Source organism: Schistocerca cancellata, chromosome 5, assembly GCF_023864275.1.
Source record: "Schistocerca cancellata isolate TAMUIC-IGC-003103 chromosome 5, iqSchCanc2.1, whole genome shotgun sequence".
Classification (NCBI taxonomy): Eukaryota; Metazoa; Arthropoda; class Insecta; order Orthoptera; family Acrididae; genus Schistocerca; species Schistocerca cancellata.
In genome coordinates, this window is record NC_064630.1 from 63572025 (window position 1) to 63644113 (window position 72089).

Genomic DNA, 72089 nt, shown 5'->3' on the forward strand with positions numbered 1-72089 from the left:
GGAGGCAAGGAGGATTACCAGAATAAAGGATATGTAGCATAGACAACTTCCATGTGCATAGTTCAGAAAGGTGGGGGGTGGGGGGGGAGGGAGGAGGGGGCGGATATAGATGTTGTGGGTTACGCAGCAGATGTTTCACTTAGGTCCATTGTACTCAGCTGAGTTTTCCACATTGTCCACACTGCTCTTGGTCAGAATTTGGTGGTAGACACATAACATAAAATGCTCCATAGAAATTGCAGCAGATCTGATATATGACATGGCTACTTTCACATGTCACTTGCTTTTTATGAGATAGGATAATCAGTGACAGGCATGGTGTGTGATGTACTGGGTGAATCATTCGTGCGAGTCTTGCCAATGTGATTTCAACAGGGATATGATGGGATATGACCCCTGTGGCAAGGAGCTGGAGTAAGTGGCATAGGGATAGACCTTGATGTTGTGTAGGTTGAGTATATGGCAGAATATTGTTTAAGGAGAAGTGGGAAGGATTGTAACTGCTTGCCCCTCATTTACAGGCATGATACATAATCAAAGGTGAGGACCAGGTTCAACTTGTTCCAGTCCAGGATGATTTTGGGTTGTCAAGGGGGCACCCCTTTGTGCAGATGGTTCTAGGAAGTGGTGGAAGAACTAGGGGTGTATAAGGGTATGGTAGATGAGATTTGTGGGCAATTGTTTGTCTGTGAAGCACTTTGTAAGTCTTTTAGTGTATTGGGAGAGGGAATTCTCAACACAATAGATACACTAACCACAGGTGCCCAGGCTAAATAGGAGTGACTTTTTGGTGTAGAATTGGTGACAGCTGTCAAAATGCAGGTGCTGTTGGTAGTTAATGGGCTTGATATAGACGTGGTCCGGATGGAGTCAACAGAGATTTGGAGGCAATGACCATGAAGGTGTCGCATTGGGCTGAAGAGGATCAGGTAATGTGGATGGGAGAGCAGGTGTTGAGTTGTGGAGAAGAGTGATGGGGAGTCCTGGCTCTTGGTCTAGATCATTAAGGTATCAGAGAACATGAAGAAACAAGGAGTTTGGTGTTTTGAGAGGCTGGGAAAGTTTCTTCCCTGTAACCCTATAGGTACCTAATAAACAGTAAACTGCATGTAAAGATGAGACGCTTTGTTTGTTGGCTTGCCAACAAGGTAAATAACAGCTATCACAGAATATATTATTATCACCACACTAATTGTTTTGCATTAGGCATGTATAACAACTGCACAGGTTCCAGTCCTTGCACAGCAGCAGGTGCTGGAGTGTGTGGTCTTTTTGTGTTTGTCAGTTGCAATGTTGCCAATGGATAGGTGTGGAGTAACCTGTGAGCTGCGATCAATACAGCCTCCTTATATAACTTAGCGTACAAGAGTACCATGTGGATGGCCATGGCAGTGCTGCAGAATTTTTATACATCTTCCTCTCAAAGGGGATGTATTTGTATGTGGGGATGTAATTGGTTAGATGTATAAGGAGTGAAGTAGTGCTTTGGAGTCAGAAGGATATTGGGGGGGGGGGGGGTGTTTGACATAAGCATGAGGGATGTTGTTGCTTAGGGTGATGGATTCAACATGATGAGTAGGGATCCAGGTGGTGATGGAGTGGGGATGGTCAAGAGTCAGTGAAAGAAGTGACTTGTATCTTTTATGCGAGAAGCTAACCTAGAAAAATTGATTGAGGTGCTGGTCAACAAATATGGATATTCTGTCATTTGGAGCACAGTAACAAGATACAATGTGACTTCCAGGATTGTAGGGTTTACAGATTTTGGGAAACATGTAAAAGGTGGACGTGTGAAGAAGTCTTTGGTGTGAGGAGAATTCAGGGGAAATTTTCTGAAATGTTCTAAATAACATGAGTCATGACTGGAGGCTATGTTTGACTTCTGGCATGGGATAACTATGGCACAGCTTGTAGGTGAAGGAGTCAGGCAGTTGCTGGAAACCTCCTCACATGTAATCATGCCATCATGACAATGGTGGAGCCTTTGTCTGTGAGGAAAATTATTAAATCAAGGCCTTCATTGTGGTTGCAAATGGTTTGCATTCTTAGGAAGGAACCTGCAGAAAGAAGAATGGTGGGCCAAAATAGGAAGCAAGGAATTCCTGGAAGATGACTAGGGGGCCTGACCACCCATGAGCTGCATATCTGTCCAGTAATTGCTTAACAGGTATACCCTGTACATTTGCTGTTGTTATAGGGTGCCACTCCTCCTTTGTACTTACCATCTTATGTTCTTCATACAACAAATCCTCTTTAATCTTCTCCCTAGAAAAACTGTTGTCCTGTTTGCCAAAGTAATTTTCAGTTACAGTTAAATGACAAATAGCATGATCCTCCTCCTCCACCCCCTCATCCTCACTACCACATTCATTAAGCCCTAACTCTTCATTAACATTCTGCTCACTTATTTTCTCTTTACTTAACACATTACCATCCTCATCAAAAATAAATTCAAATACCTTTACCTCATCACTGCTAAATTCATCAGTACTGTCTCTATTATAAGAACCAGAACTACCATCACTTTTACCACTTTCAAATAATTGGTTAATCAGCTGATCCATGTCACATCTCCGCTTGCTTCTGCACCCTGAACAGCAGTAGCACTCTCTACTGCAATACGTGGGTTTATTACAGTGATTCTCTCCTCAAAAACTGCCACACACTTGGTTTCTACCTCTGTTTGTAATTTACCCTCTAATTCATTCTTGATCTGACTGATTTGATTTTCTCAATTTTAACTCTATTGTCAGCACAAAATTTCCTAGATGACTGACCACTGCTTTTACACTGCCTCTCATCAGTCTCCACCCTCTTACTATAGCCATCACAAAGTTTCCTCCTCTCCTCCACACAATTGGTATTAATTATTTTCAATTTTTCCTCAGTGTTACCGACTAATTTACTTATTTTTCCATCACAGTTTTTCACTACAGCTTCAACTTTTTTATCTAACTGAGAGATTTGACTTGACCACTCTGATTTCCTTTTTAATTTCTACTTTGATTTCATCCTCTAAATTATCAATGTCATTTTTCATACTGGTAATGTCATCTTTTATACACATATCATTTTTTATATTACCCATATTATTTTCCATACTACCAATTTCATTTTTCATACTACTAATGTTATTTTCCCCACTAATCATGCTTCTCACAAGCTACATGGTCAGCACCTTAAAGTCACCATATACCATAAGCTTTTGGTATTTCACTGCATCATTCGCTTTCTCACCATTAACTGTCTCACTCACTCCAGAACTGTGTTCACTCTTCTAACCCATATTACCACATAGTGTACATGACATACAAAGTCATGTTCATATCTGATTTATACCCACTATTATCCACGAATTCAGTCCCAATTAAGTCTCTGTTCATTTAAAACATCAAATTCTCCTGCCGTGTCATTAACAACACTGTCTCTCTGTTGTTCATTTTTTTCCAGCATATTGTCTTTTGACTCAATACACTCATTTTGAATCAAATTATATACACTACTTTTTTTCACTAATGATTTTACCATATGCAATAAGTCATCTTCTGCTTCTGCACCTTTCTTCACAATTCTTCATCTTCAAGGCTGCTAAAAGTAATAATTCTCTTGTTGAGACACATTGTTTATCCCAGTCAGCTGTGCCTACCTGCACATCGAGTGGTTGATGCTGTACTTAATGGCTCCTTCCATAGAACCCACTCACTGATTGGCTGCTGTCATAATCTGCTACTGTGCTTATGAAACCCATGCACTGATTGCCTGTTGCACCTCTCATTTTTAATTGAGGCTACAATGAATCTGATATCTCGAAATAATTAGATTTCACAGTCCCATAAAACAGTCTATTCAGTGTCCTTGACAAAATTCCAATGGAACACATATTACACAGTCACATTGTTAAATCACTCTACTGTAGACTGCCCTTGATCTCATTGTTCAACCAACATAGTGTTCAAAATTTTTAGCATGTTCTTGTCTATGGCACCCAACACTCCTCACCAACCAGGGCACCACATGTGACATACCTGTTTATAAATGAGCTTGCAGTTCCTCAGTGACAGCGGTAATGGTGTTAAATTGGCTGCAAATGTAGGTGAGTACAGTGCTATCTACATCCAGTAATGTGGCCTATACACACACGTTTGGTTTCACGGGTTTTACTTGCATAAACAACAGACCCCCTCACTGAATTAGTTATGGCCAGTCCATGTCTTAATTATGTAATTAAGTCTCATTTACCTGTTATTCTCATACTGTACCTTCTAATATACAACAATAGTCATGGTACAGTATAACCCAAGTAACCTACAACAGACTCACTCAAATTAACAATACTTTTATATTACAGTTAATCAGAAATCATTGTTAATTGTCATACTTCACTGTCCATCTTCTTATTCATGACAACACATGATTGCACTATCATGTTATTGATGTTTTGACTGACATGTTCCACACTCAAAATCTCAGAACAGACTGATTTAAAAATGGGTCTAGGCCCAGTGCTTATCTAGTTTTGCAAAAATGGCTACTAAATTATCGCATTGTAAAATATGTAATTTGATAATTCACAGTGAGAATTGTACATCTCAAATTAATTGGATAGTGCAGAAAAATTGGTTTTAATCTGAACTTTATGTTACAATAAGAGTTTCAATGGAAGTAAGCCTTCTTGATGACAAAAACAGCAAAAACAGCTAGATAAACAATATCATAAATAAAAGTGTTAATTATCTGGAAACTAATTCAGTGCTAACATTCCTACCATGTTTTGGAAATAAGCTGTGTAAATACTTTAAGGATTATTTATCAGTAATACAGTTATTACATCTATTTACATGTCAACAACGTGACTGGAACAGGAAATAATTGCCGTTAGTTAACTGAACTAAGCTTTAACAAAACTAGTTAGTTGAAATGATTCAAATTTACTAGGAAATTATTCTGGCTAATGTAATTTAGCAGAGTTGGGCCTCACCTTATCCTTGGAATCATAGTATTTCAGCTATGTCACATCTCTCATTAATGCTAATGATAATTTTAAAACAAGGTCATTTAAGGAGGCAAATAACAATACAAAATGGGAGTGGATTCCAGATTTCTATGCTACAACTGGAGCAATGGAAGCAAGTCTTTCACCATGGTTTCATCTATCACTCCACTTGGAAATGAGGAACATCCTATCCATGATACTTCCTAACCTTTCTAAGGTGGTATTACACAACCTTCAACCTTCACAATATCCTAGTCCATCCCTCTGCCATTCCCACTCCAAAACCCTTGCCACAGGGGCCATATAACTGAGGAAGGTCCAAGTGCAAGCTCCACCTGATTCAGCCATCCAGCACATCCTATTCTCATCCTGTTACGGGCTTATCTTATCCAATCAGATTTAGGGCTCTCTGTGAAGCAGCCATGTTGTACTGGCTCTGCTGAAATACCTACACAGTATTTTATGTGGGCATGATCACCAACCAACCGTCCATCAGAATGAATGGCAGCACAAAACTGTGACTAAAAGTAGAGTTAACCACCCAGTAGTGGAACACAATGTGCTTGAGATTGATGAGTACTTCACAACCTATGCCCTTTGAATTCTTCTGCCCAACATCAGCTTTACTAAACTAAACAGATGGATGTTATCTTTGCTGCACCTCCTTTGTTCTCATAATCATTGCTACTCTATTTGTAGGTAACCATTTCCTGTACAAACATACCTCAGTGCTGAACCCCCATTAAATCTCGCTGCAAAGTAGTTGTCAAAAGTAGGCTATTGTCAATGATGTATACTACACCAGATTTCCAGTTGAACCGCTTTACTTGCTCTTCAGTGCCAAATAACATCCACTTTATGGCCAGATTGACCGTCATCTATTTAAATTTTGTACAGATAAACAGCTGACCACATACCACACTTGACTGATGATCTATAATGTCATTGTTCATTAACCTAGCATTGACATAATTATTTGTAACAGCATTCCTGTGGCAAACATACATAATTTACACAATCAGTGAATGAAGTACTTATATTACTGTCCTTGAAATATAACAGTCATAACAATACAAATACACTGTGCACATTAAGTAACTGTTGGAGATAACACTCTTCATATTCTGTTTACATTGTCACAATAAGCATCACTGAAGTTTGGAACAGTCCGTGATACTAATTACACATTCACTGCCTAGTTAATCACTGAATCATTCAATAAACTCCCAGAAATCAAATATAGATAAATTGTAGTACACTTTCTGATTTTTAACTCATAATAACATGTCTGCAGTAAACTGTCTAGTAATTATCAGCACAGATGTTGCTCATAGCATAACCTTCCACAACCTTCCATCATCCTTTTCATATATATTTAAAATAATTTGGACTGAATTTACCTACTATTAAGAAGTTTTTTAAAATTACAATAAAAGATTTGTGATTCTGAGGAAATGAATAGTAGAGGAGGATTCTTCTGAACGAGGACTTTTTGGTACAACAATAATCTCTACTGAATTACGCTGGCTAGTTTGCCTTAATATGACATTTTAATTCCAGTAACAATGTTAACAATAACTGTAGGAAAACTAGAAGTATCAGTGTGAGACTGAAAGAAATGCCTCCCACAGGTAAGAGTGTCAAAATACTAACAGTAAACTGCAGAAGCAGATTTTGAAGTGCTCATGAAAGCAGTAAAGCTCACATAATACTAGGCACAGAAACCTGGTGGAAACCTGAAATTGTTAAAAGCGAGATTTTTGGGTAATATTTAAGTGAATATTGAAAGGACATGGAAATGGAAAATAGAGCTGGTGTATTTTTCACAATAGACAAGAAACTCAGATCCTTTGAAATAGAAATTGCAACTGCATGTGAGATTGTGTAGGAAAGAGTCATTATCAGGGCTGGGCATAAAATGATAATTGTATCCTTCTATTGTCTACCAGACTCATCTCCTGATGTAACTGAAAATTTTAGAGAAAACCGCAGTTCACTTGTACTAAGTTCCCCAATCGCATGGTAATCATTGGTGGAGAGTTTAAAAATCCAGCTATCAATTGGGAAAATTGTAGTTTTGTTGTGGTGGGTGTGGTAAGATATCCTGTGAAACAGCACTAAATGCCTTCTCTGAAAACTATCTAGAACAGTTAGTTAGGAGCCACACTCATGATGTAAACATATAGGATCTAATGGCAACAAAAAGACCTGACCTCTTTGAGGACGCCCACATTGGAACTGGTATCAGTGTAGATGACATGGCTGTGGCAAAAATGATTACCAAAGTTTAAAAGAATAGTTGACCACACTCTGGATAGATATGTACCCAGCAGAACAGTCCATAATGGGAGAAAAACTCCATGGTATACAGTCACTGTAAGGAAATTTCTAAAGAAACAGAGAGTAGTGCATAATATGTGTAAAATGAAGCATACGTCTATAGATAGAGAGATGATGAATGAAACACATTTGGCTGTAAATAGAGCAATGCATGATGCATTCCGTGACTACTGAATCAGAATATTGTCAAATGATTTTTCACAGAACAGAAAGAAATTGTGGTCATTTGTGAAGGTTGTTAGTAGCAGCAATGTTAGTGTCCTGTCCCCAGTGAATGAGACAGGATATGAGACTGAGCATAGCAAAGCAAAAACCAAAATGCTTCACATCATTTTCAAATGGTACTTTACAAAGGAAAACCCAGAGCAATTGCCCCAATTTAATCCTCATACCACTGAAAAGGTTAATGAAAAAAAGTATTAGCATCAGTGATGTTTAGAAACAGTTGAAATAATTAAAGCTGAACAAAGCTCCAGGGCCTGATGTAATCGCAGTGAGATTGTATATTGAATTTGTGTCTGAGTTACCTCCTCTTCTAACTATAATCTTAGATCCCTTGAACAAAAAACCATACTCAGTTCTTGGTAAAAAGCACAGGTCACACCCGTCTACAAGATGAGTAGGAGAAGTAATCCACAAAACTATAATCCAATATTGTTGACATCAATTTGTTGAAGAATCTTGGGACATATTCTGAGCTCAAATGTAAAGAGATATCTTGAACACAATCACTTCCTCAGTGCCAACCAGCATGGATTCCAAAAACATTTATCATGTGAAACCACACTTGCACTTTTCACACACGTCATACTTAAAGCTTTGGATCAAGGCACTCAGGTAAATGCAGTATTTCTTGATTTCCAAAAAGCATTCAACTTAGTAACACATCTATGCTCATTGTTAAAAGCTCAATTGAATGGGCTATCAAGTGAAATCTGTGGCTGTATTTGGGACTTTTGGTAGGGTGGATACAGCATGTTATCTTGGATGGAGAGTCATTGTCAGATGTAGAAGTAACTGAGGGAACACCCCAGGGAACAGTATTGGGACCCTTGCTCTTCATGTTTTATATTAATGACCTTATAGACAATATTAATAGCAGCATCAGGATTTTTGGAGACAATACTGTTATCTATAATGAAGTAATATCTAAGAGAAGCTGCATAAATATTCAGTCAGATCTTGATAAGATTTCAAAATGGTGCAAAGATTGGCGACTTGCTTTAAGCGTTCAGAAATGCAAAATTGTGCACTCCAAAACAAGATAAAACATAGTCTTTTATGACTATAATATCAATGAGTCACTGTTGGAATTGGCTAACTCATACAAATACCTGGATATAATCAAACAATGGAAAATTCAGGATAGAATGTAACAGCAAGAGGTAAAGGATAGTTGCTACTCACCACAGAGTGGAGTCACAACTCAGCATCTCTATTATATGTTGAGTAGCAACTATTCTTTCAATTATATTGTTAAATACCTTTGTGTAACACACTCTAATAATATGAAATGGAATGATCACATAAGCATAGCTGTGGATAAAGCAGATGTTCAAATTTGTTGTATTGATAGAATAGTGTGGAAATGCACACAATGTAGGAGATTGCTTACAAATCACTCATGCAACTCATCCTAGACTATTGCTCAAGTGTGTGAGACCATTACCAAAAAGGACTAACAGGGGATATTGAACATATACAGAGAAGGGTAGCATGAATGGTCACAGATTTGTTTAATCTGTGGGAGAGTGTAACAGAGATACTGAAGAAGCTGAACTGGAAGACTCTTCAAGACAGGAAGACAGATGTAAACTATCCTGAAAAGTCTATAAACAAAGTTTCGAGAACTGTCTTGAAATGGTGACTCTGGAAATATACTCTAATCCCCCATGTATCACTCACATAGGAATCATAAGAATAAGATTAGGATAATGACTGCATGCATAGATGCATTCGAACAACCCTTCTTCCTGCTATTCATCCATGAATGAAACAGAAGAGATACTAAATTATTTGTACAATGGGACATACCATCTGCCATAGGGGTTTGCAGAGTACAGATGAAGATGCAGATGTAGATGTACAACTGAATAAGCTAATAACTCTGAAACTAAAGGTGTGCAGAAGTTGCTAACATTTTTTCAGCATTGGCTGTAGGGCCAGGCATAGCGTCTTTCATTGTGCCTATAGAGATCAGATGTAACAGTGGTGAATGAGCATGCAGTCAGGCACAGACAGGTGGCATCAGATGCCTGAGTATATGTAGTTTCTATGTGATCTGGTAGAGGTCACTAGTGTTTGAGCTGCTGTCAAAATACCATCATTTTTATTTGCAGTTCTGTTTCTTTAATTTTCTAATTGTTTAATTTTCTAATTATGCTTAGTTATATGAGTCAATGAAGGTGTCAGTATGAAATAATGTTTTATATAAAGTTTTTGTACCATACATTGAAGCACCAGGTCCCGTTGTGACAAAGCAAGCTGGGATCTCTTTACCTCCTCTCCTGTTTTGCCATGTGACACCTTAAATTCAGTTTTGCTTAATGACCATTAACATACATGAGTATAATCTGCATTTTCATAAAAGAGAAGGTTTGGCCCTCAGTCTTGGAATACAGCACCAGGTCTAATTTTGTGCTTAGTTTGTGTATGTAATCAATTTCCTAATTTATTTTCACTATTCCTAGTTAATGTCTTTTGTTATATTGTGAAATCAGTAATTGTTTCATGACTTACATTCTGCTGTTGACTTATAAACAAATATAAATTGTGTACCAATTATAAACATTAGGAAGAACTACTAGGATTCTTAAATTATTTATATGGCTCTATTCGAAAACATATTCAAACCCAGCCCGTATTTAATTCCAAAATAATTACCAGGTTTGTCAAAAGCATTGTTTGCATAACTATACCTGCTAATTTCATTATTTAAAAAAATAATTCGGGCTAACCTTTGTGGCAGAAGGAACTGTTAACAATAAGGAATTTTTCTATGTATTCAGTTAATTGATTGAGATTAATTTGAACATCAAACAACGTATAGTGTTACTGCCTACTATTGTGAGGACATATTAAGGATGGATTTTTGGTCCCAATGTAATGGTACTTTGACTACAGCGCCTCCGCCAATATGATTTACGATCGCGCATGCAGAAGAGCGCTGCGCCAGCGACCGATTTTTATAAATAATTTTGATCTTTTTTTTTACTTTTGCGTAGGTGTTTTGTTTTTAACAACTAATTAAATACTCTCTCTCTCTCGTCTTCATACGAAAGACGTGTATTTTTCGGCGCTGTGTTAAATATGCTTTTGGGTGGAAATTAAAATTATATTATGAAACGAAGTTGTTTCAATAGTGAATCGAAATGGTTATCACCAAATTTGCAAATTGATCCTGAAAGTGACAACTTGAAGAGGTTTTCAACAGATGGAGAAAAGTGAAAGACGGGTCGTCCTACAAGAGAATTAGGAGGACAGCCGTGAAGACTATATTGTAATTAGTACTGCGTTTCTAACAAGATTATAAGGTAAATTTCAACTAGTTTATGATGCTATTTCCGTACAGTCGCTTTTTGTAGTGTTGCCGACCTGGTCTCCCATGCACGGTCAAATTACAGCACTATCTCAATCAATAATACGAAGTCTGCCTTATCCATAACTTATTCCATCAAAATTCAAAACCCAGATTTTCTATTTTGTATTTTCACGGCAGAACCCCGAGGAAAGGAAACACGACAATTGGCGTCCTGGTGACAGGACTTACAATCTCCGGATTTGATACAAATACATTGATTATAAATTTTGGACATTTTATCTAATTTTAATCACTTAATAGCGTCAGAAAATGAATTTGGACTAAGTCTCATTCATTTCAATTGTAATGTTACGTGCATGAAATTTACAACAATATTGTTTTCCCTGTTATTAATTCGTGTTAATTTTCATTTTCATGCTCAGGAAATTAATTTGTTAAAAAAAAGGAAAAGGATAACGTTACATAAAATAATTTGCACGAACGCGAAAGAAAAATTTTGGATTGAAAACTGTATATCTGATGCTACATTTGCAACATAAGACTGAAGAACAAAAAAAAAAAAAAAAGAAAAAAAAATGGTGAGTACAGAAATTTAAATTTTTTCCAGTTTCAAGCAGCCATCTGTACTTCCTTTATTCCGATCCATTTATTTCGAAATTATTTTTCCAAATTGTAGTTAAAATTGATTTACTATTATTGCAAATGATAAGTGAAGAGCATTTGTGAGATGAAAATTTCAGTACCAGTTTAATAATTGAATTTCTAATTAAAAATCATATAGAAATATCCATTTCCATGAGAGAAATTTCAAATTTCAACATATCATATTTAATTTATTTTTTTGCCATTGGAAAATTTTATTTGCAATTAATTACGAAAATCGCAAGATGGACGCTAGACGCGTAGAAATTGTTTCCACGGACGAGCTTAGTGAAAGTGACACATTGCAAAACCTGTCCGACAGTCAAATGAATATTGAACTTAATTGTGAGGATGTTCAAGACATAATTTTACCGGATCGATTAAGATAACAACACCTATATTTAAACAGATGTACAGACGAATAGAGAGTGAATACTACGTGACAAAACGCGACATTGACAACGTCAACTTCAGAACCAGACATCAATCAGACATGAAAAAATGACTAAACTAAGACACAGAACTCTGACATGTTCAACCAGATTCTGAAGGTACTTGGTGACCAAAACAGAAAATTTGACACTTTAGACAAAAGATTTGACGCTTTAGACGAGAAAAATGACAATTTAAAACGTGACATTGGGAAATTTGACACTACATTCGATGAACTGACAGGGGACATAAAACAAAATTTCGAAAAACAATCGAGACAAATTGCGACTTGACAGAAACCACCAGTAGTCTTGGAAGGAAATTTACTGACTTATCAGACAAGGTTACGAGACAAGAAAAGCTATTTGTGGAATTCAGTGACGAGACAAAAACTGACTTAGAACGATGTAATGAGAAATTGTTAACAGTAGTTTTTGAACAACAGAAAAACAGTACACAAGTTAACATATCACCCCAGACTACAAGTCCATTTAAAAAAAAAAAAAATGACGAATTACGACAGTCACACAATTCCGTAAAAACAAACCAAGAACACTTAGACCTGACGATTACAGACCTTTCAGACAGATTAAATGATGTATCATTGGAGCAGAAATCCTTACAGGAAAAGTTAGAAAAACTTGAAGACAGAGCAGATGTAGCATCTTTAAAGAATGACACAACTCTAGCAGAGAAACTTGTACATGAATGCAAATTATGTGATGATTATTTAGATGAGAAGCGTGAGACAATGACACAGATCATTTTAGATAAGACAAAGGAACAAGTAAAGGGAGAAACATAATATTCAGAAAGAGGTACGTAAACTTAAAGAAAATGTAATACCAAGTTTGTCAGTGATACCAAAACCCATAACAGGCAACCAAAACACAAATGAGAATCCAAATAATGCTAGACCCAGCACACAGCCGAAAATAGGATTACCAATGAGTGATACAAATCCTAATGAAACATTTTCAATGCTACCACAAGATCAAAATTACCATCAGACATCACCACATACTATGCACAGTTTGACACAAAATGCAGGACCCATAATACCATCGGGAGTAGCTGATGAAACATTAGTACGACATGGATACTTTGAGACATATTCATGTGATGAGAAAGACAAAGTGCATCCGATTGTTTTCATCCGCTCTTTTAAGGGTATTTTCACGAGACACTGGTTAGAAGCTGACAAAATTCGATATGTTACAAATTTGTTACGTGGAAGAGCAGCTAAGTGGGGAGCAGAAATGAAACGACGCTGTTTAACATTTGAACAGTTTAAACAAGCATTTCTTGACGAATTCTGGTCGATCACTGAACAGCAAAGTTTAAAACGAGAAGTATACAATCCAGAAATTTAAATGGAAATGGCTTAATAATTGCTTGAGTAATTGTAAAAATTGATTGGAAAGAATAGTTAAAACAAATTTGAAGGTAATTTATGAATCTTTGCACAATCTTGGGTGAACTTCAACTGATACCAGTATCAACAGGCCTTTAATATCATTACATTCGAGGCCAATCAACATAATTTGCATTGCGTATTGCTGCTTCCAGTGTATCATACCAAATAATCACTGCAACCATTGAAATTGTCAGTCCGTCAGTTTGAACAAGCATTTCTTGAGGAATTCTGGTCGATCACAGAACAAGTTTAAAACGAGAAGTATACAATCCAGAAATTTACAACCCGAAGAAAGAGACTTTTCATCAACACTTTGAACGCTACCTAGACAAAACATTATATTGGGGAAAACCTGCAGATTTACCAGACGTAATTAAAACACTTAAAAGCCACTTACCATGATGAATTAATAGGAGTGTCCGAGGACAACATAAAGAATTTTTTCAGTTATGTTGATGAGATAGATGTTGTTTACAGAGGTGAGATCAGGAATTTCAATCAATTGTATCCGATCCATCCAAGCAGTTCGCGTACACACAACAGAAATGACAGAGGCTATTGGAATCTGCCTCCGACACCACAACAAAACACTCAAAGAAACAACTCGCAGCATTGGCAAGGAAACGGTAATTATTACTATAATGGTTATCTGAACAGTAATTACATTCAGAACAATAACAGTTATATTCAAAATAACAACAACAGAAGAAGGAACCAAATTCATAGAGATCAAAGAAGAGAGGATAACAGGTACCATCCAGGATATTTTCAGAGAAACAACATACAACAACATCCAAATATGTATTGCAGGAATAACAGTAATGACAATACCAGTTACAGTCATGGCCGAAATAATGTATGAGGAAATCACAATGGACCACCGCCACGACACATGGAATACAGCAACCCTCAATTCCTACCTAACGGAACTCCCAATGCGACGCGAAGTAATGTCAACAACCAAACAGCTGATACTTGGGTGACGCGCAACAGAAATGTAAACATTATTGAGTTGGGCAATGTACCCAACCCGCAGCAACAGCCGAATTTGCTGGAAAACGAACGACGACCGAGCTAAGCGCTCGAGTTACGGTCGATAGGGAGCAGAGCGCAACAGAACCGACGATTTGTTTTCACCGATATGATGACAGTAAGAAAATAGAAAAAGAATTATATCAGGATGTAGATTTTTAATAGTACCAGTAAAACAAAGAAGATTATTAAGGCTATAACACGAGTTATGATTGGTAGTTATGAAGTGGAAGTAATGTTAGATACAGAAGCAGCAGCAAGTGTCATTTCAATGTCTTTATATAATGAACTCAAACAAATAATGAACATACAAACATTGCCAGTACAGAATTGTCACATTATTAGTGCTACCGGTAACAAATCAAAGAACGTGAAATTTCAAGCGCTCATTAACTTCACATTTTCAAATATACCAGTCGATTACAGTTTTCTGGTAGTAGATAAATTAGTTATGCATTGCATATTAGGACTTGACTTTTTGACTGAATATCAAGCAATCATAGATTTAGGAAAAGGGAAATGTCATTTAACCATAAACCAACAACAACTGACAATAGAGTTAACACAGGGTAAAAACTTAAACAGTAAACAAGGTAAATTTGAACAGTTACATTTTGTGTATCCACCAGCAATAAACATATGTGATTTAACTTTTAATGAAGCTGTATCTCAGGGAATTAAACCTAATGATTTATATGAGAAATGCACAGAATCTGAATATCTGACGAAGGAACAACAACTTGAATTACTTGAAGTTTTGCAGCAATTTGCTGAGGTATTTGTGGAGAAACCTGGAATTATTAGAGGCTATACTTATGAGATGGATGTTAAACCACGCAAAACATACTGTAGAACATATTACAATATTCCTTGGTCAAAGAAACCCACAGTTTTGAAAGATATTGAAAGAATGCAAGCTTGGGGTATCATTGAAAGGTCACATTCACCATATGGCAGCCCGATCCTAGCAGTTAATAAAAAGGATGGTAATGTAAGGTTAGTGCTGGACGCACGAGAAATTAACAAAGTCTTAATCCCAATCAACACACGACCTATAAATTTGGAAGAACAACATTTAAAATTTCATAATTTACAGCGTTTAACAAATATCGACATCCGCTCATCATTTTGGCAGGTGAACCTCCATAAAAACAGCCGTAAATACACTGCATTTCTATATGAGGGATGTAGTTATAAATTTTGTGTTCTACCCTTTGGTCTACGAGTGAGTGCTGGAGTATTTATTGAAGCCTTAAATGCTGTTCTTGGACCACAATTGTTATCGCAAATCACAGTTTATGTTGGCGACATTGTCATTGTCATCACTACTTGGGAAGAACATGTTAATCTTTTGAAGCAACTTCTGACTAAATTTTCTGACGCAGGTGTCACTATCAATTTATCAAAGACGAAATTAGGGAGGAGAGAAATCAAATTCCTTGGTCACATCATATCAACTGAAGGCATTTATCCAGACTCAAGAAAAATTGATGCAATAAAGAATTTTCCATCCCCACAGAATCGTAAACAACTCAAAGCCTTTCTTGGTCTATCTTCATTCTTCAGGAAATTTGTACCTACCACCTTCTTAACAGTGCACATCTTCTATCTTTACTCAAAAGAAATAATATTTGGAAATGGACAGAGTTCTGTCAGACAGATGTTGAAGCGATTAAGAATGCTTTAGTAAATGCACCATTGTTATGTCATCCTGACATGACGTCAGACTTTTGCCTAGTAACAGATGCAAGTTCCTAAGGGCTCGGAGCATTTTCATTCCAAATTCATGTATAAAATGAACAAACAGCCATCAAACCTATCAGTTTTGCTAGCTGCACGCTCACTGAATGCGAAAAGTCATGTTCAGTGACCGAGCGCGAAACACTTGGCATAGTATGGGCATTTCACAAGTTTCGGTACTTTCTATGGGGAAAACGTACTAAGCTTTATATTGATCATCAAGCTCTTTCTTTCCCTATCATGCAAGTTATTACATTCACGTCTTGCACGCTGGTTTGCATCACTACAAGAGTATGATTTTGATATTATATATATATATATATATATATATATATATATGATATATATATTATATATGATATACCCCCCCATGAACCATGGACCTTGGTGGGGAGGCTTGCGTGCCTCAGCGATACAGATAGCCGTACCGTAGGTACAACCACAACAGAGGGGTATCTGTTGAGAGGCCAGACAAACGTGTGGTTCCTGAAGAGGGGCAGCAGCCTTTTCAGTAGTTGCAGGGGCAACAGTCTGGATGATTGACTGATCTGGCCTTGTAACAATAACCAAAACGGCCTTGCTGTGCTGGTACTGCGAACGGCTGAAAGCAAGGGGAAACTACGGCCGTAATTTTTCCCGAGGGCATGCAGCTTTACTGTATGATTAAATGATGATGGCGTCTTCTTGGGTAAAATATTCCGGAGGTAAAATAGTCCCCCATTCGGATCTCCGGGCGGGGACTACTCAAGAGGATGTCGTTATCAGGAGAAAGAAAACTGGCGTTCTACGGATCAGAGCGTGGAATGTCAGATCCCTTAATCGGGCAGGTAGGTTAGAAAATGTAAAAAGGAAAATGGATAGGTTAAAGTTAGATATAGTGGGAATTAGTGAAGTTCGGTGGCAGGAGGAACAAGACTTCTGATCAGGTGACTACAGGGTTATAAACACAAAGTCAAATAGGGGTAATGCAGGAGTAGGTTTAATAATGAATAGGAAAATAGGAATGCGGGTAAGCTACTACAAACAGCATAGTGAACGCATTATTGTGGCCAAGATAGATACGAAGCCCACACCTACTACAGTAGTACAAGTTTATATGCCAACTAGCTCTGCAGATGACGAAGAAATTGAAGAAATGTATGATGAAATAAAAGAAATAATTCAGATAGTGAAGGGAGACGAAAATTTAATAGTCATGGGCGACTGGAATTCGAGTGTAGGAAAAGGGAGAGAAGGAAACGTAGTAGGTGAATATGGATCGGGGCTAAGAAATGAAAGAGGAAGCCGCCTGGTAGAATTTTGCACAGAGCACAACTTAATCATAGCTAACACTTGGTTTAAGAATCATGATAGAAGGTTGTATACATGGAAGAACCCTGGAGATACTAAAAGGTATCAGATAGATTATATAATGGTAAGACAGAGATTTAGGAACCAGGTTTTAAATTGTAAGACATTTCCAGGGGCAGATGTGGACTCTGACCACAATCTATTGGTTATGACCTGTAGATTAAAACTGAAGAAACTGCAAAAAGGTGGGAATTTAAGGAGATGGGACCTGGATAAACTGAAAGAACCAGAGGTTGTACAGAGTTTCAGGGAGAGCATAAGGGAACAATTGACAGGAATGGGGGAAAGAAATACAGTAGAAGAAGAATGGGTAGCTTTGAGGGATGAAGTAGTGAAGGCAGCAGAGGATCTAGTAGGTAAAAAGACGAGGGCTAGTAGAAATCCTTCGGTAACAGAAGAAATATTGAATTTAATTGATGAAAGGAGAAAATATAAAAATGCAGTAAATGAAGCAGGCAAAAAGGAATACAAACGTCTCAAAAATGAGATCGACAGGAAGTGCAAAATGTTTAAGCAGGGATGGCTAGAGGACAAATGTAAGGATGTAGAGGCTTATCTCACTAGGGGTAAGATAGATACTGCCTACAGGAAAATTAAAGAGACCTTTGGAGATAAGAGAACCACGTGTATGAACATCAAGAGCTCAGATGGAAACCCAGTGCTAAGCAAAGAAGGGAAAGCAGAAAAGTGGAAGGAGTATATAGAGGGTCTATACAAGGGCGATGTACTTGATGACAATATTATGGAAATGGAAGAGGATGTAGATGAAGATGAAATGGGAGATACGATACTGCGTGAAGAGTTTGACAGAGCACTGAAAGACCTGAGTCGAAACAAGGCCCCCAGAGTAGACAACATTCCAGTAGAACTACTAACGGCCTTGGGAGAGCCAGTCATGACAAAACTCTACCATCTGGTGAGCAAGATGTATGAAACAGCCGAAATACCCTCAGACTTCAAGAAGAATATAATCATTCCAATCCCAAAGAAAGCAGGTGTTGACAGATGTGAAAATTACCGAACAATCAGTTTAATAAGCCACAGCTGCAAAATACTAACACGAATTCTTTGCAGACGAATGGAAAAACTAGTAGAAGCCGACCTCGGGGAAGATCAGTTTGGATTCCGTAGAAATACTGGAACACGTGAGGCAATACTGACCTTACGACTTATCTTAGAAGAAAGATTAAGGAAAGGCAAACCTACGTTTCTAGCATTTGTAGACTTAGAGAAAGCTTTTGACAATGTTGACTGGAATACTCTCTTTCAAATTCTAATGGTGGCTGGGGTAAAATACAGGGAGCGAAAGGCTATTTACAATTTGTACAGAAACCAGATGGCAGTTATAAGAGTCGAGGGGCATGAGAGGGAAGCAGCGGTTGGGAAGGGAGTGAGACAGGGTTGCAGCCTCTCCCCAATGTCATTCAATCTGTATATTGAGCAAGCAGTAAAGGAAACAAAAGAAAAATTTGGAGTAGGTATTAAAATCCATGGAGAAGAAATAAAAACTTTGAGGTTCGCCGATGACATTGTAATTCTGTCAGAGACAGCAAAGGACTTGGAAGAGCAGTTGAACGGAATGGATGGTGTCTTGAAGGGAGGATATAAGATGAACATCAACAAAAGCAAAACGAGGATAATGGAATGTAGTCGAATTAAGTCGGGTGATGCTGAGGGTATTAGATTAGGAAATGAGACACTTAAAGTAGTAAAGGAGTTTTGCTATTTGGGGAGCACAATAACTGATGATGGTCGAAGTAGAGAGGATATAAAATGTAGACTGGCAATGGCAAGGAAAGCGTTTCTGAAGAAGAGAAATTTGTTAACATCGAGTATAGATTTAAGTGTCAGGAAGTCATTTCTGAAAGTATTTGTATGGAGTGTAGCCATGTATGGAAGTGAAACATGGACGGTAAATAGTTTGGACAAGAAGAGAATAGAAGCTTTTGAAATGTGGTGCTACAGAAGAATGCTGAAGATTAGATGGGTAGATCACATAACTAATGAGGAAGTATTGAATAGGATTGGGGAGAAGAGAAGTTTGTGGCATAACTTGACCAGAAGAAGGGATCGGTTGGTAGGACATGTTCTGAGGCATCAAGGGATCACCAATTTAGTATTGGAAGGCAGCGTGGAGGGTAAAAATCGTAGAGGGAGACCAAGAGATGAATACACTAAGCAGATTCAGAAGGATGTAGGTTGCAGTAGGTACTGGGAGATGAAGAAGCTTGCACAGGATAGAGTAGCATGGAGACCTGCATCAAACCAGTCTCAGGACTGAAGACAACAACAACAACAACATAAAAGGAGAATCTAACATTATAGCCAATGCTCTATCTTGTTTGCCACAAGGTCTACAAGAATTTTCAGATGTGAAAGAACAAACATCAAATTTCAAAAGTTTACTCATGTATGACAGTACATTTGCACCTTACTACAAAAACATGTGTAGGAAGTTAGCCATATTGCAGGACAATGATCCCAGGTGGATCCAGATAAAGAATAAATTACGTGCAGAAACAGACCCAAAAATATTACCCATTACACAAAGAAGTACTATTTCACCGACGAAACCCTGAATCACAGCAATGGTGTGTTTGCTTACCTGAAGCTCATGTTGATGATTTTATTTTATTTACACACTGAACTTGGGGACACTATGGTGTAACCAAATGTGCAGATAAGATTATACAATATTGCTATTTTCCAAATTTAAGGCGAAGAGTATTGAGGAATATTAGGAAATGCATCATATGTCATAAAGCCAAATATTCTAATCGCACAAGCATGAATGAATTGCATCCAACCATACCTAAGAGGCCATTACAGCTAATTTCTTTAGATATTGCAGGACCTATCCACAAGCACGTGGAGGAATGAAATACATCCTTGCTGTGTTAGATGTTTTCACAAAGTATTTCAAATTATATGCTTTACATTCAGTTTCTACCACTGCTATTACCAGACGTCTATTAACAGATTATTTTGTAAGAATAGGAAAACCTGAAGTTATGATCACGGATAATGCAGCATATTTTACCAGTTTAAAATGGAAGACTTTTGTTGAAGAACATAATGTTAAACATATTTTAATTTCAAGATTTCACGCGGCAGGAAACCCAGTAGAAAGAACATTTTGAGAATTTGGACAGTTTATGAGAACACAGACACCAGTGAAGCACACAAAATAGGTGGAATACTTACCACCATTTGAACAAATAGTGAACAATTTAATTCACGTTTCTACTGGATACACACCAACCGAATTAATTATGGATAAAACAGAAAGAAATGAATGGACAGACCCTCTACCTAAATTTACAGCAACAACAAATCCTGTTAGTTTAGAAGAAAAGGTAAGACAAGCTTACACAACATTATGTGACAAAGCTAAGGAAAGAAAGCAGAAATATGACAGAGGTGTCAGGAAAGCACAAACATTTCAAGTTGATGAGTTAGTTTTACTAAGAACACATCCTAAACCCACAAAACTGAAACATTTAAACAGGAAATGGCAGATCTTATACTCTGGACCATACCGAATTGCAAATATTCCTCACCCTGGCTGTTATTCATTAGAATATCCATTAACACATAAACCCAGAGGTCTACATCCACACAGACATTTGAAAAAATACATACAGTAAAATGTTATCTAATGAGACGATAATTAATATGATATACAGTTATGATGAGCCTACATTGAAGTTATACACATACTTACAATCTAATGAATGAATGCAGGTAAGTCTAGAAAGCAATGTGAACCATTCAATAGCTAATAAGATATTTGGTTATAAGAGGAGTTGCTATTGAGGAATATACACAGTAGAGGAGGCATATACACATTAGAGGAGGCAGAGAACTGAACAGAATTATTTTCTTTAGGAGGCATGTGATAATAGTAATGTTGATATGAGTGATGTGAGCGACTGAATGAGATGAGTGAATGTAATTTTAGTTTAATAAGAGGATAAATAGTAATATGGAGAGAGGTAAGTGGAATATGAGATGAGAAAAGGGTATTATTATTATTATTATTGTTGAAGTAAAAAAGGAAGTGATGATGAATATGAGGAAAATATATAAATATAAATTTCTGAGGAATAAGTATGTTATTTTGTGAAGAATGAATAACGGATAGATGAGAATGTTATGAGTAATTGAGAATATGTTGAGAGGAGAGTAACTGGATTTGAACGCTATATCACATGTACTCATGGAATACAGAATGAAAGTAGTGGAAAGAGTATTATTTATTGAAAGATTGGTATGCCTGAGATAATAACTTATGAGATGTCTTATATACTCGTACAACTAAAGGTGAAAGTATAGATTTATGTGGAAAGAATTATTTACAGCAGCCACTGTTGAAAATATACCAGAAGATTTAAATCTCTAACACTTTAACACTAATCTAATGGGAACTTGTAATGAAATTTTTGGAGTTATGTAGGCTGGACACTTCAGATTGGAAGAATTATTTAAGAGAACATATTTAGCAGTCATCTAATGGCATAATTAAAGCTCATCTACTGTACTGAACTAATGCACCATTAAATAGAAGGGAGAACAGGGAGAAAACAAAACGTCAGTCCTCTGTTGCGGCTCACTCTCTCATCCCTCCCTTAAAAAATATATATATATATATATACATGTTGATGAAATATTTGACATTATATAATTTGTGATTATCTGACAGGATGGAGAGACATACACACATATTTATTTATTAATAGAATTTTACAGGTACCACAAGGTAAATACAGAATGGATATACAGCATGGAACGCAGCAGCAATTATCTGACAAGAACTAAGAAGACTTATTTATTTATTTATTAAGTAAAACATTTATTTATATTGCTTGATACTCATGAAAGGAAGGAGATGTACTACACAAACTTATATATATATATATATATATATATATATATATATATACACTTACCACACTGGGGTACATATTTGTAGGATCCTAACATATTTAGAGGGGCACTACTCTTAGAAACGGTAATAGAGGGGTACCACTCTTAGAAACTGCAATAGTGGGGACACCACACTCAGAAACGGTATTAGGTATAGGAAATTTTACATTATATGAATTAAACATGTATTTTGTTTATCATATTTTATTTTGTGTAGTCCACTGCAGGAGATGACTTTACTAGTATTTATGAAGTAGTTAGCAACCATCCCATGAGCCTATCCTCCTACAGAGGGCTGTCTTGAAGCTTGAAATACGTGTACATTTTATTCCAGGATGTAAGATGAATTTTAAGTTGAATATTCTAGCGAGTTGCCACAACTATTTTAAAATGTTGTAAGTGTAATGAAAGGGAAAAAAAGGAAAGAAAGGAAAAAGGATGAGCTAACAAATAAAATGTATATTTCAATCTGAATGTAATGTAATTCACATGTCAGCACAATGATATTGAATGTAACGTAAAAATTTACTATATTTTTCACTTAATTCTGTATATGTACTATATGACAACAATGTAAATATCTCATGTAATGATTAATTGTAAATATTTGTATATTCATGTACTTATTATATCGAGAAATGTATTTTAAGGAGATGTTAATGAACTGCAAAGGACTTGTGCATGTAGCACATGATTCATGTAAATGGAACTGAAAATGCAAAGAAGAAACCAACGTGATGGAACACTGATCAAGAAATATTCATGTAGTGTCAATATGCCTTCCTTGAAGTGTATGGTGTAGTGGAAGCCGGCAGGTCTTCAGGTTGGTGTAAAGGACAAGCTCATCACCTGTCGTAGGCAGTGAGGTGTTTCCTGTGCCCTCATTGACCATTTATACCCCGGTGGACGCCACCAAAAATTCGACTGCTGGAGATCACAATTTCGTGTTGACACAATGAACAAACTTTGGATTTTCTTCCAGTCACACACAAGAGACCAGGCAGTACACACACACTCAGAAGCCGATACTACGTTTAAAGACATTGGAGCAATATAATAGAAACGTTTATTGTTCGAATTAATTCCATTGTAAACACGAATCATCTGAACTGAATTCAAACGCTGTGCTAAGGCTAGTATTACACTATCAAATTTCTTTGTCAAAGATTTGATCAAAGATGTGATCAAATATTCTGTCAAATATATTTGACAAAGATCTTTCACGTAGCGCTAGAAGGGGTTTTACACTGTCATCAAATTTTTCGTCAAAATTCAAGATGGCTTAACAGCTTGTTATTAACCATAGCAGTTGCACGTACCGCAATTGCATTGTGTGCACATGCGAAAAAGAAGTGGTAAAAAAAGGAACCATACATACCAGGTTGACAGTCTTAAATTCCTGTGATTACAACTTGATAATAAATTCAGTTGGGAGGAGCACACCACAGAACTGTAGAAACGCCTTAACAAATCTGTATTTGCAATTCGAGTGTCAGCAGACATAGACAACATAAAAATGAAAAGGCTTGCACACTTTGCCTACTTTCATTCCATAATGTCATATGGTATAGTATTTTGAGGTAAATCTTTAAGTCAGACAAAAGTTTTCAGAGACCAAAAGCGTGTAATACGTATTATTTGTCCTGCAGAAACCTCTTCAAAGAACTGGGTGTTCTGCCTCTCAGTATATTTACTCCTTAAGGAAATCTGTCCTAAACAATATATCTCTTTTTCCAACAAACAACTCAGTTCATACATACAATACCAGGAACAAAAATGATCTGCACGAGGACTTAAAAGCACTTACTTTAGTTCAAAAAGGGGTCCACTACTCAGGAAAACTCACCTTCAATAATTTGCCAGCAAACATAAAAATTTTAGTTACAAATAAAGATCAGTTTAAAAGGAGCCTGAAAGACTTACTAGTGACCAACTCCTTCTACTCCATTGACGAAATTTTTAATACAAACAAATGATGTATTGTATTTATTCATACTATTAGTATTGTTATTTCAGCTTAAAAAAATTGACAAGTTCCACATCCACGAGGATCTCCTCAGCATGGATCTATTGAACGAAAAACTAATCTAATCTGGGTGAAGCCGTGGTTTTTACGAAGACACAATAAAAGCATTCGACAAAACTTGTTGCGTGAGTTTACAGTGGAAGACGTCAAGTCGTACATCAATTACTTAAGAATGGATGAACATACATTTCTGTATGTGCTCAGTGATGTGTATCCTCATATTACAAAGCACAATATTCACTTAAGAACTGCTACATCACAGAAGACAGGTTCACTGTAACACTCCGATTACTTGCTACAGGAGAGGGTTACGTTAGGTTAGGTTAGGTCAGGTCAGGTCGAGTCTTCAATTCTCTTAATCTATTTTTGTATTCAGGGTGCCTCATGTTGTAAAGCGCCTCATAAGCTTCATACAGCTCTATGAATTTTGTAGTTGTCGGCACACACCAATTGTATTTACCGGCAATGTTTATAAAAATACTACAGACGACATCGAAATAAGTGTCCAAGGAATAGAAAAGCAACTGGAATCACTCAACAGAGGAAAGTCCACTGGACCTGACGGGATACCAATTCGATTCTACACAGAGTACGCAAAAGAACTTGCCCCCCTTCTAACAGCCGTGTACCGCAAGTCTCTAGAGGAATGGAAGATTCCACATGATTGGAAAAGAGCACAGGTAGTCCCAGTCTTCAAGAAGGGTCGTCGAGCAGATGCGCAAAACTATAGACCTATATCTCTGACGTCGATCTATTGTAGAATTTTAGAACATGTTTTTTGCTCGAGTATCATGTCGTTTTTTGAAACCCAGAATCTACTCTGTAGGAATCAACATGGATTCCGGAAACAGCGATCGTGTGAGACCCAACTCGCTTTATTTGTTCATGAAACCCAGAAAATATTAGATACAGGCTCCCAGGTAGATGCTATTTTCCTCGAATTCCGGAAAGCGTTCGATACAGTTCTGCACTGTCACCTGATAAACAAACTAAGAGCCTACGGAATATCAGACCAGCTGTGTGGCTGGATTGAAGAGTTTTTAGCAAACAGAACACAGCATGTTGTTATCAATGGAGAGACGTCTACAGACGTTAAGGTAACCTCTGGCGTGCCACAGGGGAGTGTTATGGGACCATTGCTTTTCACAATATATATAAGTGACCTAGTAGATATTGTCGGAAGTTCCATGCGGCTTTTCGCGGATGATGCTGCAGTATACAGAGCAGTTGCAGCATTAGAAAACTGCAGCGTAATGCAGGAAGATCTGCAGCGGATAGGCACTTTGTGCAGGGAGTGGCAACTGACCCTTAACATAGACAAATGTAATGTATTGCGAATACACAGAAAGAAGGATCCTTTATTGTATGATTATATGATAGTGGAACAAACACTGGTAGCAGTTACTTCTGTAAAATATCTGGGAGTATGCATGCAGAAAGATTTGAAGTGGAATGATCATATAAAATTAATTGTTGGTAAGGGGGGTACCAGGTTGAGATTCATTGGGAGAGTCCTTAGAAAATGCAGTCCATCAACAAAGGAGGTGGCTTACAAAACACTCGTTCGACCTATACTTGAGTATTGCTCATCAGTGTGGGATCCGTACCAGATCCGGTTGATGGAGGAGATAGAGAAGATCCAAAGAAGAGCAGCGCGTTTCGTCACAGGGTTATTTGGTAACCGTTATAGCGTTACGGAGATGTTTAACAAACTCAAGTGGCAGACTCTGCAAGAGAGGCGCTCTGCATCGTGGTGTAGCTTGCTCGCCAGATTTCGAGAGGGTGCGTTTCTGGATGAGGTATCGAATATATTGCTTCCCCCTACTTATACCTCCCGAGGAGATCACGAATGTAAAATTAGAGAGATTTGAGCACGCACAGAGGCTTTCAGACAGTCATTCTTACTGCAAACCATAAGCGACTGGAACAGAAAAGGGAGGTAATGACAGTGGCACGTAAAGTGCCCACCGCCACACACCGTTGGGTGGCTTGCGGAGTATAAATGTAGATGTAAATGTAGAACGTTGCAGCGATGCTAGCGCTCCATGTGGTAACATGTCACATTGCAGTGAGCAGAAGACAAGCGATTTCTTTTATCTAATCTACAGCGAGGCCCTAGTTTTGATCAAATATTGGACGACATTTGACAAAGTTCCTATTACACTATCAAATATCTTTGACAAAGATTTTAGACAAAGATATCTGACAAAGAAATTTGATAGTGTGATACTGGCTTAAGCAACGATAAAACGCCGCAGTTCAAAGACGTTAATGTTACGACTCCTAAAGAAGATACAAACCAAAAAGACTGTATACAAAGACTGATATGCAAAGAGCATTGTGCTCATAAATATTTTTTTTAATATGTAAATTTCTTATTTTCTGATGTATATATATGTAAATTTTCTATACTGCCACGCTCTCTTGCGGATCATGTCAGTAGAGCAGGCATTGTAATGGTACTTTGACTGCCGCGCCTCCGCCAATACAAAGATATGATTTACGATCGTGCATGCAGAAGAGCGCTGCGCCAGCGACCGATTTTTATAAATAATTATGATCTTTTTTTTACTTTTGCGTAAGTGTTTTGTTTTTAACAACTAATTGAGTACTCTCTCTCTCTTGTCTTCGTACAAAAGACGTATATTTTTTGGTGCTGTGTTAAATATGCTTTTGGGTGGAAATTAAAATTATATTATGAAACGAAGTTGTTTCAATAGAGAATCAAAATGGTTATCACCGAATTTGCAAATTGATCCTGAAAGTGACAACTAAGTTTTCAACAGACGGAGAAAAGTGAAAGACAGGTCGTCTTACAAGAGAATTAGGAGGACAGCCATGAAGACTATATTGTAATTAGTACTGCGTTTCTAACAAGATTATAAGGTAAATTTCAACTAGTTTATGATGCTATTTCCGTACAGTTGCTTTTTTTAGTGTTGCCGACCCGGTCTGCCATGCACAGTCAAATTACAGCACTATCTCAATAAATAATACGAAGTCCGCCTTATCCGTAACTTATTCCATCAAAATTCAAAACCCAATCAGATTTTCTCTTTTGTATTTTCACGGCAGAACCCCGAGGAAAGGAAACACTACACCAAGGCAATCAGTCCACCACCGATTTTCAGACAGGAAGTCTGTATCAGTTACAGTAATGCACCAACTGAACAGTGGAATTAGTGTAACACAAATAGGCCATATGTTAAAACAATGACAGTGTCTGTTCCATTTATTTGAGAAACAGTGTCACACATGCCGTATTATTCTGCAAGAACTGTGTGGTTTGGTTTTTACTGCTCATAGCTGTTCAACAGCAAATTATTGTAGCAGTATGCTGATGTTTGCCTGCAACCTATTAATGAGGCTTATCAAAATTTACCAATAGTGAATGGACCAATAACACTGTGTAATATTTAGGGGGGGGGGAGGGAGGGAGGGGGGGTTGTGAACAGTGAAAGTAAAGAACTGTGAAAAACAACTGTGCAACTGTTGACTACATCATTTATAGTAGTCGGTGCTGAACTTCCACCCACCATTTTTCCGCCAGTATAAAAATGCAGAATGTTGACAACGAGGACTATCAATGAAGAAACTAAGCAGGCGAACATCACTTATGGTGCCCTTCCAGGTGAGGACTATAGTATTTGGACATAATAAACTAGGGCTCATGAACTTTAAACAGTAAACTCAAGAACGATTTACAATACAGTGATTTTAATGAAGTGAGTGTGTGGTATATGTAGTATCAGATTTTTGTCAAGGACAGTGAAGAGACAATATTATAGGAGTGTGAAATTCCATCATTTTCGAAATGCCAGAATGGATGTAGCCGCAATTAAAGAGGGAGGTGCAACAGCCAATCGGCGAGTGGGTTCTATGGAAGCAGTCATTAGGAGCAGCCAATCAGCATGCATGTGGACTCAGCCGACTGGTATAAACAGCTCACCTTAATGAGAAAATTACACCTTGCAGCAGCCATGCAGATGGCGAATCAAGACGACAACCACAGCAGCAGCAGGAAATGACTGAATAAAAATAAGGTAATTCATAGCAAAAGCCATTTTATATTAAGTAATACATAATGAGTGATCTTAACAAATAAGACAGTGTGATGGTGGAGACTGGACAAGAGAAGATCGATGTGAAAATTGATAATGAAGCCGTAGAGGTTAAGTTTTTAAATGAATGGAAAGACTTAATGGGGGCTGATTTGGTGGACGATAGGGATTATAAAACAGAAATGAATGTAACAATGAATGATGGGGACAAAAGTCCTATTGTAGATGAGATGATAAAATCATCATGTGATTGTGTCTTGATGTCAGTGAAATGGATGAAAAAAGTATTGAAGTGGGTGAAATCGTTAAGGCTAAAGGGGAGGAACGTAGTAACGAAAGTCAGCAAGGGCAAAAGTTTATGGAAGATGGAAAACTGGGAGCAATGTTAAAGCAAATTATGAGTAGTTTGAGTACTCTGAGAAGTATGAGTACGAAAGAAGACATCAGTGGGGTGGAAAATACTATGAAAGAAGACATTAGTAGGCTGGAAAATATACATATCAAAAAAAGTTTGTCATCACCCCATTTCTCAGAACTTCTGATAGACGTTAACTGTGGATATTGTATCACAGAAACAGTTTCTTTGATTGTTCAGAGATATCACTAAACCTGCCCAAAAATGTAAATAAGCATGCATGAGAAGCACCTAGTAGACGGAGGGGGTCAGACAGCTGATCACTTCCAGTCATTCCACCAGGAAGGAGGTACATGGCTCATGTTGTCTGTAGTTTAACCATGCCTAGACGGTCAATACCTAGGTCAAGTTGTGTCCGCATTGTTGCTTTGTACCAGGAAGGGATCTTAACAAGGGAAGTGTCCAGGTATTTGAATTGAGTGAACCAAAGAGATGTTGTTCGAACATGGAGGAGATACAGGGACACAGAAACTGCCGATGACATGCCTCGCTCAGGCCACCCAAGGGCTACTACCGCAGTGCATGACTGCTACCTACGGATTATTACTCGGAGGAACCCTGACAGCAATGCCAGTATGTTGAATACGCTTTTTATGCAGCCACAGGAAGTCATGTTATGACTCACACTGTGTGCAAAAAGCTGCATGATGCACAACTTCACTCATAACGTCCATGGCAAGGTCCATATTTGCAACCACAACACCATGGAGCACTATACAGGTGGGCCCCACAACATGGAAAATGGACCACTCAGGATTGACATCATATTCTCTTCACCAATGAATGTCACATATGCCTTCAACCAGACAATCATCAGAGATGTGATTGGAGGAAACCCGACCATCCTGAATGCCTTAGACACACTGTCCAGTGAGTGCAGCAAGGTGGAGGTTCCCTGCTGTTTTGGGGTGGTACTATGTGTGGCCAACGTACACTGCTAGTGGTCATGGAAGGCGCTGTAATGGCTGTACGATACGTGAATGCCACCCTCCAACCGATAGTGCAACCATATCGGCCGCATATTGGCGAGGAATTCTTTTTCATGGATAACAATTCACACCCACGTCATGCACATCTTGTGATGACTTCCTTCAAGATGATGACATGCTCAACTAGAGTGGCCACCATGTTCTCCAGACATGACCCTATCGAACATGCCTGGGATAGACTGAAAAGGGCTGTTTAAGGACGATGTGACCAACCAACCACTCTGAGGGATCCACACCAAATTGCAGCTGAGGAGTGGGACAATCTGGACCAACAGTGTCTTGACAAACTTGTGGATAGTATACCATGACAAATACAGCTTGTGGCATAGTGCATGGCAACTGCACTTGCTCAACAGGTACAGCTGCCAGCAACTGTTGTTGCATTCTGCAACCTTCACTATTTTCCTTTGATAAGCTAGCCACTTATTGTGGGTAACCAGTGAAAGTATCTAACTCCTCTAAAAGCATGGGTCTGTTTTCTGTAGAATGTTGTTTTGGAATGTCACTAGTTTTAGCAATACTGCCTCATAACTTTTTTTCTGCTTCCTTTAAAACAAAATCTATTTAAGCTAGAAATTGACTTTCTTTCTATTTTAGAGCTTCTTCTACTGTATCTACATAAATCTTGGACTCTGACACTACCTTTTCAGCAAGTGTGCTGCTCTTATCCAGCAAGCCAGTTTTAGCTTTTTCTGTTATTTCCTTTACATCTGCATGTATCTTATCTCTCTGTTTTTTGGCAAAATTTGACTCTAAACTTAACTGTTCACTCTCAGATTTAACTTTTGTACTTCCATAGATATGTTTCTGTACACATCTTGCAGCTCACTGATTGCAACCGTTACATTTATTACTGACGCATCCACTTGGGATTGTGTCTCCTGAATTTGAGAATATGTTTCATTAAGGTTTTGTAACTCACCTGTAAGTTGTTCCTGTTTATCATGTATGAATGACCCTGTTTCCATTAATGTATTTATATTGTGGAATATGTAAGTAATTAATTCTTACTTTAGTTGTTTCCTAACTCTGTCAACTTCCCTGATAGTTTGTCAGATAATTGAGTGCATATAGTTATGCTCACCTCACTGAACTGTTGACTAATACTATGCTTGAAATCGTTAAATGCCTAATTTGCTGTATATACTGCTGTCCTGTATTTTCCTGATGTTTTGTGAACTGCAGTATCATACCCTTAACTTGTTGTGTTACACTTTCCTGAAATTCCTGTTGTCTTGTAAACTGTAGTGTTATTTGTTTCATGAGTTGTGTCAGATTGTGTGTCTCACTAGTATTTACATTGTTTTACAAACTGTTTCCTGTTCCTGCATTCGCAATGTCATGAGCAAGTAATCAAAGGAATTTTTGCTGTTGCACCCTTGAGTTTCACTATTTGAAAAAACGTTTCCCAGTGAGAACTCAGAAATTGTCTCATCAAGCATCATAAAATTGTCATCACCTATTGGTAGTGGGATGCCAGCCTCATTGTTTAGGTTGGCAGCAGCCAGTTCGTGAGTTGGTGCATTACCTTCAGCTGTTTCCAAGCTCGGATTTCCAACATCTTGGTGTATTGCATTTTGTAATGAATTTTTAACAATGGCCACTTCCTTTGACTCCATTGTGAATAGTTTTTTACAAAATAATGAATGAGATTTTTCAGAAATGAAATTCTATCTGTATCGGTACTTTTCAGTTAAAGTAGGTTTAGTTGCATATTCACTAATGAAACTGATTATTATCTGACATAGTCTTTTAGAATTTAAATGACTTATCTAACACTTTACTGATGACTTTGTACAAATTTTCGTCTTTTCTGTAGAAATGCACTGTTGGTAAAAGATATTAATTGGAAGAAAAGAGATTATCTACTGCCAGAGAGATGGCTCCATATAAGCATACAGCATAACAGCTTTACCACTGAAATTAGCATTCCCAGCTCGTCTCATTTGTAGGCAGAATTTAATTTTAATTTGATCCTTCACTTGTTTTATCATTCCCAATTTTGTGGACATGTAACAAATACAATGAAAGTTTCATTAGTTCATTGTAACAATAATATGAATCATGTATCTCAAAACATTTTATCTTGACAATTGAATGGTTTGTTCATATTTTGCTCAATGTTGCCCTTTAAAAGGTCACCACTGAATAGGAATGTGTAAATGGAAATAGCTTAATAATTGCTTGAGTAATTGTAAAAATTGATTGGAAAGAATAGTTAAAACAAATTTGAAGGTAATTTATGAATCTTTGCACAATCTTGGGTGAACTTCGATTGATACCAGTATCAACAGGCCTTTAATATCATTACATTCGAGGTCAAGCAACATAATTTGCTTTGCGTATTGCTGCTTCCAGTAGTGCATCATACGAAATAATCACTGTAACCATTGAAATTGTCAATCCATCAAAAGAAGGACAATATGTTTTAGTATAAGTAAACCAAGTTCAATGGGTGGCTATCAAGTCTGAGTCAATACCTTACTTTAATTCCTTTGTGTTTAGTCTTGAATGTGACAATGTCAATGCAGGAATGCTCCTCGAGGTACGGTGTCAATTATTCTTTTCTGCGCTGAAGCTCTTGATGCAGGATCTCAGTGGCAAGTCAAATGATGAACAGGTAGGATTTGAACTTATACTCGTGCAAATAAATATTCCTTTTGTAATAACTTTTATAATACTTTTAATTAATGGTTAGAATACACATTTTTCACAATGCTGGTATGACAGATCCAAGCATACATCCATATTCTACCACTTCCCAAAACAAAAAAAAGTGAAGATATGTGAATTAATAAATTGAAGAGTGTATCTCTTACTTTGTTTCATACAAAGTTTCAGTGATCCATCAAAACATTATCCTTGCCACAAAATAACTCATTAATCCTCCTTCAGCTGTGTCCCTGGTTTTTAGCTCATTCAGTTTACATATAGCTTATACATAATAAAAGAAAAGAACAGCACTCTCTCATTGTGCACCTGATGCAACCACATGTACATGCTGATGTACTGCAATGATGTGCACTGCCCAGCACAGCCAATGTCTTGAACACAGAGAGAGGTGGATTGCACTGTGTCATGAAGCAGCAACTCTGCAGCATTGCTCAGCTACTATTGCATCCCTGCCGATATCAGGGTTTGAAATCATCTTCTCTGACCTCACCAAAAAAGCCTTCTCCTCCAAACCTGCTGAGAAATTACTCCATTGTAATTAGACATTTGTTATTCCTCTTTCCTTTACTTGACATTTCAATTTAATTGAAGTTGCCATCATACGTGTACCACTATTTTACACTACTTGCCATTAAAATTGCTACAGCAAGAACAAATGCAGATGATAAACGGGTATTCATTGGACAAATATATTATACTAGAACTGACATGTGATTACATTTTCACACAATTTGGGTGCATAGGTCCTGAGACATCAGTACCCAGAACAATCACCTCTGGCTGTAATAACAGCCTTGATACGCTTGGGCATTGAGTCAAACAGAGCTTGGATGGCCATGCAGCTTCAAAACAATACCACAATTCATCAAGAGTAGTTCAAAATGGCTCTGAGCACTATGGGACTTAACAGCTGTGGTCATCAGTCCCCTAGAACTTAGAACTTCTTAAACCTAACTAACCTAAATACATCACACACATCCATGCCCGAGGCAGGATTCGAACCTGCGACCGTAGCCGTCGCGCGGTTCCGGACTGCGCGCCTAGAACCGCGAGACCACCGCGGCCAGCCATCAAGAGTAGTGACTGGTGTATTGTGACGAGCCAGTTGCTCGGCCACCATTGACCAGACGTTTTCAATTGGTGAGAGATCTGGAGAATGTGCTGGCAGGACAGCAGTCGAACGTTTTCTGTATCCACAAATGCCCGTACAGGACCTGCAACATGTGGTCGTGCATTATCGTGCTGAAATGTAGGGTTTCGCAGGGATCGAATGAAGGATAGATCCATGGGTTGTAACACATCTGAAATGTAACGTCCACTGTTCGAAGTGTCGTCAATGCGAACAAGAGGTAAGAGACGTGTAACCAATGGCACCCCACACCGTCACGCCTGGTGATACGCCAGTATGGCGATGACGAATACACGCTTCCAATGTGTGTTCACCGCGATTTCGCCAAACCCGGATGTGACCATCATGATGATGTAAACAGAACCTGGATTCATCGAAAAGAATGACGTTTTGCCATTCATACACCCAGGTTCATTGTTGAGTACACCATCGCAGGTGCTCCTGTCTGTGATGCAGCGTCAAGGGTAAACGCAGCGATGGTCTCTGAGCTGATAGTCCATGATGCTGCAAACGTCATCAAACTGTTCTTGCAGATGGTTGTTGTCTTGCAAACATCCCCATATATTGACTCAGGGATCGAGACATGGCTGCACGATCCATTACAACCATGCAGATAAGATGCCTGTCATCTCGACTGCTAGTGATACGAGGCCATTGGGATCCAGCACGGTGTTCCATATTACCCTCCTGAACCCACAGATTCTATATTCTGCTAACAGTCATTGGATCTCGACCAACACGAGCAGCGATGTGACAACACGATAAACCGCAATCACGATAGGTTACAATCCGACCTTTATCAAAGTCAGAAACGTAATGGTATGCATTTCTCCTCCTTACACAAGGCATCACAACAACGTATCACCAAGCAACGCTGGTCAACTGATGTTTGTGTATGAGAAATCGGTTGGAAACTTTCCTCGTGTCAGCGCGTTGTAGGTGTCGCCACAGGTGCCAACTTTGTGTGAATCTTCTGAAAAGCTAATCATTTGCATGTCACAGCATCTTCTTCCTGTCGGTTAAATTTCACGTCTGTAGCATGTCATCTTTGTGGTGTAGCAATTTTAATGGCCAGTAGTGTATAAGTATGGTTAGTCTTCAGATGTCTTGAATTGCTCTGATATTTCCTTTCACTTTCATCTTAATGGATCATTATTGAATTTCAATAATATAGTTATGTCTGTTCACTTATAGGTTCTCCTTTTGTTTAATCCTTGTTGCGCTTAGCAATGTCATAATTCATCACTCATTGAATGTCAAGATTTTGTAAATTTATAGTTCTTTTTTTCTTCCTTTGGCTCCAGTGCTCTACATCCTGTACACTGGGAGCCAAATGAAATGCTTTTATTGTTGGTTTAGGGTTTTATGTAGGTGCTGACTTTCTCCTTGTAGTTGAAGCTGAGTCAGAACATTTCATGGGATCTGCCACCTGATGTAATCTCTGGCATATTTACCTTTTTCTTTTAATCATGTCACCAAAGTTAATTCTCTTGAAGTAGAGGTCATACTAATCTGTACCTCTGAAATAAATGTGTAGCCAAGGAAAGGCTTCACTTCTTCGCATTCTACAATTGTTATTGAAGCAGAATAAGGTAACTTCTATTCATATCATGAAAAAACATATCCACTACTTTTCTTTTTACAAACATATATTTCCATGAATGGGTGCACAGATCATTAGAGAGTCTTGCAAATTCGAGTAGAACACAACTTTTCATACAACATATCCCTTGAAGGCTCAACATGACATCCAAGATTAAAGTATAATTTATTTGTTGCAAAAACATTTTGTCTTTTGTTTTCATTCTTGGAGAATGTGGTTGCTCCTTGATGGTCAAATCACCACCAAACTGTGACATCCACAGTAGGTGAAGCCATTTACTTACCATCACACCATGCCATTTACCTGTATTCCATCCTTCTTGTTTAATGTCTTTACATATCAAAACAAACACCCATGCACAGTACATGTTCAACAGTTACTTCCTGAAACTTCCTGGCAGATTAAAACTATGCTGGGCTGAGACTCGATCTTGGGATCTTTGCCTTTCACAGGCAGGTGCTCTAACATCTGAGCTACCCAAGCACAACTCACAACCCACCCCCACAGCTTCCATTCCTTCTATACCTCGTCTCCTGCCTTCCAAAATTATCACAAACTCGCCTTTGAATGCAACACTGTGCATTAAATCAAACTCTCTTCCACACTTTACAGCACTTCTCAAACATTTTGATACCAAAATATAACAATGTTAAGGCAGTCTGTGGCAGGAAACAAATGGTGTTACTAGAAAAGAGATATGTATTAAGCTGTCGGGCATCATCCAGTGGGAACCAATTACATGTGGGGCACCTCAAGGTTCCATCTTAGGGCCCTTACGTTTTCTTGTGTATATCAATGATCTTTCATCAGTAACATTACCAGATGCCAAATTTGTCTTGTTTACCAATGATAAAAACATTGCAATAAATAGCAAATCTAGTGTAATCTTAGAAAAATCGGCTAATAAAACATTTGTGGATATTAATTGCTGGTTCCTAGCCAATTATTTGCCACTAAACTTTGAAAAAACACACTACATGCAGCTCAGAACTTGTAAGGGATGTCCCATTAGTAACCTAACATACCGTGACAAACAGATAGAAGAAGTGGACAGTGTTAAATTCTTGGGATTACAGCTTGATTATAAATTTGACTGGGAGGAGCACACCACAGAAGTGCTGAAGCATCTTAAAAAATCTCTGTTTGCAATGTGAATTGTGTCAGACATAGGGGATATAAAAGTGAAAAAGCTGGCATACTATGCTTACTTTCATTCCATAATGTCACATGGGATTATTTTTTGGGGTAATTCATCAAGCCAAGCTAAAGTTTTCCGGGCACAAAAATGTGCAATAAGAGTTATATGTGGTCTGAACTCAATAACATTCTGCAGAAGCCTGTTTAGGGAACTAGGGATACTAACTACTGCTTCCCAATATATTTATTCCTTAATGAAGTTTGTCATTAAAAATTTATCACTTTTTCAAACCAACAGCTCAATTCATGGAATCATTACCAGAAAAAAGAATAATCTTCACAAGGATTTAAAGTCACTTACTCTTGTAAAAATAAGTGCTCATTATTCAGGTACACACATTTTCAATAACTTGCCAGCAGCTATAAAATGCTTAACAACCAATGAAATTTAGTTTAAGAGAAGCTTAAAAGATTTATTGGCGGCAAACTCCTTCTACTTCATTGATGAATTTCTCAGCAGAACCAACTGATTTGTGTGTGTGTGTGTGTGTGTGTGTGTGTGTGTAAATAAAACCTAACTTTTGCGCCATTTCAGTGCAGTAATGTGTTCACTGTAAACAAGTATTGTAGTAGTTATATTTTATGTTTATTACAAAAGTCCGCCCGTTGTGGTCTCGTGGTAGCGTTCTCGCTTCCCGAGCACAGGGTCCCAGTTTCGATTCCCAGCGGGATCAGGAATTTTTCCTGCCTCGAGATGACTGGGTGTTGTTGTGTCATCTTCATCATCATCATTCATTCCCATTACGGTCGGAGGAAGGCAACGGCAAACCACCTCCATTAGGACCTCACCTAGTAAGGCGGTGCGGGTCTCCCGCATTGTTCCCCTACGCTCTGTAAAGAAGCATGGGACTTCATTTCCTACCTTATAAATAAAAAAAAAAATTTTTTAATTTTAAATTCAATGCATTAATGCAATCTTAGTAAATGAGTGTTTGTAAAATGATTCTTTCATATAGTATTCACTAAAAAAGTGATGGTCATTCCACTTGGGACCTGTAAGAGGTACATTAGCTTTTTTGTTTTAGTTGTATATATTTGTCATGTATTATTGTTTTTCTGACATGTTCTACATCCTGGAGGACCTCCTCACTATGGATAAATTGGAATGAAAGTAAATCTAATCTAATCTAAACTTCTTTAACATTGTAGCTATAATAGAAACATATTCTGGGTCTTTTTCATGTCTTAAGAACTTTGGAACGAAATGCTTGAATGATACCCATGCTTCTTTCTCATTTGAGGTCATTGTGGATTCAAAGTTAAAATTAAACATCAATTTTCTAATGTCAGATATGACAAAGGCACCTTCTTTTAGTTTAGCTTATGAAAGGTGTGGAAATTTTGAGCAGACATACTTCAAACATGGTCCATCTGTAGGCAAAGCCTTTACAAACTGTTTATCAGGCCTAACTTCATACGTAGAGTTGGTAGGAGTATGTTTTTTTTTTATCTACAACGGTTTTGCATAGAATGTTCTTCTCACCAGCTTTATAAATTGACAACAAATACAACAAAAACTGTCAGCAGAGCTTTTACAACAACGATTAGACATTGTACGGAGCACATGTACAGGAAACAGGAAAGTGATGTTAGGTTGACAGTACACAAAACACCATCTGTGAACATACAAACTGAATCGATCATTTTTTGCCAGAAAATGTTTTTCAGCAGTGCTACCAACGTCATCTACATTTATTACACCTACTTTTTAAATTATTTTAACTACATAAAAGCTGTTAAATCCTTTAAACAATCCCTTAATTTAATAAATTTAACTGTAAAATGTGAAGAAATGGTGGCTGATACAGGTTTTTAAGTATCATATTTGGATTTACCATCCTAAAACACTAAGAAGAAGGTATTTTCAGCAAAAAAGCAATGGCAAAAAATAAAGGCCATGCCCATACAAGCCAGGTATATTAAACCTCAAAAAGAGACACAAGCTCGGCCACTGTGCTCGTCTGTATGACATCAGTGCACAGTGGTGTCAATTGTAGTGAATAATATTATTTTTCTTTCTTTTCATATATGTAAACTGAATGAACTGTAAACCTGGGACACTGCCACAGGTGGATTAACGAGTTTTTTTGTGGCAAGGATAATATTTTGACATCATTAAATATCTGTATGAAACAAAGTATGAAATATTCTCTTCAGTCTATTAATTTATGTATCTTCACCCTTTTGTTAACTGTAATTGTCATTTTGTGGGGTTTAAATTTTAAAATAATATGAATTGTGCAGGTTTTTTTTTCTTTCACAGTAAATGAACATGCAGTTCTGCCAAAGCATTATGTAGGTTGCATCGCCTCTTAGTGAGCTTTCGAGAGTTGTTCAAATTTAGTATTCTGGTAGTGACTTTGTGATCCAATTTTGATAGATTATACAACTTCTTTGATGAAGTGGATGCAGTACTTAACATAAGGTAACAGACTAGTCGTCATTAAAAGTGCACCAGGAAAGAACAGGGAACAACGCTAGATGCTTGGACCATTTAGGTATTACGAAAGTGAAGTGCTGAATTAAGTGTTGAGCAACACTGTGTGTAAGTATAAATCATTCAAACAGGTGAAAGATGAAATTCAGCAGTAATTTGCATCAATTGTAGATTGTATTTTATTGGTCCTGTTGTCTACATAGCAGCTTATGCATAAGACATTGGACAAGTCAAGTTATAAATATACAGGCTGAAAGTAATTTCAAGGCATACATATTTAAGCTTACAATAATACACTTTACACACAAGTATTTATATAACACATTTCATAAATTTAAATATTCTTCAATGGAATAAAAGCAGTGATGCTGTAAATATGACTTTAGAGATTTTCCAAATGTATTGACCTCAGTGATAGCTTTTATGTTTTCAGGAAGTTTGTTATAAAGCTTAACTCCCATGTGAAAAGTACCTTTTTGGCACAGTGCTGTGCTGATTTGAGTCATATGTAAGTTCCTGTTTTGTCTGGTAAAGTGCTCATGTATATCACAGTTTTTTTGTAGCCTCTGGTCCTTGCCTATTACATTTAATTTAAAGAACAAAAGGGTTTCCATAATGTATACACACGGTAATGGGGGAATACCAGATTTCTTAAACAGGGGTTTACAAGAGTCTCTAGGCTTGCACCCAAACAAGATTCTAATGGCCCTTTTTTGTAGTTTAAAAGTGCTATTAGCTATTTTAGAGTTTCCCCAGAAGGTGACCCCATATCTAAGACGAGAATGAAAGTACGCATGATATGCATTCAATACTGTTTTCTCACTACAGCATGATTTTAATGAACAAAGAAGATAACATGTTTTGCTCAGTTCTGCATTGAGACATTCAATATGCTTATTCCATCTGATGTTACTCTGCAGCCAAAGTCCTAAGAATTTGGTTTCAGTACTGTTACCAACTGGTTCGTCATTGATGGAGACTGATGGGATAAACATGTCCTTGTTAGGAACATTGTGGAATTTTAGAGCAACGGTTTTCTTACTGTTTATTACAAGCTGATTACTCTGTGCCCAGCTGCTAAGTTGTTTCATGACCGTGTTTACTGTCTGCTGTAACTGTTCATCATCGCCTCCTTTTAGTAGAATCGTGGTGTCATCTGCAAATATGATTGATTTGTGTGTATCAATATTTAAGCTTAGATCATTTATGTACAGAAGAAACAGAAGGGGTCCCAATACGGATCCTTGGGGTACACCACATTTTATTTGTTTATAGTCAGATAAGTGATTAGATACAGTTTTTAGTTCAATATTTGTGTGCTTGACGCACACTGCCTGCATACGATTTGTCAGGAAGGAACTGATCCACTTGTTGGACAGACCTCGAATACCATATCTTTCTAGCTTTGATAGCAGAATTTTATGGTCCACCATGTCAAAAGCTTTTGACAAGTCAATAAAGACTCCTATTGTTTCCTGTTTTTTGTCCAACAGGTTTAGGATGGAATTGATGCACTCATAGACAGCAGTTGTCGTTGACCTCTTATTTCTGAATCCATGTTGTTCATTACATAGGATGCTGTTTTTATTTATAAATTTCATAAGTTTCTCATACATAACTTTTTCCAGTACTTTAGAGATGCAGGAGGAAATTGTGATGGGTCTGTAGTTATTTACATTGTCTTTATCCCCTTTTTTTAAATACAGGAATAACTTTTGATGTTTTTAACACATCAGGGAAAGTGCCTGCCTGAAGTGAGCAGTCGCATAAATGTGTGAGTACTTCAATTAGGTTTGATGCGCTCTTCTTTAACATTGTTGCAGGTATACCATCAATACCTGCCGATTTGGAATTTTTTAGTCCTTTTAGTGCTTTAGCTACTTCATCTTGTGAAACAGAGCTGATGCACATTGATCCTCTACATGTACTTATTTTATATTCATTTGCCTGGATGCTCTTAAAGTTTGATTGTAACATATTTTCAGCAACACCTGTGAAAAAGTTGTTAAATGTGTTAGCTACTTCTAAGGGGTTTGTTACTTTTTTATTTTTATGTGATAGTGTTGTATTTTTCCAAGGTTGTCTGTATTCTCCACATTCTTTTTTTATAACACTCCACATAGCCTTTGATTTATTAGCTGAATTATAAATGATTTCATCATTATGCATTATTTTTGCTGCTTTTATTACTTTTCTTAATATTTTGGAGTATTTTTTATAGTATGCGCGTACTACAGGTGAGGAATTTTTTGAGTTACATATTTCATGAAGTAGTCTTTTCTTCTGGCATGAAACCCTTATTCCCTTTGTGATCCAGCTGTTTGTTCTAGAGTTTCCCTGTATGGTTAATGTTTTCAGTGGGAATGCAAGTTCAAAGAAATGGGTTAATGTATCAATGAAAGTGCCGAATTTTTCATTTATATCGTTCATTTTGTACACTCCTAGCCATTTTTCTTTCTGTAATAAGTTGTTGAAGTAGTTCACATTATGCTGATTATAACTTCGATATGCTGTTCTAAAAGACATGTTGTTAATAATACTGCCTTGTACTTTTATGCTTAATATTTGAGCAAGATGATCACTAAAACCTGCATTGAAAATTTTTAGTGAGGTGTTGTGTAAACTCTTCTTTACTAGAAACTGATCAAGAGCTGTTTGACAAGTTTCTGATACTCGGGTAGCTGCTTTTACTTCAGCCTTTAAATTGTAGGACGTTGCAAGGTTCAAAATGGTCTCCCTATTTCCACTATTCGTGAGGAAGTCAATATTGAAGTCACCACAGATTATCAATTCACAATCCATTTTATTTACTTTATTTAGCAATGACTCCATTTTGTTTAAGAAAAGTTCAAAATTCCCGGACGGTGATCGGTAAACTGTAGCAATAACCAGGTTGAACTGAGTAATTTTTATAGCTGCAATTTCATAATCCTTTTCGACATTTGCCCTAGTTAAGTCAGGTAGTGTAATAAAATCTACATTATCCTTTGTGTAAATTGCTACCCCACCCTGTTTGCTGTTATTCCTGCAGTAGTAAGCAGCCAAGACAAATTTGTTTATTTTCGTATTCTGGATTAATTCTGGGTTAAGCCAGTGCTCTGAAATGCATAACACTGAGATATCATTAAGTTCATGTGTTAATAGAACGTTAATTTCATCGATCTTATTACGCAGGGATTGCACATTATGGTGATAAATTTTTAGTTCGGGCGTATTCACGATTTGGTAATTGGGAATCATATTTACAGCATCACATACCTCTAGTTTAAATTAGGAACGTCAGCAGCGTTGTATTTTCGTTCTTCTTTCTTCTTTATTTTGTTTTCATCGCTGTTGGAAGGATGTTCAGGAAGCTGATAAATTGTTCTATCCCTTACAAGTCTTTCTTTGATTATTTCACTAACACGATCACAAACAAATCTTTTCCCATCATAGTTCAAATGCATTCCATGCTTCGTGTGCAGATTTCCATGTAGCTTGCTTATATCCAGTACATCGCACTTAGTGTATTGAGAACACAGTTTCCTTATTTTAATGTTTGTTTTCCGAATTTCTTTGTTTACACACGAATTATAAATCAGATCATGCCTATGAGGATGTGTGGCAACTACTGTTTTCTGCATTTATTGGCTTGTAAAAAATTCTGTAGCGTTTTCACGCAAACCTCTGCTTCATTTTTTGCCACATCGTTTGAACCCATTATACAGACGATAAAGTCATTTTCTTGCATTAATTTCGTCTGAGAGTTAATGTCTACAACATTTTTACATCCCGCTCCCGGTTTCACTACACTAGTCACTGCTATGTCGCGATTTTTCTCACGGAGCATGTTGGATAGATTCCTGCCATGACTGTCTGTTAGTAATAGTACACTACTCTTTTTCCCTGATGATCTGTGTTTGTTGTTGACATTATTTGAAAAAACGCTATTCATTTTCAGTTCACTGTCTTTTTCAAGTTCACGATCATTTGGAGAGTCGTTATCACAGTCACTTGTTTGCAAAACATGATATTTGTTTTTCTCCGAAAATGTGACATTTTTAGCAGATTTTGTTGTTCTTTTTGTAGTTGGAACACTATTTTTGTACGGCACTTTTACCCACTCGGACGATATATTTCTTTTGTCTTGCATCACTTCACTAAGTGTTGGCTTCGATCGCAGATCCCGATTTTCTTTCTTGAGTGAGTCAATATCGCTTCTCAAGGAACTGACTATGAATTGTAAGCTAGCAATTCGTTCTTTTAGCGTTGTTATTGCAGTGTTACAATTCTTACAAACACCCTTTTTAACAGCATAACTATAACTATTTCTCAAGTTAGATTCACACACTTCTACACTCGCGGCCATCTTGAAATGCTTGTGTCAATGAATGCAACTTCATAGAACAGCTTCCACAATAACATCTAAAATTACTACCTCTTTTGGATAGTGTATTTATACACACAGGACCACTATAATTCTATAGTTAGTAGCAATGCTTCATTCACCACTTTAAGCTGTTGACACTAATTGTGAGACACGAATAGAAGTTATGCTAACATCATTCATATGCTCTGCATTATTGAATGTGCCATGTACTAAATTAAATGTGACATTAACTGGAAGTTTTATAACATGACAAGGCAGGAAAGGAAGCCTCAGGATGCCATTGACACTTATTTGGGCGTGTGTAGTTATAAGATAAAGCTATGGAAATGAAGCAACATTCCACTACTACTGGAGTGCCTAGAAGAATCAATGAAAAAGTCTGCGAAAGTTTGTGGAAATGTCAAAGTGGCAGAGGAGCATAACTGTTTGTGTAAGCTGTTCCCTTTTGGGAAATTCCTTGCGATGAAGCAAGCTAGGATATTTATACTTTGCATATTTTTTCATTCTAACAATTTAACAAAGTGACAAGTAAAGTGAAGTAGTTTACTTCTGCCAAAACAACAATAACTGTTAAAGATGAGACAGCTATCATATGAAATAAAATTTAACAAAAATGTAGACTTTACTAAGAAACTTAAATGATGATTTAGTTTATGCATCTGAGCATGAGGTTAGAAGAACTGGTGCATAAACACACTCAGTGATTTGAATGCAGCTCTAAAATTGATAAATAAAGTGACACATGGAAGGTTCATTGTGATATATGAAGAAGCCAAAAACGTTTTCATCAGCTGTAAAATTTTAAATTGACCATACAGCTGTCAGTCCACAAACTTCCAAAATCAATCTACACAACAAATTGAAAATCTTTCTAAGGCATTTAAAGTTTCAGTTAGTTATTAAAGTACATAATGTGTGCCATAGGTCTGAGAACAGTGGGGTCCCCCTTGATGAGTCTGGTGTGCGCTACTCGTGCAAGACTGACTGCCACTCAGGTAGGTGTGTAGGGTGCACAGAAGGGTTTTTTCAGCTTAGGAGACTCTCCAATCCAGATAAAGATAGCTCTATGAAATGCACAAGTATCAATGTCAGATTGAAAGAAATGCATCCCACAGGTGAAATTATTAATATCCTAATAGTAAAGTGCCAAAGCATTCATAACAAAGTGCCAGAGCTTGAAGTACTCATGAGAGGCAGTGAAGCTAACATAATAGGGGTACAGAAAGCTGGTTGGGATCTGAAATTAATAATAATGAGATTTTTGAGGAAAATTTAAGTGTGTATCAAAAGGATGGGCAAATGGGAAATGAAAGTGGTATATTTGATGTGGAAAACAAGAAACTCGAATCCACCAAGACAGAAATTGAAGCTGCATGTTAGACTGTTTGGGCAACACTCAGTATCAGGAGTGGGCATAAAATGATAATTGGATCTTTCTATACCCAACCAGACTCATCTCCTGATATAATTAAAAATTTTAGAGAAAACCACAATTCACATGTGTGTAAGTTCCTTAGTCACACAGTAATTATTGGTGGCAACCTTAGTCACCCAACAATCAATGGGGAAAACTACAGTTTTGTTAGTGGTGGGCACAATAAAACATCCTGTGACACATTACTAAATGCCTTCTCTGAAAACTACCTAGAATGAGTTGTTAGGAACCCCAATCATGATGAAATATGAAACTTCCTAGCAGATTAAATCTGTGTGCTGGACCGAGACTCGAATTCGGGATCTTTGCCTTTCGCGGGCAAGAGCTTTACCCACAAAAGTCAAAGGTCCTGAGTTCGAGTCTCGGTCCGGCACACAGTTTTAATCTGCCAGGAAGTTTCATTTCAGCTCATACTCCGCTGCAGAGTGAAAATCTCATTCATGATGAAAATATATTTGACCTAATGACAACAGACAGAGCTGTCCCTTTAAGGAAGACCATACTGAAATGGGGAACAGTGACCATGATGCATTTTTCGCAATTATGATTTCCATAGTACAAAGGACAACAATGCAAGCAGAGAGATATATATGTTCAGTAAGCTAGATGAAAAATGACTAGTGTTCTCATTAAGGAACTTCAAACTTTCAGCACAGGGCAGGAGCATGTAGAGGAACTACTGATCAAGTTTAAAATAATAGTTGACTATGTGCCGGTGATGCACTGGATAGATATTACACAGAAGAAAGTTCATTATGGAAGGGACTCTCTCCATGGTAAACAGTCACTGTAAAGAAACAGACAACTGCAGTGGTCTGTAGTTATACCAAACTTAGGATTATAGATAGATGTTCAATGCCCCTTGTGAAAGAATCAGGGAAAAAACTGAGGGCAGCAAAACAGAAGCTGAAAAACTTAACTCTGTTTGCAAATGTTAATCTACATAGGAAAACCCAGGTGAATTGTCCAAATTTAATCGTCATACTACTGAAAAAACGAGTGAAAACAGTATTAATGTCAGTGGTGATGGAAAACCACTGAAGCTGTTAAAATTGATCAAAGTTACAGGGTATGACAGAATCCCTAACAGATTCTATGCTTAATTTGCAGGTGAGTTAGCCTCTCTTCTAACTACAATCTATTGCAGATCCCTAGGACAGACAACACTGTCCAGTTGTTGATAAAGTGTTGGTCACACCCATCTACCAGAAGGATAGTAGAAGCGATGCACAAAACTACCTCCAATATTCTTGACTTCAATTTTTTTTAGACTCTTAGAGCATATTCTTAGTTCAAACTTAATGAGGTGTCTTGAACAGAATGCCCTCCACCATGACAACCAGCGGGGATTCTCAAAACATTGATCATGTGGAACCACATTCTCACTTTTTTCATATGACATACTCAAAGCTTTGGATCAAGGTATTCAGATAGATGCAGTATTTCTTCATTTCCAAAAAAACATTTGACTCAGTACCACACCGACTCTTATCTTCTTTTTTTATGGGACCAAACTTCTGAGGTCATTGGTCCCTAAGCTTACACACTACTTAATATAATTTAAACTAACTTATGCTAAGGACAACACACACACCCATCCCATGCCCGAGGGAGGGCTCAGACCTACAGCGGTGGGAGCCGCGAGGACCATGACAAGGCACCTCAGACCGCACGGCTACCCCACGCAGCCTACTCTTTTTCTCAATACCTTGATCATATGGGGTGTCAAATGATTTCTGTGACTGAATTAGTGACATTTGGTAGAGAGTGGGCAGCATGTTATCTAGGATGGAGAGTCATCATCAAATGTAGAAGCAACTTCGGTTGTGCCTCAGGAAAGTGTGTTGGGAACCCTTGCTGTTCATGTTGTATAATAATGAGTTCTCAGACAGTATTAACAGTAACCTCAGACTTTTTGCAGATGACACAGTAATCTAAAATGACGTACTATCTGAAAGAAGCTGCATGAACATTCAGTTAGATGTTGATAATGTTTCAAAGTTGTGCAAAGACCAGTACTTTGTTTTAAAGGTTTAGAAATATAACTTATACAGTTCACAGAATGAAAAAAAAACAACATATTATTCTATGACTATAACATTAATGAGTCACAATTAGGATACGTTTTTCTCCTACAGAATTCCTCTAGTCCATCTCCCTTACCCCTTCCCCAACCCTCCACTTGCAGACATACTATATATATAATTACTGAAATGCTGTTACCTTAATTTTCTGTGACTCCTCAATCACATGCATCAGATCCTTGTGTTCCTGCTGATATGATGAAATGATATGCATGAATGACTCATGTTTTAATGTTAATATTTTGCAAAAAGTTGATGTCTTAATTGATGAAGCAAGTGGAATTTTTAACAACATTTCAACAGCACAGAAAAGCGTGCTCGGTCCCAAAATTTTATCCATTGACTGCGACAGGACAGATATAACCTGTATAAGAAAACCAAATGTAGGTACATGTGTTTTATTAAAAGACTGACAGACGATTACATTTTGATTAAGTTACTAAAAACAAGCACCTCAGCTCAAGAGAAGAGTGTTAAGCATTTAGTGACTAGTACAGCATAACCTTTGACAATCTTTGTACATCACCAGTGGATTAATGTATTTTTATTTTGTACTTATGAATATATACATATATTTTTAGGTGTGTATACATAGTGTGATTGAAAAATATGTTTACAAACTGACATGGTATATTGGGCATACAACAAGGTACAGTAATCACATAGGAAAAAGGTGTCACAAAGACAATCTGGGGCTACTAAATCGTGTTGCAGTTATTTAGGCACATGCTGCAATCAGCATATGCCCGAAGGTGCTGTGCCGCACATTATTCACCACACTACATCATCTCTTATGCGAAATTGGCTCATTGCATATGGATAAGCCAGATGCTGGTTACCAACAAACAAGATGGGAAGTTGTGGCAGAAGAAAATATTCTCAAAAACATTCAGCATAGGCCATAAACATGAACATGAGGTGTATCCCACACTACTGATATCCCCCAACATTCCAACCGGCATATTTAGCATGATAAAGGACTGCATCCGTTGTATTTCCAACTCAGCCAGGAAATGGAACTGACAGACTGCAATAAGCACACGGGATTTGCATGGCAGTTTATGCAGGAATCCCCTGCAGACTGAAGCTTCACAGTGAGTGTTCTCTTCACCAATAAGGCTGCATTCTCTCTCGTGGGTGTGATGAACATTAACACACTGCATACATGAGCAGATGTGAACCCACATGCTACATGTATGCGTGCCTAACAATCCAAATTTGCTCTTAACATCTAGATGATATCACTGGAGACTGTTTAATTGGTCTGCACATTCTCCCAGACTCCCTTGATGGTCGCACATATCTTGTATTCCTGCAAGGGGTACTGCAGGCATGCTGAATGATCCTTCCATGCCTGTTCATTGCTGCATTGAGTTTCAGCACGATGGAGCCCCGATGCATTTCAGCAGACAAGTGAGGGCACATCTGCAGGCAGCCCTTCCTGGCCACTGGATTGGTCACAATGGGCTGGTCTCATGGCCCCCATTATCACCCAATGTGTCCAAAATCACTTTTTGCCTATAGGAGATATCTGAAGGGACTTGTGTATGAACATCTATTACATCACCAGAGGATGTAGGGATTTCTGACCAAAAAGCAATTCTGGTAGCTCGAGTTAGAGGTTTTAGTTGCTCCTGCCTTTTGAGTCATTGTGATATTTCCATAAAATCTTTCATCTCCTAACACATATTTCTTTATTTCTAAACAAGGTAATGAAATACTCTCATAACAATTTTCATCCCATATATTACCCCCTTCGGTGCTGAATTTCCTAAAACACTGAAAAACACTTTTATTCTAAAAAAAAGTTTGCAAAGTAGAGGTTTTATTGCACACTTCACAGTTGATACATATCCGGATTAGCAGTTTCAGCCAAATTATATTCTGATCTTATAACAGTACAGCCTCCCCCACAACTCATATGAAATGTCTGATAACACCTATATCTATATGCATCCGGATAGTTATCGGAGAATTCAGTGCATCCTAAGGCCTTGTATGTGTGTCTTTATGTGTATCATTCTGTCCTATTGGATAAAAAACTTGATATTCATTGAAATGGCAAGTGGAATGTTCAACAAGGAGGTGCATTGAGATAATTCTCAGTGGATTGTTGTTATTGATAAAATTATGTACATATACTAAATTAAGTAACTAATCAAGAAATTACATTAACAAGTCCTTAGCAATAAATAACTAGAGACTGCAGAGGTGTTAGCATGAAAAATCAATGTTTCCAATCAACAAAATGGTAATCAAAAAATCCAGCAACAGAAGACCTCACTATCTTGAGAAACTGCTTAAACGTTATTACTAAGCCAAGTATTTTCTTTTGTTATTTATTTTAATGTCTTCCTCTGTAATTAGTATTCTCTGTAATTACATTTCTAATTAACTCTCCAATTGTTTACAGCTCAGTTTTCCAATTTCCAGAACTGGAGGCCTTATTTGTACATTTTATGTATGTAATTGGATAAAGCATTAGCTCTGTACTACCATTCAATGTTAGTAACTAAAATAATATGAGAGACATTATTGTAATTAAAGTTCCAAATGACTTTCCTATGGAAAACTAAAGATGTTACTATAAAAAATTGTCATTGAATATTGTATTTTATACCTTATTCGGCTGTAACATCAGTTTCTTTAGGTTTTGTAAATTTTAATTGTAACATCAAAACTGTTCCAAATTAATAAGGCATTATTTTGGAAGCTATTGTTAAAATTCTATATAAAGCGATGCAGTGATGCTGTGACAAGTCAGTTTTGAAGTTACTTTTGGAAGTCAAAGAGATCAGTGAAGTCTGTCCGTGTTTTGTTTACATGACGAGTGTGCAGTTCAGATGTCAATTACTGTGAATAAATTTTGTGAAGCATGAAAATTTCGCATACATTCATCAATGGGCCAGGCAGAAGAAACTTAAGTAACATTCAAATGAATCGTTACATTTGTTAGAGTTCAGCAGGGATCGATGTTTGAAATACGGAAATATGTTTAACAAGTGACTGTTTCAGGTGAAAGTAAGATGAATGTCAAGCATAAATTGTCTTGAAAAATTTTGCGTTATGGATGCACAGAACGAATGGATGTTGCTGCATAGAAAGAGTTGGTGTTGATAAAAAGGACCAAATTCTCGGACAGCACCATCAACCATCAGATGAGTAACAGTTTCTCTTTTTAATTAAATAGTTTTGTGACAGTGACAAACATTTGTGTGGGAAGTTTTTACATTTTGTAATTTACCATGGCCAATAATGACAAGGTAAAAATGAGTGAGGAAACACTTGTAAGCAGCAAACCAATGGGTAACACTTCGGACCTAGGATAAGTATCAGTACACTATGCCCCAGTGGTAATCAAAGTGTAGATTGAAGCTTTGGTGGAGAGGGTTCCAGTGAAAATGTCGCCCCGAGTACTCCAATTGCACAGGGAAGAGTAGGTGGAGATGATTTGTTAATGTTACTAATGCAGCATATGAAAGAAGTGAAGGAACAGATGGGTCAGTTTAGGCAGGATACTAGCAAGACAAGGGAAATCCTGGATGGTTTGGCAGCACTAAAAATTAATGTTAAGACTGGGCAGGGTGAACTCAATACTCGTGTAGGAGCAGTAGAAGGAAGGTTAGAAATATTAGAAATTAATTTCACATAAGAGATATCAAAAAACCAGGAGAGATTCGAAAAAATAGATAAGTGTGTAGTAGTAAAAAATTCTAAACTTAAATCAGAGGTTGTTCAGACTAGAAGAATCTTATAAGAAAAAGTAGAAATTTACAAAAGGAACTCTGAGTTAAAATTTGCAGACATTACCAATCAAATAAGTAATGTAGAACTGAAGTGCAAAGAAAAAAGAGATTTGTGTAAAAATAATGTTTTAGATTTAAGTAATGAAGTTGTAGAATTACAAGAGGGTGTAGCTCAAAGAAATTCTGGTAGCAGTATTGTGTATAGGGTGCAATACCTTTAAAATACTTTCCAGGAAATGGGAAATTGCATCCTGTTGATTTTTTACAGCACTGCCAAGATAATTTTAGTAATGACATGACAGACAATGTTAAAGATTAAATTTGTTATGCGATTTTTGGATGGACAAGCAATCTCATGGGCCAATCAGAATGTTAATTCTACCATGTCATATGATAAATTTGAAAGAAAATTCTTAAATAAGTTTTGGTTAGAACCTGAGAAAGCTAGGGTTAAAAGTGAGTTTCTGAATGGTCAAATGTATGTGGAAGGTGATGGTAGCTTGAAGTATTTTTGTGAAAACCAATCAAAGAAATTAGTGCACTTAGACAAACCTTTTAACAATCTAATACAAATAGATGCCTTAAAAAGGAGATTGCAAAAAAGAGTACAGTGGGAGTTGATTTGCGGACCTGATGACTGCATAAATCAGGTCTTGAGGTATGTAGATAAGTTGGATAGAGCCTTTGAGAGAAATGGGAGGTTAAATGATGGCAGATTTGGCGATCAACCATTTGGGGGGGTGGAATCAGAGCAGGAATCAAGGCAGGAGTGACAATGACAATCAGAATAATAATAGTGGTTACAATAGAAGTGATAACAGATGGATCAACCATAGTAATGGGAATGGAAACAGAGGACATGACAAAAGGGAGAGACCTTGGGAGAGTGGCAACAGACAATTAGATAATCACCAATCACAGTGAGGAAAATTGTCAGTTTGGGGCAAGAAATGAATACTGAAATCAGGCTAAACACCAATGGCCTAGAAACATCATAAATAATTACATAAGAGAGAGTAATCGAAGATATTGGAGTGGAAATGACAGAAGAGCACATCAGATTATGAAATTACAGTTTGACAGTAAATTCTGGAAAAGTATGAATGAAAGTGTGGAGGATAGAAGTATTAGAATCTGTAAGAATGTTGAAGAAGTTCCGTTAGAGGAGAAAACTATTCAAGTCTATATAATCAGGGTGGCGAAGAAGTTTGTGAAGAAAATGTTGGTTCTGATGGTAAAACTTTATGAGTTTGGATTAGGTAAATTAATGGAGGAAGAATCTATTTTTTATTTTTTTATTTGTTTATTTATTTATTCCATGTGATCTGACGATACACAGTGTGTTGCAGATGTCGGAAAATATCATTTAACATTGTTAACATATATTAACATAGGCCTACAGTATCCTAATGTATTAATTTGCTCAATGTTTTCAATTTAACACAAACAGCAAGATTACTGTTCAAAGTATTCATTTACAGAGTAGAAACAGTGACACAACAAATATGAGTTCACGGCTTTGCTAAATTTTATGTCTTCGATGGACTTAATACTAGTGGGAAGATTGTTGAACAGTTGGAGGCCCATGTGTAAAGCTCCCTTTTTACACAGTTGAGTGCTTGTATGTATAACATGCAGGTTTGCGTTTTTCCTGGTGCAGTGTTCATGTATTTCATTATTTTTTACGACTCTGGGGTCAGTTGGCACTATGTGGTTTCTGAAAAATTTTGGAGTCTCAAGAATGTAGAGGCAAGGCAGTGTAAGGATTTCCAACTTTCTGAAGATGGGTTTGCAGGAGTCTCTGGGTTTGCTCCCAGTAATAATCATCATTGCTCTCTTCTGGATTCTGAATGTGCTCAGAGCAGTTGGAGAATTTCCCCAGAATATTACACCATATTTTAGGTGGGCTTGTATGTAAGCGTAGTATGCACTGGTTAATGTTTTCAGGCTTGCACATGTTTTCAGTAAACTCAATACATAACAGCCAGTACAAATCCTGGCATTTACCTTTTCAGTATGTGTATTCCATTTAGGTTACCTTGAACCCACAGACCCAGGAATTTGAAAACAGTGTCGGTATCTATTGACTGGTTGTTTACAGGGACAAATGGCTGAGAGGAATTTGCATTTTGTGTTGTGGAAGCTGTCTTTTTGGTGTTGATAGTTAATCTGTTGATTTTAGCCCAGTTACTGAGTTGTTCAGTGGCCAAGTTCACAGCTTTTTGCACAGCCTCTGTATTCTCCCCTTTGAGGAGTACAGTTGTGTCATCAGCAAATATTATTGTTTTGTGTGCATCAACATTGAGGCTCAAGTCATTAATATACAGGAGGAAAAGTAGGGGTCCCAATACTGAGCCCTGTGGAACACCTTGCTCTACAGTTTTATTACTTGATAGTATTTCGGTTATTGAGTTCCTTTGTCTATTAGTATATTTCATGCTGACTCTCTGAATCACTGACTCTCTGCATCACTGTTAAGCGATGATACTTGTACTGGTGTACTTGTCAACAATTCTGATGATCATTGCAAAGACTTTGTAGATGTGCCTAGTATTGGAGATGATAGCATGTCTGATGATGTTGATAGTGAAAGTGACAGTAGTAATGATGAATGGCAGGAAGAATTAGACAGCATGGTGTGTATGAAGGTTAAAGAAGATTTAATTAATGGCGAAGAAGATGATGTAGTAGTATTTGTGAACAATATGAGAACCAGATTGTACCAATGGAAACTGGGAACGTATCATCAGGTAAGGAACATGTGGACAGACATTATGATTTAGATGTGATGCTAGAAACTTTATGGGATACTTACAAGGGTTATAGTGACAGCAACAGAGTAAAAAGGTTCATCAAGATTATTTGTGAAGAACTGCATTCCAACTGGGAAGGTAGATCCAATCAGCAGGCTTACAATGAGATTATTTCCAGGAAAAGCAGACAGTGTGTAAAAGAGGGACATGACATCAAGCAATCGTCTGATGTAGCTCTAAGTAAAATTTAGACAAGTAAGAGAGATTGTGCAGGCAACAATGGTGTAAATGAAAAAAATGACGTTAATGAGGAAGAATAATGCAGTGAAGACTAGTATACTGAATTAGTGGCCACCAAACTTAAAGAAGCTGGAAGTCTAGATGAAGAACAGACAGATCAATTAGGTAGTTTGTTGTGGGAATACAAAGATGTGTTTAGTGAGAAACCTGAAAAAGTTAAAAACTATAAATGTAGACTTCATATAAAACCTAACAGACCTCTTTTTATCAAACCATGTGGAGTAAGTGTCAAACACCAAGAAAAATTAAGATGATGTAAAAGCCATCAGGAGGACACATCTTTGTGCGAAGTATGTGGCAAGCACTAGGTCTCCAAGCTATGCAGCATTCTATTTTCTTCTTTTCGGTTTCGGATGCTACATCTTTTACTCAACTATGAACCTGTAATGAAGATATCTCTTACTGAAAATACTGTTCATTCTCTGTAGTATAAGTTTTCTGTATGTAATATGACTACTGAGTGACATTTTTTGAGGAATAATTTGAAAATGTAAACTGTGTGACTTTGCTACAATAGTAGTTGAACAATTATTGTAGTTATACTCTGTAGAGCATGTATTTGATTTGTGGGTGCTTCTTTGAGAATTACAGGCATGGTCATGATTTTATGAATTTGCTAATGAGATGAACAAATGGACAACAGTAAATATGTACATGTGTTACTAAATGGACAAGTTGCACTGTGACAAAAGACATTTTGGGAAAGTTTGTTATTACAAGATGGAGTGATGATGAACAATCTGTGAGTTTGTTTGATATGATAAAGAGTTAAATGAGATTTGGGGTTCAAATATACTGTACAGTGAAATATACTGAAATATTAATCGAAAAGAAAGGATACATATATAATTCATTTTTGGTTCATTGTTGGTTGTCAGGACCAGATCTTTAGCTTACGGCAAATAATGGAGAAGTATTATGAGTGGAACAGGGAATTGTATCTATGCTTTATAGATCTAGAAAAGGCATATGACCGGGTTCCTAGGAGGAAGTTATTGTCTGTTCTACAAGATTAGGGAATAGGAGGCAAACTTTTGCAAGCAATTAAAGGTCTTTACATGGATAGTCAGGCAGCAGTTAGAGTTGACGGTAAATTGAGTTCATGGTTCAGAGTAGTTTCAGGGGTAAGACAAGGCTGCAACCTGTCTCCACTGTTGTTCATATTATTTATGGATCATATGTTGAAAACACTAGACTGGCTGGGTGAGATTAAGATATGTGAACACAAAATTAGCAGTCTTGCATATGCAGATGACTTAGTTGTGATGGCAGATTCGATTGAAAGTTTGCAAAGTAATATTTCAGAGCTAGATCAGAAATGTAAGGACTATGGTATGAAGATTAGCATCTCCAAAACGAAAGTAATTTCAGTCGGAAAGAAATATAAACGGATTGAGTGCCAAATAGGAGGAACAAAGTTAGAACAGGTGGACGGTTTCAAGTACTTAGGATGCATATTCTCACAGGATGACAACATAGTGAAAGAACTGGAAGCGAGGTGTAGCAAAGCTAATGCAGTGAGCGCTCAGCTACGATCTACTCTCTTCTGCAAGAAGGAAGCTAGTACCAAGACTAAGTTATCTGCGCACCGTTCAATCTTTTGACCAACTTTGTTGTATGGGAGCGAAATCTGGGTGGATTCAGGTTACCTTATCAACAAGGTTGAGGTTACGGATATGAAAGTAGCTAGGATGATTGCAGCTACTAGTAGATGGGAACAATGGCAGGAGGGTGTCCACAATGAGGAAATCAAAGAAAAACTGGGAATGAACTCTATAGATGTAGCAGTCAGGGCGAACAGGCTTAGATGGTGGGGTCATGTTACACGCATGGGAGAAGCAAGGTTACCCAAGAGACTCATGGATTCAGCAGTAGAGGGTAGGAGGAGTCGGGGCAGACCGAGGAGAAGGTACCTGGATTCGGTTAAGAATAATTTTGAAGTAATAGGTTTAACATCAGAGGAGGCACCAATGTTAGCACTGAATAGGGGATCATGGAGGAACTGTATAAGGGGGGGCTATGCTCCAGACTGACCGCTGAAAGGCATAATCAGTCTTAAATGATGATGATGATGATGATGATGATGATGACTTTAATCTGTATATAGCTAAATCTTTACACTTTAGAGATACTTACTTTTGTGTGATTTTGTTTGTAAATATGCCAATAGTATAGGGTAATATGTGAATGCTTTTGAAATATTCATATCTGATGTGACCTTAATTGTAATCTACATGAGTATCTAGGGTAATGAGTTCATACCTGTTCCTACCTAGAGAACTGTATCCAAGATCCTGATCTGACCTGGAAGTGAAAATTAAAAAACTGTGAAACTAATAGTGGACTGTGCTATTGCAGCATTAAGACTTCCAGAAAAAGAGGAGTTGCAGACACAAGATGGACAGCACAGAAGGACTGATGATTGTGAGCTTCCAATTTCTTAAGATGTGCAATGTGTACCAGTGACTGGAGTGACAGCTAAGAAAAGAAAACTATTTTGATTTTTTTGACTAGGTATATGTATTTAGCAGCCATTCATACAAACAATACTTGTAAGAGTGGCTTGGGGGGGGGGGGGTTATAACGCTACAACCTTCCCCAGAACTCATATGAAATGTCCGATACCACCTTTTATTTTTATATGCATCCGGATAGTTATCAGACAATTCAGTGCTTCCTAAGGCCTTGTGTGTATGTCTTTATATGTATCATTCTGTCCTATTTCCAGAATTGGAGTCCTTATTTGTGCATTTTATGTATGTAGTTGGATAAAGGATGAGCTCTGCACTACCATTGAATGTTAGGAACCAAATCCAAACTGTAATTATTTTTTAACTAAAATAATACGAACATTATTGTATTTAAAGTTCAGAATGATTTTCTTATGGAAAACTAATGATATTCCTATAAAAGATTGTCATTAAATATTGTATTTTATACCTTATTCGGCTGTGACATCAGTTTCTTAATGTTTTGTAAATTTTAATTGTAACATCAAAACTGTACAAAATTAATAAAGCATTATTTTGGAAGCTATTGTTAAAATTCTATATAAAGCGATGCAGTGATGCTGCGACAAGTCAGTTTTGAAGTTACTTTTGGAAGTCAAAGAGATCAGTGAAGTCTGTCCGTGTTTTGTTTACATGACAAATGTGCATTTTGGATGTCAATTAACGTGAATAAATTTTGTGAAGCATGAAAATTTCGTATTTATTCATCAATGGACCAGGCAGAAGAAACTTAAGTAACATTCACATGAATCGTTACAATCTTCAGATCTGTAAGTTTTACAAATATGTTACAAGGTTTGTAAGTGAACTGGTCGATGGAGAAAGGAACTATGTTACATTTTCTTACTTTTCAGGAGAGACAAAAATCTGTCTTATTGTGAAACTATTTCACAGATTACATAGAAATTTTCGACAATTATTACACAGTAGATATACATACTGTGAATGAAAATAATTTTCATAGAATCCCTAAATTATCTTCGTAAAAAATGAGAATTTATAACATAGTTCTTCTCTCCAATCAACAAGGGAATTTAGCATCTTCCATGAGCATAATACATTCCAAATTACACATTTATGGTCTAAAACTCAAATTCATTGATTAACAAACGGAAAATTATCTTCAACTAAACATGAAAACAACTACTTCATAGAATTCAAAGTTCTTGATAGTTCATAATCATCATCATCATCATAGTGAGTTATCACTTGTAGTTGGCCATTTCAATATCTTCTTGAAAAAGTCTCAGTGTCTTCTCTCCATGGATGTGCTTAACCAGTTTCTGACTATTTTCAATTTTCTTAGGATTCTAACCTTTTTTCCAGCATATAGCCTTGCCAATCAAATTTGAAATGAAGCACATTTAGTTTGCCAGATGAAAGGAGTGACTGACACAGCTGTTTATGAAAGGGTTTCATTGCTTCATAACGAAATTCTTTGAACATTAAGATAGAAAAATTTTGTTTTTCTTGATGAGACATCCTGAGAGGCACCATTTCCCTACATTGTACTGTTTTTTTTTCTTTTTTTTCCCTGAACGATGAGGCCACCATGTGTCAAAGTCCATTGTGTCTTCACTCTCCACAATATTGACTGTAACTTCAGAAATCCTGTTTGGTATGATTTCCACCTACTCTTTATGGGTGTAATCTCAGTCACAGTTCCGTATTTGTCTCTTTAGTGTTCCAGACACAGGGTCACAAGAGAGAAATGAGTGACCCCTTGTAATGGTACTTTGACTTCCGCAAAGTTATAATTTACGATCGCGCACGCAGAAGAGCGCTGCGCCAGCGACCGATTTTATAAATAACTTTTTTTTTTTTACTTTTGCGTAGTTTTTTTGTTTTTAAGAACTAAAGGAGGACTCTCTCTCTCTTGTCTTGTTACGAAAGACGTGTATTTTTCGGCGACGTTGAATGTGCTTTTGGTGAAAATTAAAATTACGTTACAACGCGATGTTGTTTCAATAGTTAATGAGAAAATAATAAAAGAAAAGGTAACACTACAATTGGCGTCCTGGTGACAGGACGTGCAATCTTCGGATTTGATACAAGTGCAATCTTCGGATTTGATACAAGTGCAGTTATTATAAATTTTGGACATTTTATCTAATTTTAACCACTTAATAGCATCAGAAGATGAATTTGGACTAAGTCTCATTCATTTCAATTGTAATGTTACGTGCATGAAATTTACAACAATATTGTTTTCCTTGTTATTAATTTGTGTTAATTTTCATTTTCATGTTGAGGAAATTAATTTGGTAAAAAAAAGAGAAAAGGATAACGTTCCATAAAATAATTTGCACGGACGCGAAAGAAAAATTTGGGATTGAAAACTATATATTTGACGCTACATTTGCAACATAAGACTGAAAAAAAAAATGGTGAGTACAGCAATTTACATTTTTTCCAGTTTCAAGCAGCCATCTGTACTTCCTTTATTCCGATCCATTTATTTCGAAATTATTTTTTTCAAATTGATTTACTACTAATATTGCAAATGGTAATTGAAGAGCATATTCACAGTCATTTATTTGTGAGAGGGAAATTTCAGTACCAGTTTAATAATTCAATTTCTCATTAGAAATCATATAGAAATATCCATTTTCATAAGAAAAAATTTCAGATTTCAACATATCATATTTTAAATTTTTTTTTGCCATTGAAAAATTTTATTTGCAATTGTTACGAAAATCGCAAGATGGACGCTAGACGCGTAGAAATTGTTTCCGCGGACGAGCTTAGTGAAAGTGACACATTGCAAAACATGTCCGACAGTCAAATGAATATTGAACTTAATTGTGAGGATGTTCAAGACATAATTTTACCGGATCGATTAAGACAACAACCCCTATATTTAAACAGATATACAGGCGAATGGAAAGTGAGTACTACGCGACAAAACGTGACATTGACAACGTCAACGTCAGAACCAGACATCAATCAGACACGAAAAAATGACGAAACTAAGACACAGGACTCTGACATGCTCAACCAGATTCTGAAGTTACTTGGTGACCAAAACAGAAAATTTGACAAAATATTTGACACTTTAGACGAGAAAAATGACAATTTAAAACATGACATTGGGAAATTTGACACTAAATTCGATGAACTGACACGGGACATTAAACAAAATTTTGAAAAACAATCGAGACAAATTGCCGACTTGACAGAAACCACCAGTAGTCTTGGAAGGAAATTTACTGACTTACCAGACAAGGTTACGAGACAAGAAAAGGTATTTGTGGAATTCAGTGACGAGACAAAAAATGACTTACAACGATGTAATGAGAAATTGTTAACAGTAGTTTTTGAACAACAGAAAACCAGTACCCAAGTTGACGAATTACGAGTCACACAATTCCGTAAAAACAAACCAAGAGCACTTAGACCTGACGATTACAGACCTTTCAGACCGATTAAATGATGTAACATTGGAGCAGAAACCCTTACAGGAAAAGTTAGAAAAGCTTGAAGACAGAGCAGATGTAGCATCTTTAAAGAATGACGCAACTCTAGCAGAAAAACTTGTACATGAATGCAAATTATGTGATGATTATTTAGATGAGAAGTTTGAGACAATGACACAGATCATTTTAGATAAGACAAAGGAACAAGTAAAGGGAGAAATAGATAATATTCAGAAAGAGGTACGTAAACTTAAAGAGAATGTAATACCAAGTTCGTCAGTGATACCAAAACCCATAACAAACAACCAAAACATAAATGAGAATCATAATAATGCTAGACCCAGCACACAGCCAAAAATAGAATTACCAATGAGTGATACAAATCCCAATGAACCATTTTCAATGCTACCACAAGATCAAAATTACTATCAGACATCACCACATACTATGCACAGTTTGACACAAAATACAGGACCCATAATACCATCGGGAGTAGCTGATGAAACATTAGTACGACATGGATACTTTCAGACATTTTCATGTGATGAGAAAGGCAAAGTGCATCCATTTGTTTTCATCCGCTCTTTTGATGGTATTTTCCCGAGACATTGGTTAGAAGCCGACAAAATTCGATATGTTACAAATTTGTTACGTGGAAGAGCAGCTAAGTGGGGAGCAGCAATTAAAAGATGATGTTTAACATTTGAACAGTTTGAACAAGCATTTCTTGAGGAATTCTGGTCGATCACAGAACAGCAAAGTTTAAAACGAGAAGTATACAATCCAGAAATTTACAACCCGAAGAAAGAGACTTTACGACAATACTTTGAACGCTACGTAGACAAAACATTATATTGGACAAAACCAGCAGATTTACCAGATGTAATTAGAATACTTAAAAGCCACTTACCATTTCCTTACCGTGATAAATTAATAGGAGTGTCCGAGGACAACATAAAGAATTTTTTCAGTTATGTTGATGAGATAGATGTTGTTTACAGAGATGAGATCAGGAATTTCAATCAATTGTATCCGATCCATCCAAGCAATTCGCGTACGCACAACAGAAATGACAGAGGCTATTGGAATCCGCCTCCGACACCACAACAAAACACTCAAAGAAACAATTCACACTACACTGGGACAAATCCATTCAATATTAGGAGAAACAACTCGCAGCATTGGCAAGGAAACAGTAATTATTACTATAATGGTTATCCGAACAATAATTACAATCAGAACAATAACAGTTATAATCAAAATAACAACAACAGAAGAAGGAACCGAAATTATAGAGATCAAAGAGAGGATAACAGGTACCATCCAGGATATTTTCAGAGAAACAACATCCAACAACATCCAAACATGTATTGCAGGAATAACAGTAATGACAACACCAGTTACAGTCATGGGCGAAATAATGTATGGGGAAATCACAATGGACAACCGCCACGGCACATGCAATACAGCAACCCTCAATTTGTACCTAACGGAACTCCCAATGCGATGCGGGGTAATGTCAACAACCAAACAGCTGATACTTGGGTGACACGCGACAGAAATGTAAATATTATTGAGTTGGGCAATGAACCCAACCCGCAGCAACAACCGAATTTGCCGGAAAACGAACGACGACCGAGCTAAGCGCTCGAGTTACGGTCAGTAGGGAGCAGAGCGCAACGGAACCGACGATTTGTTTTCTCCGATATGATGACAGTAAGAAAATAGAAAAAGAGTTATATCAGGATGTAGATTTTAATAGTACCAGTAAAACAAAGAAGATTATTCAGGCTATAACACGAGTTATGATTGGTAGTTATGAAGTGGAAGTAATGTTAGATACAGGAGCAGCAGCAAGTGTCATTTCAATGTCCTTATATAATGAACTCAAACAAATAATGAACATACAAACATTGCCAGTACAGAATTGTCACATTATAAGTGCCACCGGTAACAAATCAAAGAATGTGAAATTTCAAGTGCTAATTAACTTCACATTTTCAAATATACCACTCAATTACAGTTTTCTGGTAGTAGACAAATTAGTTATGCATTGCATATTAAGAATTGACTTTTTGAATGAATATCAAGCAATCATAGATTTAGGAAAAGGGAAATGTCATTTAACCGTAAACCAACAACAACTGACAATAGAGTTAACACAGGGTAAAAACTTAAACAGTAAACAAGATAAATTTGAACAGTTACATTTTGTGTATCCACCAGCAATAAACATATGTGATTTAACTTTTAATGAGGCTATACTTATGAGATGGATGTTAAACCACACAAAACATACTGTAGAACATATTATAATATTCCTTGGTCAAAGAAACCCGCAGTTTTGAAAGAGATTGAAAAAATGCAAGCTTGGGGTATCATTGAAAGGTCACATTCACCATATGGCAGCCCGATCCTAGCAGTTAATAAAAAGGATGGTAGTGTAAGGTTAGTGCTGGACGCACGAGAAATTAACAAAGTTATAATCCCAATCAACACACGACCTATTAATTTGGAAGAACAACTTTTAAAATTTCATAATGTACAGTATTTAACCAATATCGACCTCCGCTCATCATTTTGGCATTTTCCATAAAAACAGTCGTCAATACACTGCATTTCTATGTGAGGCACGTAGTTATCAATTTTGTGTTCTACCCTTTGGTCTATGAGTGAGTGCTGGAGTATTTATCGAAGCCTTAGATGCTGTTCTTGGACCACAATTGTTATCGTAAATCACAGTTTATGTTGACGACATTGTCATTGCCACCACTACTTGGGAAGAACATGTAAATCTTTTGAAGCAACTTCTGACTAAATTTTCTGACGCAGGTGTCACTATCAATTTATCAAAGACGAAATTAGGGAGGAGAGAAATCAAATTCCTTGGTCACATCATATCAACTGAAGGCATTTATCCAGACTCAAGAAAAATTGATGCAATAAAGAATTTTCCATCCCCACAGAATCGTAAACAACTCAAAGCCTTTCTTGGTCTATCTTCATTCTTCAGGAAATTTGTACCCTACCACCTTCTTAACAGTGCACATCTTCTATCTTTACTCAAAAGAAATAATATTTGGAAATGGACAGAGTTCTGTCAGACAGATTTTGAAGCGATTAAGGATGCTTTAGTTAATGCACCGTTGTTATGTCATCCTGACATGATGTCAGACTTTTGCCTAGTAACAGATGCAAGTTCCTATGGGCTCGGAGCATTTTTATTCCAAATTCATGTAGAAGATGAACAAACAGTCATCAAACCTGTAAGTTTTGCTAGCCGTACGCTCACTAAATGCGAAAAGTCATATTCAGTGACCGAGCGCGAAACACTTGCCATAGTGTGGGCATTTCGCAAGTTTCGCTACTTTCTATGGGGAAAACGTACTAAGCTTTATACTGATCATCAAGCTCTTTCTTTCCTGCTATCATGCAAGTTATTACATCCACGTCTTGCACGCTGGTGTGCATCACTACAAGAATATGATTTTTATATTATATATATAAAAGGAGAATCCAACATTATAGCCGATGCTCTATCTCGTTTGCCACAAGGCCTACAAGGATTTTCAGATGTGACAGAACAAACATCAGATTTTAAAATTTTACTCATGTATGACAATACATTTGCACCTTACTACAAAAACATGTGCAGGAAGTTAGCCACATTGCAGGACAATGATCCCAGGTGGATCCAGATAAAGAATAAATCTTGAAAAATATTACACGTTACACAAAGAAGTATTATTTCACCGACGAAACCCTGAATCACAGCATTGGTGTGTTTGCTTACCTGAAGCTCATGTTGATGATTTTATTTTATTTACACACAGAACTTGGGGACACTATGGTGTAACCAAATGTACAGATAATATTATACAATATTGCCATTTTCCAAATTTAAGGCGAAGAGTATTGAGTAATATTAGGAAATGCATCATATGTCAGAAAGCCAAATATTCTAATCGCACAAGCATGAATGAATTGCACCCAATCATACCTAAGAGGCCATTACAGCTGATTTCTTTAGATATTGCAGGACCCTATCCACAAGCACGTGGAGGAATGAAATACATCCTTGCTGTGTTAGATGTTTTCACAAAGTATTTAAAATTATATGCCTTATGTTCAGTTTCTACCACTGCTATTACCAGACATCTATTAACAGATTATTTTGTAAGAATAGGAAAACCTGAAGTTATGATCACGGATAATGCAGCATATTTTACCAGTTTAAAATGGAAGACTTTTATTGAAGAACAGAATGTTAAACATATTTTAATTTCAAGATTTCATGCACCAGGTAACCCAGTAGAAAGAACATTTCGAGAATTTGGACAGTTTATGAGAACACACACACCAGAGAAGCACACAAAATGGGTAGAATACCTAGCACCATTTGAACAAATAGTGAACAATTTAACTCACATTTCTACTGGACACACACCAACTGAATTAATTATGGATAAAACAGAAAGAAATGAATGGACAGACCCTCTACCTAAATTTACAGCAACAACAAATCCTGTTAGTTTAGAAGAAAAGGTAAGACAAGCTTACACAACATTATGTGACAAAGCTAAGGAAAGAAAGCAGAAATATGACAGAGGTGTCAGGAAAGCACAAACATTTCAAGTTGATGAGTTAGTTTTACTAAGAACACATCCTAAACCCACAAAACTGAAACATTTAAACAGGAAATGGCAGATCTTATACTCTGGACCATACCGAATTGCAAATATTCCTCACCCTGGCTGTTATTCATTAGAATATCCATTAACACATAAACCCAGAGGTCTACATCCACACAGACATTTGAAAAAATACATACAGTAAAATGTTATCTAATGAGACGATAATTAATATGATATACAGTTATGATGAGCCTACATTTAAGTTATACAGATACTTACAATCTAATGAATGCAGGTAAGTCTAGAAACCAATGTGAACCATCCAATAGCTAATAAGATATTTGGTTATAAGAGGAGTTGCTATTGAGGCATATACACATTAGAGGAGGCAGAGAACTGAACAGAATTATTTTCTTTAGGAGGCATGTGATAATAGTAATGTTGATATGAGTGATGTGAGTGACTGAATGAGTGAATGTAATTTTAGTTTAATAAGAGAATAAATAGTAATATGGAGAGGTAAATGGAATATAAGATGAGAAAAGGTTATTATTATTGTTGTTGTTGTTGAAGTAAAAAGTAAGTGGTAATGAATAAGAGGAAAACATATATATATATATATATATATATATATATATATATATATATATATAATGCTGAGGAATAAGTATATGTTATTTTGTGAAGAATGAATAATGGGTAGGTAAGAATGTTATGAGTAATTGAGAATATGTTGAGAAGAGAGAAACTAGATTTGAACGCTATATCACATGTACTCATGGAATACAGAATGAAAGTAGTGGAAAGAATATTATTTATTGAAAGATTGGTATGCCTGAGATAATAACTTATGTGGTGTCTTATATATTCTTATAACTAAAGGTGAAAGTATAGATTTATGTGGAAAGAATTATTTACAGCAGCCACTGTTGGAAATATACCAGAAGATTTAAATCTATAACACTTTAACACTAATCTAATGGGAACTTGTAATGAAATTTTTGGAGTTATGTGGGCTTGACACTTCAGATCGAAAGAATTATTTAAGAGAACATATTTAGCAGTCATCTAATGACATAATTAAAGCTCATCTACTGAACTGAACTGATGCACCATTAAATAGAAAGGAGAATAAGGAGAAAACAAAACGTCAGTCCTCTGTTGCGGCTCATACTCTCATCCCTCCCTTAGAAAAATTTATACATGTTGATGAAATATTGGACATTATATAATTCGTGATTATCTGACAGTATGGAGAGACATACACAAATATTTATTTATGAATAGAATTTTACAGGTACCACAAGGTAAATACAGAATGGATATACAGCATGGAACGCAGCAGCAATTATCTTAGAAGATTTATTTATTTATTTATTAAGTAAAACATTTAGTTATATTGCTTGACACCCATGAAAGGAAGGAGATGAACTACACAAACTTTATAGGAACATGATTGACTTGAACTATATATATATATATATATATATATATATATATATATATATATATATATATATATATGTGTGTGTGTGTGTGTGTGTGTGTGTGTGTGTGTGTACACTTACCACACTGATGTACATACTTGTAGGATCCTAAGATATTTAGAGGAGCACCACTCTTAGAAACGGTAATAGAGGGGTACCACTCTTAGAAACAGCAATAGTGGGGACACCACACTTAGAAACGGTATTAGGTATGGGAACTTCTACGTTATATTAAGTTAACATGTATTTTATTTTGTGTAGTCCATTGTAGGGGATCACTTTACTAGTATTTTATGTAGTCAGCAACCATCCCATGAACCTATCCTCCTACAGAGGGCTGTCTTGAAGCTTGAAATATGTGTAAATTTTATTCCAGGAGGCAAGATGAATTTTAAGTTGAATATTCTAGCGAGTTGCCACAATTATCTTCAAATGTTGCAAGTGTAACGGAAAAAGAATGAGCTAACAAATAAAATGTATATTTCAATCTGAATGTAATGTAATTCACATGTCAGCACAATGATATTGAATGTAACGTAAAAAAAATTGACTATATTTTTCATTTAATTCTGTATATGTACTATATGACAACAATGTATCTCATGTAATGAGTAATTGTAAATATTTGTATATTCATGTACTTATTGTATCGAGAAATGTATTTTAAGGAGATGTTGATGAACTGCAAAGGACTTGTGCACGTAGCACATGATTCATATAAATGGAACTGAAAATGCATAGAAGAAACCAACGTGATTGAACACTGGTCAAGAAATATTTACGTAGTGTCAATATGCTTTGAAGTGTATGGTGTGGAAGCCGGCAGGTCTTCAGGTTGGTGTAAAAGACAAGCTCATCACCTGTCGTAGGCAGTGAGGTGTTTCCTGTGCCCTCATTGACCATTTATACCCCGGTAGACGCCACCAAAATTCGACTGCTGGAGATCACAATTTCGTGTTGACACATTGAACAAACTTTGGATTTTTTTCAAGTCACACGTAAGAGATCCAGGCAGTATACACACACTCAGAATCCGATACTACGTTTAAAGACATTGGAGCAATATAATAGAAACATTTATTGTTCGAATTAATTCCATTGTAAACATGAATCATGTGAACTGAATTCAAACGCTGTGCTAAGCAACGATACTACGCTGCAATTCAAAGACATTAATGTTACGACTCCTAAAGAAGATACACACCAAAAGGACTGTATACAAAGACTGATATGCAAAGCGCATTGTGCTCAGAAATATTTTTTTGTAATATGTAAATTTCTTATTTTCTCATATATGTATGTATCTATGTAAATTTTCTATACTGCCACGCTCGCTTGCGGAGCGTGTCAGTAGAGGAGGCATTGTAATGGTACTTTGACTTCCGCAAAGTTATAATTTACGATCGCGCACGCAGAAGAGCGCTGCGCCAGCGACCGATTTTATAAATAATTTTTTTTTTTTTTTTTTTTTACTTTTGCGTAGTTTTTTTGTTTTTAAGAACTAAAGGAGGACTCTCTCTCTCTCTTGTCTTGTTACGAAAGACGTGTATTTTTCGGCGACGTTGAATGTGCTTTTGGTGAAAATTAAAATTACGTTACAAAGCGATGTTGTTTCAATAGTTAATGAGAAAATAATAAAAGAAAAGGTAACACTACACCCTTTAGGAAAATCTGTGAGTGATTTTTTAAAATTTTTCAGTGTCTGTCAATGCAAGGCACATACTTACTACAGTTTTACTTTTATTTTGAACAGGTACTGTGTCTGAGAGCAGGTGTACTTCTGTAAATTCTTAGACGCACAGTTTTCAATGTTGTGGTACAGGAATGAACAGACCTCATTTGCTCCCTTGTTTGCTTCACCTTCATGATACAAGTACATCGTGGAACACATGGAAAAAAAAGTTAACCCACAGCTGACATAAATAGAATGTTTCCTGCACTGGGATTTTTGGCAGAGGTAATTTTTGTCCAGTTAGCTATTAGCAATATCTATCTGGTCAATCCAATGAGAGGGTGATGTGGTGGAGCAAACTGGAATGATTTTACTTCCCTTCTTGTTTTGCCATCTGCTTCCTTAAATTCATTTTTTTCAGTTCTGACTAATTATCATTAACATAAGTGAGTATAATCTGCATTTTCGTAAAACAGAATGGTTGTCCTCAGTTTTAAAGAACATAACACCCAATCTAATTTTGTGCTTAGTTTTAGGTGTGTAATTGATTTTCTAATTTATTTGAACTATTCATGGTAAGTATCTTTCATTGCAAGGTGAAACCAGTGATTGTTTCATAACTTAAATTCTATTGTAGACATATAAACAAATATAAATTCTGTAATAATTGTAAACATTTGGAAGACAAAATGCTAGTATTTCTAAAGTATCTATTTGGCTCTAGTCGGAAACATGTTAGCAAACTAGCACTTAATTAATTTCAAAGTAATTAACAGTTTTGTCGAACGTATTGTTTGTGTAACGATATTGGTTAATTTCATTATGTAAACAAATAATTCAGCTTAACCCATGTAATATAAGAAACTGTTAAAAAGACGGAATTTTTTGATGTATTCGGTTAATTTATTGAGGTAAGTTTTAATTGTAATTTTTGTAAATTGGACATCAAACAATGTGAAGTTTCAGTACCTATTACTGTGAGGATATATAAGGGCCAAATTTTTGGTCACGAGACAGTCAGTCCATGACCAAGTTTAAGATGAGTAACTTGTGTTGCTTAGAACAACAACAATGCATTAACTTAACAGTGTAATAAGTGTTACTCCAATAGGCCTTGTGTTAAGGCAATGACATTGTCTGTTCCAAGCATACCTAATTATTCCAAAATAACTTTGAACTATGTGGTTGTTATTTTTACTGCTTGTAGATATTCAACAGTAAACTATTGTGGTAGCATGTGGATGTTCGCCTCCAACCTATTAATGAGGCTTATGGAAAATTAAAACAACAGTGCGCTGGCCATATAACTATGTAATATTGGGGGGTTGTGAACAGTGAAACTAAAGGCTGTAAAACGCAAATGTGCATCTGTTGGATACAATCATTTACAGAAAGTAGTTCCACACCCAACCCTTTTTTTTCAGCCAGTATGTCAACACCAAGGACAACAACAAACAAAAAATAAAGGAGGGAACATCATCACAAGTTGGCACCACGTTAGTGTTTTGTTACGCTTCCTGCACCTGCATGCTACAGGCCAACACTATCTAGTTTGAAGGTTTTTCCTGAGCATGTAACAAATTGATTTACTGTTATTACCACAGGGAGAAGCCAAACATATTTCGTTTCATGACAGTAAGGTGTGCCTTGGTCTGTTTAATATATTTATGTAAAAATGTGGCTTAGTTCCTTCCTCCACCAACCAATTCAATTGCAATAACTAATTTTGGACAAAACTTTAACTCAGTTTTACATATCATCAGATATGCAAATTATAAGCCACTAAGTGTGGCACATAGGCACCTGGCCATTGAAAACATGGTGTTATTTATTTATTTATTTATATCCCATAGATCCAATACTGTGAGGCATTCGAATGGATGTAGGATGTATCAGAATTATTACAAATAATATAAAAATAATACATAAAAGTACCTCTTGCAAGAGGATATCTGGTATAAGAGAAAATACACATTATCGGTATAGAAAAAAATTACATTAAAAAATAAGGTAGATATTAATACCTAAATGAAAGACACAGTAATGTTAACAGTGATTGTGAGTATCGAAATGCACAATAGCACATCAAATTAGTAAATGAAAAATGAATTACCAAATAGAAGGAATTGTCTAATAAATACTGTTTGAGCTGTTGTTTAAATTTGGGAAGTTTGTGGATAAGTAATTTCAGTGATGGTGGGAGAGTATTGAACACCTTACAGCTCATGTAATAGACTCCTTTTTGTACACTAGTAAGGTTTTTTGATTCATAATGGAAGTCCATCTTCCTCCTGGTACTGTGAGTATGGTATGAATCATTGGTTTTGTACAATTGTCCATTTTTACCGATGAAACATAACAAGGAGTAGATATATTGGCATTCAGTTGTCAGTATCCCTAATTTTCTGAAAAGGTTCCTACAAGAATGTCTAGGCTGGGCTCTGCTCATTATCCTAATAACTCTCTTTTGGGCAATGAATATTTGTTTGGATAGTGGCTGATTACCCCAGAAAACTATGCCATACAGCAATAATGCATGGAAATAACTAAAATAAGCAGTTTTTGTTGTGCCTTCATCACATACAGTGGAAACAATACGAACAGCAAATGTTGCTGAGCTGAGTTTTTTGTGGAGGTGCAAAATATGTTCAGACCATTTTAGACTGTTGTCAATGTGTACACCCAGAAACTTGGTTGACTCAACTTGTATTAACTCACTACCATTCAGTGTAATACTTAAGTGATCCTCAACTTTTTTCCTTACTTGGAAATGCATAAAAAAAATTGTTCAAATGGCTCTGAGCACTATGCAACTAAACTTCTGAGGTCATCAGTCGCCTAGAACTTAGAACTAATTAAACCTAACTAACCTAACGACATCACACATCTATGCCCAAGGCAGGATTTGAACGTGCGACCATAGCGATCACTCGGCTCCAGACTGTAGCTCCTAGAACCGCATGGCCACTCCGGCCAGCCAGAAATGCACAAACTGGGTCTTATTAACATTCAGTGAGAACTCATTATTTACAAACCAATTACATACTTCACTAAATACAATATTGGCTGATTCCTCAAGATTGAGGTAGGGAGTTTTATTGATGAGGATAGAGGTGTCATCAGTGAAAAGAGTAAAGTGAGTTTTAAAGCTAGTATGCAAGGGAAGGTCATTGATAAAGTTGAGGAAGAGAAGGGGGCCAAGTACAGAGCCCTGAGGAACACCACAACCAATAGAGCCCCAGCTAGATGACACTGAGTACCCCTCAGAGTCGTTCAAGATGACCTTCTAATTTATTCCAGCTAGGTAGGATTTAATCCATGAGCCAACTGAACCACTTATACCATAATATTCAGCCTTTGCTAAGAGGATTTCATGAGTAACACTATCAAAGGCCTTATAAAGGTCGCAGAAGATATGAACAGGAGATAATTTATTATTAAAAGACTCTAAGATTTGATGGGTGAAGGAAAAAATAGCTTGTTCTGTTGATACACCCTGTTGAAATCCGAACTGGCTAGTGTTTAATTCCTTACAATGCATGAGGTGTTCAAGACGTCTTTTCTCAATCAATTTCTCAAGAATTTTAGAAAAGGTTGGTAAAAGGGAGATAGGCCAATAGTTGGAAACGTCGGCTTTATTGCCTTTTTTAAAGAGAGGTTTGACAATAGCATAATCTGGTCTCTCAGGAACAATCCTGTGCTAGATGGATTCATTGAATATGTGGCACAGTATTTTGCTTATCGGCTTATAGCACTCCTTCAGAGATATACCATCTACGTCAACAGAATTCTTGCTCTTCATCTCTCTAATTACATTCTCAATTTTATGTACTGTGACAGGAGACACTTTAATCTGCTTGGTTTTTTTATTAATAGGTTTTTGAAGGGATAACATGGCTTCATTAACAGAACATGTTTTTCCAGTTTTTTCCGCTGATGCCAGAAAGTGGTTGTTAAAAATGTCAGTGATTATTTCAACATTGTCATGAATGGTATCATTTGTTTTAATTTCTATTGGGTTTTCTGCAGCAGGGATTTTACCTGTTTCCCTTTTTATTATGCCCCATATGGTTTTTATTTTGTTATTAGAAACATCAGTTTCTGATTTTATAGAAATACTCTTTGCCCTTCTTAGAACTTTTTTAAGGATAGAGCAGTATAGTTTGTGTTTTTCCTTTTCTACACTGTAACTGGATTTGAGTGAGGCATACAGATTCCTTTTCCTTCTACAAGACGTTTTAATGCCCAGAGTTAGCCAGTTTTTATTAGATTAGGTCTCGCATTTGAATTTGACAGTCCTTTTAGGAAAGGCTGCTTCGAATAGGCAGATAAATTCATTTAGAAAAGCATTGTACTTCTCATTAGCATTGTCAAAGAGCTCAATCTGGTCCCAGTCTACTTCTTGTAGGGAATTACAGTAGCTATTGATAGACTGTGTTTTAATTAGTCTGAAAGTTTTACTGCAATTGTTCTTACAAAGAGGGCTAACATTATCAATTGAAAGTAGTTGACCATCATGGTCTGAGAGCCCATTCAATATACGTTTTACAGTTATGTTTAGAATTCTACTGCTGTCTAAGAAGATGTTGTCAATTTGACTTGTAGAATTAGCTGTGACTCTAGTGGGAAAATCCACCAGTGCTGTTAAGTTAAAAAGAGTTCATTAAATGTGATAAATTATTTCTTCCCATATTATCTGTAAGAAAGTCAACATTAAAATCACCTATAATTATAATATCT